At 45.1% G+C, this 72,089-nt stretch overlaps 1 protein-coding gene across 1 annotated transcript; it reads right to left on the bottom strand.

The window, feature by feature from the left end:
• Window positions 1–3,733: 3,733 nt before the first annotated feature.
• On the bottom strand, window positions 3,734–31,123 carry LOC121871633 (endoplasmic reticulum-Golgi intermediate compartment protein 1-like; the record flags this gene model as incomplete). The annotated part of the gene is given in 4 exon segments (XM_042374045.1): window positions 3,734–3,862; window positions 8,934–9,025; window positions 10,110–10,244; window positions 31,020–31,123. Coding segments are annotated over 4 exon segments (385 nt in total), but the record flags the coding sequence as incomplete, so codon positions are not given.
• Window positions 31,124–72,089: the final 40,966 nt, after the last annotated feature.

The raw sequence follows: 72,089 nt of genomic DNA on the forward strand, positions 1-72,089 counted from the left end.
AGCTAAATATCAATAAGAGAATAATATTCTGTACAGGTATAAGAGAAATATCAAGGCTTTTAACACTTACATTAGTAGAAGAGATGGCTGGGCACACAGGGATGGGGGATGGTTCCGAGACAGAGGGTAGATTAGTGGCCCTCAGGTGAATCACTTGTATCACTATCCACCACAGAGGTTAGCAGGGCCTCCCTGACAAACCCATCAAAGTCCATATCGTCACTGTCACTATCACTGGCTTGGGCTGGCTGTGGTTGTGGTGGGTTGCGGGCAAAGAACTCGGTTATGTTACGTTGACGGCTTGCATTGATGTGGTCGTGATACATCTGGATATATGGCTCCATAGATTGCAACAGATGGTTATTGGAGACTTTGTATCGGTGATTCACTGGGTCTTTGAAAAAGATGACCTTGAGTTTCTCGGCCAACTCGATGGCCTCCTTTACATCACCATGTGTTAACTTCTGTTCTTCTTGCTCTGCCGCACCACCTGCCTCCTCACTGACGTCATCATCTTCCATCAACTCGTCAGCAGTCACCTCAGGTTGCCTAATTACCTCCAGGATGTCGTCGTTGGTGGTCTCAGAGAAGCCTGCAGCTCTAACACTCTGTGCAGCCTCTCTTGCAATGTCCAATGCCACAGCAACAGACTGAGCCTCTCCAGCCACTGCTTGACTCTGCCTCCCACCTGTGATACCCTGCAACACATGCCACCAAGCGAGACGAATCGTTGCCACAGACAGCTGCCCCCAAGCCTCCACAAAGAAATCAACACCTTTCTTGACGTTGAACATCTTCCAAAACTGTTTGACTCGCACTTCATGCTCCGCCAACTCTTGTTCTGGATCCTCGTCCTCGCTCTCGGTGCCACTCAGAAGCTTCCGCAATCCATCCTTGGTGTTGGTCAAGTCGTTCAGGAGCCGAAACTTCTTTGCGGAGAAAGCAGCCTTGACGTTACATATCAACTCCTAATCCATGGGCTGGATTAACAACGTAGTGTTGGGGGGAAGGAAGACCACTTTTGCATTGGGGTGACGATCCAACAGTAGGGGCGAGTGTCCTGGTGCATTGTCAAGCAGCAACAAAATGTTGAATGGCACATTATTTAGCGAGCAGAATTTCTTCACGTCAGGAACGAAACAGTCGTCAAACCAGGAGAGGGACAGACCAGTGAACATCCACGCCTTCCTTGAGGTTAGCCAGTGGACATTTAACTTGCTCATGTCCATGTTTTAGTAGGCGTGCAGCTTGCAGGCTGTGTGGATCAAAGACAACTTGAGCTTACAGGTGCCGGAGGCATTGGTAGTGAACAGGACGGTGATGCGCTCCTTCTCCAACTTCCGGCCCCTACACTTGCTGGCAGACTTGACTACGAATGTCTTGGAAGGTAATTTCTTCCAAAAGAGCCCGGATTCATCCATGTTGAACACCTGGTCGTCGGTGTACTGTCCATCCTCCATAATTTCTCGTGAGAATGGAGGAAAATCCATCGCCACAGCACGGTCAGCACTCGCTCCTTCACCAACAATTTCAACGTTCATGACCTTGTTACGACGCTTAAACCCTTGCAACCACCCAGCGGAAGCAGTGAAGGGTTTGGGCTCTGCAATTCCCATCTTTTGCGTCACTGATACGTACAGTTCTCTTGCGTAGTCCTGCACTGCCTGCGTGTCGACCGCCACGTTCCTTCTCGCCTGACGAATCAAGTAGCTCACCAATAAATTCTCCATCTTGAGCAGCACCTTATTCTGACAATACTTGACCAACGAGGCACCTGTAGACTTTGTGATGTTCATGTGTTCTTTTATCTTGGCGGCATCCTTCTTGATGGTGCGGATCGTAGATTCGTTAACGCCATGCTGTCGCGCCAGATCAACCTGCCTCGTTCCTTTTTCTAACTCCTGAACGATTTTATATTTCACTTCATAGCTTAAGGCGTGTCGCACCTTCTTGGGCTTGGGGCGGCTTGGTCCAGGTAATTCAAGGTTTTTCTGGGGTGGTGGGGGTCCAGCAGATGCCATTGTTGTACAGATTAGCGGGCACAAGAGAGAACTGTATACACGGAGACTGAAGACAATGAGACTGGCGCACCTAAGGTCAGCGACTTATTCCCTCTGGTGGCAGGGCACGTCATGTTACATTAGACCAATCACAGCTAGCGGCGGAGGGAATGCGTGGGTGGTGAGGATGCGTGGCCCAATCACAGTCCGATATGTCATATGACGTCAGCGTTAACGTAAGAGCGACCTACTGCGCACCCTCCCCGTGTACGGTCAAGAATGTACCGCGTAAATAATAATTGGCGAGTATGGACAGCGGTGGCATGAGGGCGACCAGCGTGCAACCCGTCCGCGCCGCTTGCCGCGTAAGTGATGAAATGTACCGCGTAACTAATAATTGCCGGTCTGGCCAGGTGCCGCATAAATGACCAAACGCGTAAAGGAAATCTGCGTAAAATGAGACTATACTGTACTGTATATGGAGAACAAAATGCAGAACCACCCTTCTATCATCTTATTCTTTATTTATATACTGTATACAGTCTCTCCTCGACTTACGACTACCCGGACATACGACGGCCACGGTCGTATAAAATATTTTTCACATTACGTATTTTCGAGTCCCGGCGTTAGTGATCGCGCTGTGTACTGACAAAATTTTGGTTTGTAATTTCCTTTAAAATGGCTGGCAAACGTAAAAGTGAGAGTTCTCGTAGTGCTGAGAAGATAAAGAGACAACCATTTTAGAATTTCCATGTATTATTTTTGCCTTTTCGACTTACGACCAATTCGAATTACGACCTGGTCGTCAGGACGGAACCCCGTCGTAAGGAGAGACTGTACAGCACTAAATTAACTTGAGCTGAAATGTTGAAAGATGAAAAAGTGGAGGTTACAATCAGCTGTCTTATCGTCTGCCACTCTCTGGACATAATTATTTAATTGAAAATATGGTCTCGATTACTCTTTTAAGTGAAAACAACATTACATTACTCAAACTGATGACACCAGTCGTTACTGCCAGCTGCACCAAGTTTTCAGTCTTATATTTCATTGCTGGTTTGTACTTTACTATTTTCTTCTTCACTAAACTTACTTTCAGTACTTAGATACATGTAGTTGCTAAACAGTCGTTAATTTATAGATGAACAGGTAGGATGAAGTTTGCAGTTATGGGCATCTCAGAGCATAAACAATCTTGATGAATCCTGATGTTTGAATAACCATACTGTACTGTACTCATAAATAGTTCATCCATGATGGATACTTTGGCTTCACTGAAGGTTTGTTTTGCATATAGTCTTATCTTATTCACCATCAGCAGAAAACTTAGTTAAACATATACTGTACAGTATAGTATTTGTGGAACATACACATTTCTATTCTCAAATTGCCACTTTAAAAAAATATATATATATTCATGAAATGACTGAAGTGTTTAACTCGCATCTTGAGGCACAAAAAAACTGATCAATTTAATGGTGACTTTAGGAGACTTTCTTACACTGGTCTCCACTTTTACAATACCTGAAAAGGTTTTTTTTTAAGTTTCTACCTTTACAAAAACAACATTCTTTTTCTATACTAAGCAAATACACTGCCTTTTAATGGCAACCTCAAACTCTGATACAGACTAACCTTTTCATGCAAGAGGAATTGGATTTTTTCCCTAAATTCAAAGGACACTTACAACACTCCTGTAGCTATAATACACACACTTCCTTTCAACTAACCTGGCACTTTATTTATGAGGAAATTTGCTTCAAAGAGGCAGCCTTCTTCACCGATGGGATTTTTGTTAGTATTCTCGACAAAACCAACCTCATGTCTACCAAGATCATCCTGGATATCCAGACCAATATCTGTCAAAGACACCAAGTAAATATCAGTAAAAAAATTGCCACATTTTATGTGCAGTCAGTAAAATAAGTATTGACCACCACAAGGTTGGTGGAATAGAAAATGAGCAATAACAACCAACTGACGCCAGTAACCACAGGTATACGTTTACAGTTTTGTCAAGATGTTTTATATTGTTACACTCGACAAGGTGATCAATCCTTTTCTTAATGATAGGGATTAAAATTTAATGATTTATAAATAAAGCCACAGTAAAGGTAAGACGGAGAGGTTTCACAACATTGAATACCTTTTATAATGTTGAAAATAATGATGAACAGGAATTACAAAGGATGTAAAATTATACCCATTTAAAGTTGAAGAATAAATAATATACAGTACAAAATCATGAAATCCAGGTGACCCTTGCTTTATGTGACTTCACTTGGTGCCATTTTGCTATTATACAAAGACCCTATTTCTCCCATTCTCTCATTTAGAATGAGAAATATTCAATCATGTGACTGGATAATGCGATGCATTTGAGGCGCAGGAGGCCCTGTGGGAGTGGGTGAAACAGTGAATGAGTAGCCATGTGAGGCAGCTCCTGTGTTCCTTCATTCAGTACCATGGTGTTCATTGTTGTGTGCAACTCTACACTACTCTCATCTCATCTTAGAGTGCATGGATTTTCCATTATTGTTGACAAGTGCAATGTTGTCTAAGCCAGTTCTCAGCATTTTAGATTTTATGCTCCACTAATAATTTTGTCAAAAAACACCCGTCTGTTCTCAGTGATAAAATAAATTCCCTTTTTTTCCGAAGGTATATATTTTTCACATTTAAATAGAATAAGGCAACTCCCTTTTTCTGAATTCCTAATTAATTACTTTTGAAACCTTGAGTCCCACCTACAGTAGATAACCTTTACATCCCACTAGTTGAGAAACATTGGTTTTTAGCACCATTCTAGTGCATATCCTAAAACAACTGTCTATCCATCAAAGAAGCAAACAATTACCATTTTAACATTAGTAACTTGGTCCTGTATGTGCCCATGGGGCTAACACACCACACATGATTTATGTCAAGAAAATAATGAACTCGGTGATGCACTCAACATCGAAAAGATAACAAGATGAATATGAAACTTTCAGCTGATCAGAATGTAGACCAGAACCAAATGGAAATACAGATCTCAAATGGTTACACATCCCTGCAGATGGTAAGTACTCAAGTACAGTAGACCTTCAATATAGTACAAATTGATACTGCTGCATTGCACTTTTATATAGCATGGCACCCTAAATGACTCCCATTTTCATTCTTGCACATTGTAACCGCAGAAAAATTCAATTCAAGTAAATGAACCACAGTGTTCATTACTTGACGACAAGTGTTTACAGAGTACAGTAGCCTGTACAGGGTATTTTGTATTTTAACCAAATATTTTGTTATACCCTACAGCAGGGGTGTCAAAAGTCCGGCCCAACACACTCTTGCATGCAGCCCGCAGCCCATTTGCTGCTCCAGCCTTACCTTGAGGAGCTAAAACTAAATAGTGAGTGTATCCCTCAGCTGAATAAAATAGTCTGCTGTTTCCTAGAACAAAATACTCAATCAACATCCGCCTTTTGAACGGCAACTATCCGAGAGTAATCTTTCTCACTTTCCGACCTTGAAGTCCCTGCAAGGCACACCTGAGTTTCATGCTGATATCAACAAAAACAAAGTACTGCATCAAGATTTCCAATTTAATGAATGAGTTCCAAGAAAGATTTGCTGACTTTAAAAGACTTGAGAAGGATTTTTTAATTTTTTGGGACCCATTCTCTGTTGGTGTTAATGAGGTACCAGAAAATCTTCAGTTAAAATTAATTGAGCTTCAGTGTGATTTTGTGTTGAACAAGTTTTTGAGTGTTGATGTTGGCACATTTTATCAATATTTTGGACCAAATTATCCCAGGATTAAATGTTTTGCCTCAAAGATTATGTCAATGTTTGGAAGTACATATGTCTGTGAACAACTCTTTTCTGTGATGAACTTGAACAAGTCTCGGCTTCGGTCTCAACTTACTGATGCGCACCTTAATTCAATACTGAAGGTTGCTACAGCTCAGTCGTTAGTGCCAAACTTTGATGCACTGGTCCATAACAAGAGGCGCCAATTATCAGGAAGCAGCAGTAGCAAACAATAAGATTGATCAAGGTAAGTGAACACTTGATTTGTTTGTTTCTAAGGGTTTCGCACGAGCACAGACTAAATCCACCTTTCTTCTTTTGTCGTACTACTCACCTAAGAGGTGATTGCGAAGTGCTCATAATTATGTTACTTGGCCCGCATACTGTGTACAGTACTCATATTAAATCTGGCCCGCCTTGGCAAATGAGTTTGACACCCCTACCCTACAGTACTATGAACAAAAAAGTAAAGAAAGTAATATAGATGATGCTGCTGCATCTGATTTTATTAAGGTAAAGCATGCTATCTGAGTAAAATATGTCAGCTAAAATTCTACTTTACGAAACAATCTACTGTATTTCACGCAAGATTTGGCAACTCTACACCTGAAATTTAAATATAGAATATTCTTCAATTTAACTTTCCATAAACTATTACAGAAGAGTAAATGTAGAGAAACTGGATAATCAGGCATCTGACTCTGTGACTGTGTGTATGGTGGGGTGAATGATGAATCTACTTGTCTTCTCATGAGTGAGAATTAAGGTATACTGTATGGTTATTGCAGGAGAATGACATATGGACAACTTATAAGTACTGTAGACTACTTAAACTAATTGTGTTAGAGAATAATGAAGTAATTTTGTTTCAAGTATTTGCAGAAACTAATAATAGTGATATCCCCATTAGCTGGAACAATTGGTGCAGAGCACGTCCGAGGGTGAGAGATTTCCGGCTAACCAGACGACTTTCTCAAACGCGGAAAATTCCTTATCCCCGGAATCTTTTCTGGTTACTGGGAAAAGTTTCCGAGTGTCTAAACTAGACATCTTGCACACACAGACACTAGCCCACTTACCCAGATTGTTTCTGGGTGCTGGGGATGTTTTCCACAAGTCTAAACTACCAGAGTCCATAAATGCAGTTCAAATTAAATTAGAAACTCCATTTCTTTACTATAATAATCCAAAATAGTTTACTTAAAAGTTTGGTTAAATAAATATATTTGCAAATGTATAATCTATATGCTATGGGAGTGATTGAAACTGTGTTACAGCAAAACTGGGATTTTCCACTCCCATGGAGCTGTGGGGGATTAGTGGGTCTCGCGTAACTGACCTGACTTGACGCAATGTCAGGTGGCGGTAGGGTGGGGTATTAGTGGTCTCATATTACTGACCTATAGATGGAATGTCAGGTCACCCTTTCTTGGGTGGGGGATCAGTGGATCTCATGACCTGAAGATGTCTTGAATAAACACAAAACCTAAAGTATTTTTAGGAAGATTGTGATAAGTACAAGTATAAATGAGCAAAGTTGTATCCCTTCAACATTACAAAACATTTTAAAATATGGAGTGAGAAAGCAGAAAGGTGTGGGTGATGAGAGAGATGGAGTGGAAATGAGTGTTACCAAGTGCTGATATTTAACTCGCTATCATGCGGTAGGGGGTAGTAGTAATAGTAGTAGAGGTACTGGAGCACATTCCTATTAAATACATGCACTGGTAATATATTGTTCTCTTAAAGTAATACAGCTTTATGTAAACATGTTTTAGAACATCCCCAACATAAAATGGGAGCACCTCTCAGATGATGAAACCTGCAGGGATCAGTTTGCTTATAATAGAAGCAAAGCAAACAAATTAAAACTTTAATGTTTACAACCTATCAGTCAAATAAGCTTATACTGTAATATGAGGACAAACTTACAGTGGTTCCTCATTATATGAGTTCGGCATGTGCAAATTTGGTTATAAGCAAGGACCCCCTTGCTATTAAAGATTCATCATATGCAAGAAAAATTTGGTTATCTGCCATTGAACACGTAAAATTAAGGTCTGCGCCATTTCCTGCCTTTGAGTATCTTGTTTCCCACAAGCCACCACTCAATTGTTGAGTGTGGTAGATTGTGGGTACAAGAGAGCTCATGCACATAAGTTACTGTACAGTACTGAGTGGATATGTGCTGCTATTGTATACTGTAATGGGTGTCTTGTGTATCTGCCATTAAAATCCATATTACTTTATTGATATGGCTTCCAAGCATCCTGTTAATTCATCTTCTAGCAATTTTCCATCTATGAAATGCAAAAGGACAGCAAGACATTAGAAATTAGATTGTCAACTTTGAAAGCTGGTGAAGGAACACCAGCACTTGGTCAACAACTCTTGTTCTTTGTCAATTGTGAGTCTGCGCTACACAAATCTGCCTGTTTGTGACACTAATCTGCCCATCAAAATGGTTAACCAACCAAAACATGAGTTAGCATGGGTTGCCACAAATTGATATGCATCAACCCCCATATGGCCTGCCACCATATCCAATCCTCTTCCACAGAGAATTAATGTAACTATTTCATAGACTTACTGTATAGTCAAATATCATAAAACAGTATCAGGTGGGCTTGTATTGAAAATAGTACATTTTTTTAATATACTATACAGGCATTAACATTTCTTAAATAACACAGTAGTACTGTATGCTTTAGGGGATAAAGTGCACTATGTGTATATTTATATTATCTCAATATCTATTAGGTTTGTTTTTAATAAAAATTTGTATTTATACAACAGATATTTCTTTTACAGATATGTGGAGAAGAATATTACAGGCATTCAGTGGCTAGCATATCTCCTTTAATGGATGAGTACTTACATCTATACTGCATTCATCTTGTTATTTTATTGTATAAAATGGTTGTTTAAATATCATGACAGTTGTAAAAATGGGTCTGAAGCAGTAGAGTACATTGTGAATGCATCCCTTTTTTATACATTGAAATACTTGTACTGTATTTGTTTGTTTTATGCGAACTTTTTAAAGAACACAGCCTTCACATATAACGAGAATCCCCTGTATATGCACTGATATGTCTTGCTATAAAATGCTGAAGATCAGAGAAATCTTACAATCACATTTAAGCCGTGGTAATGAGATCTTGATGTAAACGGGAATCCTGTCAGTTGACTCACCAGGGTTATCTACATACAACTCTGACACTCTGGAAAATAGTAAAGTTGATTAACAGAATGCCTAATAATTAAGAAATAACACATTACCACACATATCCTATTCAATCCATATGTTGCATGACCCACTTTACCACATAAACCCTCCTGAATTCAGTTCAACAGTTGTTTAAAATAGGTATTTTGGCATACGTACTAACTGTAGCGAACCCACATAAGTGTGGGTGTGAAAAATGGTCGTAAAATGATGATGATGGTTATGATGAATACTGTACAGAAGGTTGCATTCACCAATGAAAAATAAATATTCAATGGTGATCATGTGTTCCTATAAGTTACGTATGTGATTTTTCCGGTATGGTTTCACCATCAACAAGAGCATACAGTATGTTATTTATTTGAAGCTTAGCAAGGGCAGTTCCCACCTACAAGAAGATTAGGGATAATTAAAGAGTAAAATCATCATCATTAACATTTTATGGCTGCATTCCACACGTTTGTGAGTTAGCCGTGATTACCTGATAGCAGATTTCCAAGCTCATGGTCTGTTGCAACCTCTTCTGTCAGGTTCTTAATTCTGTCATTTCTTATAACCTCTCCCTATGTCACTCTTGGCCTGCCCCTAACTCCCCCCCCCCACCCCCCTCCTCCACATATAGACTAATGCACCTCTTAACCCAATTAGTCTCATCCATTCACTCCACATGCCTAAACAAAATCAGCCTATCTCTATGCAAAACTTTGCCAATACTGTACTGTACTCTCAATACTCAGCTGCCCTCTTAGCTCTGAACAGGGCTTCCTATCTTTCAGTATCATTTTACACATTCATCTCACCATTCTCATTTCAGCTTGTTCAATCCATTATGCCATCCTCTTAACTCCCCATTTTTCACTTCCATACAATATTACATTTCTCATGCCAGCTACATACACATTTCCTTTTATGCAGAGGAATGATCCTCTTACCATCAATATAGACAACAAATTCCTAAAATTCCTCTAGATTTTTTTTAATGTATGAAATTAAATATATTTCAAGAGGCAATTCCTGTGTAAACCTTAACATGGACGTACAATGCAATGAGTTATAACAACAAGTTATACTGTACTCACATTTCTCCTGAGAGAAAGTGAAGGAGCTCCGAGGTGAAGAGGATCAACATGAACGTAATGCATGTTACACTAATCACAGCCCCTGTCAGTGTGGGCTGTGTTAAATCTTTCGGTACTTTACGGTAAATGTCAAGTCTGGAAAAATAGAAACAAAAAATTTAATTAATACTACGTATACAATACTGTACTAGATCTTATGCCAGAGTACCTTGTAATAAGTATTACAATGGCTGCCAAAAAATATTGTTATTTCTGTACATTTTACTGAAAAAGCATAAAATTCTGAGAAAAAATTATGTACATAGCTAAGACATTATACACACAAGTCTAAATGGACGTTCCAAGACATCAAGAAAAGGAAGCAGCATCTACACAAGTTAGCCACCAGAAAACAAATACCTTGTACAGTAAAGCCTCGAATAACGACGTTAATGTGTCCTCCAGTATTGCAGTGTAAGGTGAATCGTCTTATCGCGAATCATTAATTACCATTAAAATAAAGCAATAATAATGAGATGTGTTCCCAAGTGTGACCTTTTCATATCTTTTGTGTGGCTTTTTACCCTCTTACCCCCCAAACAATACAATTAATGAAAAGTGCAAACTACTGTATATTCTATAAATAATGTTTCTGAATGCATCTTATACAATATAAATGAATAATAATATGGTCACACAAGAGGAGATGGGACGCCATTGTTTTCGTTTGTGTTTACAGCCGGGAGTCCGGGAAATTAGTTGTACACGAGAAAATGAAGAAAATAAGACCCTGGTTGTAGCTGTAGTAAATTTAATGTAAAAAGAAATTAATATATATGTTTTAAGTCACAATATTTAATGTTAATAAATGGAACAATCGAAGTAGCTAACCACTAATGGCAAAGAAAAAAAAAGAGATGGATTGGGAACGCCAACATATACGTGCGCATTTAAGGATACCGCGTCATTTATCTTAAGAATATGTACAAAAGATTCATTATTGTTTATTACTGAATATGTATTTGATTGAAATAATGTTTATATATGTAAAATGAACAATGCAATTCATTAATAATACATAGAATATTAAAACACACACGAGGAGACAAGACGGCATTGTTTTCGTGAGTGACGATGGTTCTACATAAGAAACTGAAGAAAATAAGATCCTGGTTGTAGCTGTAGTGAAATTAATTAAAAAAAATTGAATACCTGTATGTATGTTTTAAGTAATGCTATTTAATGTTATTAAATGGAACACTCGGAGTAGCTAACCACTAATGGTAAAGAAATAAGGCGAGATGATTGGGAACGCCAACGTATGAACAGCAAGTGCGTAAATGTGAAAACATATCATTTCTCTACATATGAATAAGAAAGCAACACTTATTTACTGTTCATATATGTTTTTTTAAATAATATTTACGAATGTAAAACAAAAATTCTACTCACCAATGGCGGTAAAGTCTAAAACATAAGGACTGCCAATGAATATTGTGTGAGTTTTTACTCAGATGACGAAGTCATCAGGTTCAACTCTGGCTGAAGCTGTAGCTTTCCATAAAGCTGTTGCTGAAACTGTTACTGAACCTGAAGTTGATGTTGAAGCTGCTTATGATGCTGAATTTGGTGTAGCTTAAGTTGATGGTTTAGGCCTTCGAATAATAAAGCTGTCGAAAGAACCTTGCACAGCTGCTTTCTTTTCTCATTATACATCTTTATGTAGAGGTCATTTGCATTTATTTAAATTTTAATGCTTTGTTCTGTTAATGGATCCACTTCAGAAAATATGTCCATATAATAACCACAGACCTCTCACCCATTTCATATTGTTTTAACACATCTAGTTTCTCAGCTAAGCTTATACACTTTCTGTTAGCTTTTGAACCAGCACTACCATCACTTGCTCTCTTGCTCATGTTGAATAGGGATGCAAAAATGCTGTAAGAAACCTGAGGAAGTTTTTCTCCCGTTCCTGTTCCAGATGCGTGAAAACAAAAGGCCCGCCAAGCTCCGACTGTTGTTTACCACTCATTAGCAAGGCAGCTTCTTTGCGCAAGGCGCTCTTCATCTTTTTTACAGTAATTTTTTTATAATACATATCGGGATTTAGTTATTATTAATATGAAAATGTAATGTAATTTTATTTTTATTATATTTTGGTCGTAAACATGAATGAAATGAGGATGTAAACTGAATTGGGTCCTATGTTATCTAGGGTTTCAAATACGAATGAAATGAGGATGTAAACTGAATTGGGTCCTATGTTATCTAGGGTTTCAAATACGAATGAAATGAGGATGTAAACTGAATTGGGTCCTATGTTATCTAGGGTTTCAAATACGAATGAAATGAGGATGTAATCTGAATTGGGTCCTAAATTATCTAGGGTTTCAAATACGAAAAGTTGTTGGTCGAACCGTTGTTATCCGAGGCTTCCCTGTATCCAGAAATCGTTACCACTTGTTGTTACTTGCACCATATGCACCCAGGATGTCACTGCTCTCATCTGACACTAAGATTTAATACAGAATGTAAGGATAAAGATAAAATACTGACCCTATTCTTAATCTTCACTGATCTTAATTCAACATAATTTATACAATTCAAAGCTTGACTAGACAAGTATACTATATTGTACCTTACAATTATTCAAGGAACCAAATTTGAAGTGAAAAACTTTTGTAAAGTAAAGTACAGTACTCCCTCTTTATCGACGGATTTTTTATCGACGGTTTCGATTATCGACGGATTATTTAGACGGCACCTCACAACAACAAGACGCAGTACCTGCCCACACCCCTCAAGAAGATGCAGACCTTGACTCATCATACTCATCTGACTGGTCAGGCTTTTAATAAGCCTCAATCATCACACTTGTATATACTGTACACTGTATTGTTTACTGTAAGGACCGATGTTCACTTCAATAAATGAAATCGTAAGTTTGCTAGTATTTTTGTCCACTTATTATATTATTATTTATACACTATTATTTAAGGTTATGTGTAAAGGAAACGCATTAATGCTTAAAGGTACATTTATTCAACATATGCTAATAATAGTTAGAAAAATTACGTAACCATCACGGTATCGACGGTTTCTTTATCGACGGCCGTCTACAGAACGTAACCCCCGTCGATAAAGAGGGAGTACTGTACAGTATCTGTAAACTGATTATTTTCTAAAGTAGATTTCCAGCTCATAAATATTTTACTGTATAATTTCCTCAACAGAATCCAAATTTCTAAAGCATTAAGTGTTACATCATTTAAGGCAATGATACCAATAATCCATAGTCTGAAAGAGTTCTTCTACATTTTGTAAGGTATAGTACAGTAATCGTCATTTCCTAATGTAATACTTGCCGGGTATGCCTTTTATGGGTACAGAAATACTGTAATGAGATTAAAAAAAATATCCTTCACATTATTTCTATTTAGAGTACCTATTGTAGAGTCTCGTTCAAGATTCTTCAAACACTGTTGGAGACAGCTGGCAACTCAAGGCCGTTTGTTTACTATAGAACGTATTAAAAATTATGAATGAATGTAAAAGGTTATCAGTGATTGGTTACCTAGTTTCCTGTTACTTAATTAATGGGTGGGCTTTGTTGTTTAGTATTATATTAAACAGTGATCCCTCGGTTAACGAGCGCCTCGGTTAACGAAATTTCGGTTAACGAAATTTCGGTTAACAAATTACCTTCCATAAGATTCTTCACTTCGGTTAACGAGCAATCCCTCGATTAACGAATTTCTTACGAGCGCCCCTCAACATGTTTTCGCTTGCTCACTAGCTGTCGTATTAGTCCGCCAATACAGTAATCGGTTCTAGGGCTTAAATTCCTTACCATTTTAGTAAATATCAAGAAGGTTCCACTATTCAATCATTTTAAAAGTTTTATATTCTTTTTTTTTGTTGTCATTTTAACAATTATTGAACATAATTGAAGTACAGGAAATAGTTTTATGCGCGCCAAACAGCCACTCAACACACCAAGCTTGGCGTCAGTTTGTTTACAAGTTCAAAGGAAGGAACATCTTGTTTGAGACTCTTCAACATAAACGCTTTTTTCTGTGTTTCCAGTCAAATTATTGGTCATTTTGAAATATATTTTGCATATTGATAATATATAGCGCAGCGCATTGTTGATTTAAAGAAAATAATCTTGAATTACACCAAGTGAACAAAAATTTTATGGGTGAAATGGCAGCATGGGGTGACTTCTCTTCCACCCCAATGCCTTCTCTTCTCCCTTCTCCTCCACCCCAATTCTAATTCCCATCATCATCAACCAAGAGCCTTCTACATGCACACCTTAAAGTAGGTGTACTTTACTGCATTTATTTTTAGTGTGTGTAATTTTCGGTGAGCTGGAACCAATTACCCCAAAACCCATTGAAACAATGGTTTCGGTTAACGAATTTTTCGGTTAACGAGCAACTTTCTGAAACGAATTGTGCTCGTTAACCGAGGGACCACTGTACTACGTACTATAGTAAACAAACGGCCTTAGAGTTGCCAGGTGTCTCCAGCAGTGTTTGAAGAATCTTGAACGAGACTGTACAGTACATGTAATCTGTATACTGTATTTTATATAATAAATATACTACAGCTACAGTAATCCATTACCAACTCTAAGCTTCGCAACTCTAATATTGTGTACCTAGGTTTTATATTTTGTACACTGTTTTACCAACCTCTGTATCCTGTTTCAAGGATCCACGGCTTTCAGATTTATAGCCCAGAATGAGGGCAATATTCTATTGATCAGGTTTAGTTCACTTCATAGTACTGTACTGTACAGGCTGAACCTCTCCACTCTGGCACCCTTGGGACCTGACCAGAGCCACACCATGGGTGGTCAATATATTACCATGCTAAAAATGATGCAAGTTCATACCGTATACACACAGCCTCGGGAACATGGGCCCACTTGACACTCAACACAGCCCAGCTAGGATGCTTAAAGTGAAAAACATAACAAATGGGATTAATTGAAATAGAGACCGGGCCGACCCCCAAACTCCACTTTTTCAGACAATACCTACGTTGTAGTAAAAATAACTTCTTAATTATAAGATGGTATGCACACACAATTAATAATTAAGAGAAATATCAATAATATATGTTTTTTAACACTTACATTAGTAGAAAAGATGGCTGGGCACACGGGGACAGGGGGTTGGTTCCGAGGCAGAGGGCAGATTATTGGCCCTCACCTGTATCACTTGTATCAATTGTATCACTATCCACCACAGAGGCTTGCAGGGCCTCTTTGTCAAACCCCTCAAAGTCCATATCCTCACTATCACTGACTTGGGCCGGCTGTGGTGGGTGGCGGGTGAAGAACTCGGTAATGTTTTGATGACTGGGCGACCCTGTGCGCACCCTGCCCGCGCCGCTCTCTTCGTAAATGAGTACATGCACCGCGTAAAGTGAGCATTCCGGGTCTGGCAGGGTACCGCATAAACGTGGAAACGCGTAAAAAAAACGTGTAAAGCGGGGTAATACTGTGTACTGTAATATTATTTTGTTCTTGTTTATAAGTATCATTTTAGTTTATTTCATTATTAGGATAAAACCACCATGTTATATTATGTTCATTGTTTCCTCTTTGAATTGTTACAACATTTGCTTTTGTGTTACTTCAGATTGTAATACCCCGCTTTACGCGTTTCAGTTTTACGCTTTTCTACATTTACGCGGTACCCCGCCAGAACCAGAATGTTCACTTTATGCGGTGTGTCTACTCATATACGTGGAGAGCGGCTGGCGGTCATCTCGCGCCGCGCCATTTTTGGATTCAAACCTCCCGCCATCCCGCCATGTTGGGTAAGCGGCGCAAGTAGGTTGCACAGTGTATGTCTTTGTTGCGTTATCGGTGACGTCATATGACGTATCGGACTGTGATTGGGCCACGCATCCTTACCTCCCTCTCCGCTAGCTGTGATTGGTTTAATTTAATATGACGTGCCCTGCCGCAGGAGCGATGAAGCCCCTTGACCTACCCGCGTCAGTTACACGCCTCCCGGCTACACCGTGTATCGTTATCTATTGTTTCATAAGAATGTCTGCCATCAGACCACCACCACCAAAGAAAAACCTTGCATTACCTGGACCCAGCCGCCCTAAGCCAAAGAAGATACGACGTGCCCTAAGCTGCGAGGTGAAGTACAAGATCATCCGAGAGTTGGAGAAAGGAGCAAGACAGGTTGATTTGGATTGCCAGCATGGTGTGAACGAATCTACGATCCGGACGATAAAGAAGGATGCAGCCAAAATAAAAGAACACATGAACATCACAAAGTCTACAGGTGCTTCAATGATCAAGTATTGCCACAACAAGGTGCTTCTCAAGACGGAGAAGTTACTTGTGAGCTACTTGATTCGTCAGGCAAGAAGGAACATGGCAGTCAACACGCGCTCAGTTCAGGAGTACGCACGTGAACTGTACGCAGCAGTGTCACGTAAGATGAGAATTGCAGAGCCTAAACCCTTCAATGCTTCCTCTGGGTGGTTGCACAGGTTTAAGAAGAAGAACAAGATCACCAACATTAACATTGGTGCTGAAGAAGCTAGTGCTGACCGTGTTGCGGCTAGGGATTTTCCTCCTTTCTTACCTGAGATTATGGAGGTAGGACAGTACAAGGACGACCAGGTGTTCAACATGGACGAATCCGGTCTCTTTTGGAAAAAGCTACCTTCCAAGACCTTCGTTGTCAAGTCTGCCAGCAAGTGTCGGGGCCGGAAGTTGCAGAAGGAGCGCTTCACCGTCCTGTTTACCACCAATGCCTCCAGTTCCTGTAAACTCAAGTTATCGGTGGTCCACACAGCACGCAAGCCGCACGCCTACAAGAACATGGACATGACCAAGCTAAATGTCCACTGGCTGACCACACGTAAGGCGTGGATGTTCTCTACACTGTCCCTCTCCTGGTTTGATGACTGTTTCGTTCCCGACGTGAAGAAATTCTGTGAGCAACAGAATGTTCCATTCAAGATTTTGTTGCTGCTGGACAACGCACCAGGACACTCGCCCCTACTGTTAGATCGTCACCCCAACGTAAAAGTGGTCTTCCTTCCTCCCAACACTACGTCATTAATCCAGCCCATGGACCAAGAATTAATCCGCAATGTGAAAGCTGCATTCTCTGCAAAGAAGTTTAAGCTTCTGAACGACTATACCAACACCAAGGATGAGTTGCGTAACCTGGGTGACACCGATAGCAAGAGCGAAGAGGACAAGGAACTACAGTTGGCAGAGCAAGAAGTACTTGTGAAACACTTTTGGAGGAAATTTAACGTCAAGAAAGCTGTGGACTTCTTAGTGGAGGCATGGGATCAGCTGTCTGTAGCAACGGTTAGTCACGCATGGAGACATGTATTGCAAGGTATCCCAGGTGGGAGGCAGAGTCAACCTGTGACTGGTGAGGTTCAGACTGTTGCGGTAGCAGTGGACCTTGCCAGAGAAGCTACGCAGAGTGTTACAGCTGCAGGCTTCTCCGAGACCACCAACGAAGACATTATGGAGGTGATAAGGGATCCTGATGTGACTGCCGAGATGTTAGAAGACTATCACGTCAGTGAAGAGACAGGCGGTGCATCATCCCGAGAAGAACACAAGTTATCGCATGGTAATGTAAGGGGTGCCATCGAGTGTGTAGAGAAACTGAAACTCCTCCTTTCCGACGACCCTGACGATAACTGGTATGAAGTCTTCACTACCCAGCTGTTGCAGACTATGGAGCCCTACATCAAGGTGTATCACGACAACATGAACACTAGCCGTCAACAAAGCATTACCAAATTCTTCGCCCGCAACCCACCACAGCCAGACCAAGCCAGTGATAGTGACAGACAGTGATGGTGACTGAGGGATTTGTCAGGGAGGCCCTGACAAGTGTGGATGACAGTGATAGTGACTCACCTGAGGGCCAGTAGTCTGCCTTCTGCCTCGGAACCAGCTTCCATTCCCGTACGCCGACCCATCTCTTCTACTAACGTAAGTGTTAAAACCTAACCTTGATTTTTCCTAACATAACCTAACCTTACATAAGTGTTAAACTTTGATTTTTTCTAACCTAACCTACCATGACGTGAGTGTTAAATCTTGATTTTTCTTTTACCTGGAACAGTATATTATTCTCTTATTGATATTTCTCTTCTATATTATGTGTGTGTGCATACCATCAAAAAGTTAAGATGTTATTTTTACTAAAACATGCGTATTGTGTCGGGAAAAAGTGGAGTTTGGGGGTTGGCCCAGTCTCTATTTCAATTAATCCCATATGTTCTGTTGTTCACTTTATGCGTTTCACACTTTACGCGGGCTTCCGTGGGTTCAATTGACCACGTAAAGCGGGGTTACACTGTATGTAGTGAAATGAGTCAAGTAAAGCTTGGATGTAGCAACCAAGTGTTTTATTTACCGCAATTTACTTGACTCATCTCAGCCTACCATGGAGAAGCTACTAAGACCCACACGTCTGTATATTGATCCTAACTCGCCTACAGCAGCCAAGGAGTGGAAGCACTGGCATCACACATTCATAAACTTCATTGAGGAGTATGGAGAAAATGCTCCTGACAAACTCAGAACTCTGGTGAACAGTGTATCGCATACTGTGTATGAATTTATTGAGGAGTGTACAAGTTTTGAAAATGCCATATCTATGCTCGAAAGTGTGTATGTGAAAACTCCCAACGAGATCTTTGCTAGACACCTCTTAGCTACACGGCGGCAGCAGCCTGGTGAGACCCTTGATGAGTTTCTAAGAGAACTACGCAGACTCAGTAAAGACTATAACTTGAAACCAGTTACTGCGGAACAGTATCGTGAAGAATTAATCCGTGATGCCTTCACCAATGATATTTCCTCATCACTCATCTGGCAACGTCTTCTGGAGAACAAGACACTCGGCCCAGCGTAATGCTGATGCTTACTCATCACCAAGTGCACACACTGCTGTACTAGTTGTACAACCCCAGACAAAAGAAAAACTACCCTATGAGTATCATACACTAGCTACTGTCTACACTGCTTGAAAGAAATGTTACTTCTGTGGCGGTGTGTTTCACATTAGAAACAAGTGCCCGGCACGTGATGCTACCTGCCATACTTGCAGCAAGGAAGGGCATTTTGCTAAAGTCTGTCGGTCAAAGACATCCGTGAGTACTACTGCTACATTGTACAATCCTACTGTTCTTGCTATTACAGCTGCATTCCTCAGAGCCTCTCACATGCAGCCACTGAAGTCACAGTAAATGGACACAAGCTGAAGGCACTAATTGATTCATGTAGTTCTGATAGTTTCATAAGTGAAAGCACCGCAAAAAAAATTAAATATGATGGTGTATCCATCAGTTTAGGAGATCTCTATGGCATCAACGTCATTAAGTACCAGCTCTTCGGGGTTTTCTAATGTAACTTTGGAGCTCAATGGCCAAATGTATCCACCTACCAGCCTTGGGGTCTCAAAAGACCTGTGTTGTGAACTGCTTTTGGACCAAAACTTTCAGAAACAACACTAAAGTCTGACATTCGAGTATGGAGGACATAAACCAGAGCTCACAGTTGCTGGTACCAATTCAGTCTGTGCACTCTCAGCAGCTTTGATGGACAAACCATCGCTTTTTCCAAACCTGCCCCAGAATGTAAATCCATTGCAACCAAATCGCGACGCTTCAGAAGAATGACCACTTGCTCATTAACCAACAAACATCTCACTTACTGTCAGAGGTATCATTGAAGCAAGCTTATCTCCATGGCACGCCAAGGTTGTTGTGGCGAAAGATCCTCTTGAGACACTAGAAGAGACTCTGCATTGACTACTCTCAGACCATTAATATACGGAACTAGATGCTCATCCACTGCCAAGGATAGACGACATGGTCAATAATCTTGCCAATTACAGTGTTTTCTACATTCGACTTGAAAAGTGCCTATCACCAAGTTCCAATCAAGGAATCTGACAAGAAGTACACAGCTTATGAAGCTGATGAGAGACTGTATCAGTTCTGTAGAATACCATTTGGTGTCACAAATGGAGTTGCTGTTTTTCAACGTTTGATGGACAAGCTTGTGGAAGAAGAAAATCTCAAGAATACGTTCCCATACTTGGACAACATTACAATTGCCGGACATACCCAGACTGAACACGACGAACATCTTCGGAAATTTCTAGAAGTCGCTGAGCGCAGAAACTTGACACTCAATGAATCTAAATCCATAAAATCGGTATCCTCCATCAATGTTCTTGGCTATTGTGAAGGGAGTGGTACCATAATGCCAGACCCAGAGAGGATGCGTCCGCTCCAAGAATTGCCACCATCCACAAACGTAGGATCTCTGCGGAGGGCACTGAGAACGTTCGCCTATTAAGTCAAATGGATCCCCAATTTCTCAGACATGTTTCAACCTTTGGTAAGAAGTAAGACGTTCCCACTGGGCGAAACAGCCTTGACAGCATTTGAATTCTTAAAAAAACGACTTGTGGATGCAACTCTATGATCTGTCGATGAGGACCTGCCATTTGTAGTGGAGTGCGATGCCTCAGAAGTAGCTATTTCAGCAGTCTTGAACCAAGGTGGCCATCCTGTTGTATTCTTGTCCTGGACTTTGCAGGGTAGTGAGGTACATTACCCAGCTGTAGAGAATGAGGCTACTGCCATTATAGAGGCAGTGCGTACATGGAGCCATTTCCTAGCCAGGCGTCATTTTGTGCTGATCACTGACCAACGCTCTGTAGCATTTATGCTGGACAGCAGAAGGCGAACTAAAATGAAGAATATTAAAATACAAGAATGGAGGTTGGAGCTCGCATCCTTCAGCTACACCATACGGTATCGCCCTGGAAACGAAAATGTGGCTCCTGATACGCTGACCAGAGCATTTTGCCGTTCAACATTTCCTGCATCTACTCTCGCTGAAATCCATAATGGACTCTGCCATCCTGGAGTGACTCGGCTCCTACACTTTGTGAGATCAAAAAACCTCATACTCAACAGAAGATGTAAAAAGAACATGTACATCTTGCAAAGTCTGCGCAGAATTAAAGCCCCAGTTCTACCGCCCATCGGAAGGGACACTCATCAAAGCTACTCGGCATTGATTTCAAGGGGCCTCTACCATCAGCGACCCATAATCCTTTTATGTTTACAGTCGTTGGCGAGTACTCACGCTTCCCTTTTGCATTCCCATGCCCAAACATGCACATGACAACTGTGATCAAATGCCTTGAAACAAGATTTAGCCTTTGTGGAATGCCCAACTTTATACACTCAGACAGAGGTACCTCCTTTATGTCCCGGGAACTCGAGGCATACCTTTCTCAAAAGCTTGTCGCAACAAGCAGGACAACACCATACCATCCCACAGGGAATGCACAGGTCAAACAGTACAATGGTATCATATGGAAGGCTATTTGTCTAACACTGAAGTTACACGATCTAGCAGATCAACACTGGGAATTGGTGCTTCCAGATGCACTACACTCAATTAGATCACCTTTGTCTACTTCAACTAATACAACCCCACATGAGCGGTTTTTTGGATTTCAACGACGCTCAACTCACGGTAGTTCACTACCATCATAGCTTATGTCCCCTGGACCAGTGCTGCTTCGACGTTTTGTCCGGTCTAGCAAGAATGAACCTCTAGTAGACCAAGTTGAGCTCGTGGATGTAAACTCAACATATGCTAGCATTAGGTATCCAGATGGACGCCAATCTACAGTATCTGTCTGTGATTTGGCCCCGTGTTCAACGAGTCTGACAACTCCTGTGAAGCAACATGATGTCGAATCTGATCACATGAATCAGCCCTCTCGAGTCCATGACAATGGGACGAGAATGATGGATTGCCCTACTACACCTAGTATTCAAGGTCGTGACTTACCGTGTGAAATACCCAGTGAAGATGTTCCCCCTTCCCCGGTGACACCCAGAAGGTCTACTCGAGTACCAAAGTCTCCCAATCGTTATGGCTGGGATTTAGGTAATGTATTGAAGTAAATTAGTATCTTGATGAGAAGTATGTATTTGAGTTATCTGCTGTGTTTACCTATTATTAGTGTACATTTTCGAGGAGGGAAGAATGTGATATTTTTAAAATATCATTATGGAAAATACTGTAATATTATTTTGTTCTTGTTTGTAAGTATCATTTTAGTTTATTTCATTAAGATAAAACCACCATGTTATATTACATTCATTGTTGTTTCCTCTTTGAATTGTTACAACATTTGCTTTTGTGTTATTTCAGATATGTAGTGAAATGAGTCAAATAAAGCTTGGATGTAGCAACCAAGTGTTTTATTTACCACAGTGCATATAACCAAGTTAAAAAAAATTAAGAAAGTTACATATACTTGTACTGTACTGTTCTTGAAATTACGATTGAAAAATAACCATAACATAGCTCATAGTTTAGCCTGGTATGTGCCACCAGCAATGTTAACAGTTGTATCAGTTATTTGTATATTTAAAGTGGCATATAGAGTGAATGAGGTTCTGCTCTTCATGCAGCAACTTAAAGAATGAATCTAGGGGTATGGTAGTCAAGCCCAGGATAAAGGAGTTTACTGGTAGCTAATGTTCACTGTAAATGTCCCGCGGAGGAGGAAGGTGGGAGCGGAGGAGGGAGGGAGAGGAGGAGGAGGGTGGCGAGTCACTGAGACTGCAACGAGCCAAGAGAGCGTAGCGCGGCCAGACGATGAGGGGAACGCGCCGTAGAAAGTAGCCCGTGACGAAGCAAAACGACGTAGTATCGGATCACCGGGAAGTTAAACGAATTTTTGGTCTCTAAAATTTAGCGACGTAGTACCGAAACAACGTGTAAACTTGACTGAGTAATGCCCTTTGAAATGTTTAAACATTCTAATCATATCATCCCTTGCCCCTATGTAACAAAGTAGGTAACTGAAAAAATTTTCTACTCTTTCTTGGCTTAACAAGGCATCTTCAGTATCACCATCAGCTCATATATGTCACCAGTGCCCAAGTCAACGAGCCACAATCCTTAAATGAGTTACGAACTATTGCCATCACCCCAATATCTGTGAAAGTTTCGTTTTTGACTAGGCCTATGCAAATATTGCAGCCGCCATAGACCCTCAGCAATTTGGCAAAATGAAAACTTCCTCCACCACTCACTGTCTTGTCACCTTTCTTGACTACATACACCGCCATCTGGAGAAAAGAAAGACGTCTGTGGTTGTCACCTACATTGACTTCACCAAGGCATTTGACCTAGTAGACCACAATTTATTCATCAACAAAGCTATCGAACTCAGATTTTTATGTAGTCTTATACCATGGCTTATAGACTTCCTTAGTGACCGATGCCAAGCTGTACGCTTCCGAGAGGCTGTCTCCACTTTTCAGTCACTTACCTGTGGCGTCTCCCAAAGCACCAAGATGGGACCACTCTGCTTCTTCATGCTTATCAATGATGCCTTAAGAGAAACCTCTGCTCGCTGGAAATATGTAGACACCTCCACCATTGGGATCAGTGTGAACAACTCGGCTCCTGACTACACCGCCCTACAGAATATATTGAACAGTTTCCAAAATTGGGCCACCAACAACCACGTCACTGTCAACCATACCTCTCCCCTGACCTTGTTTCACCCCCCTCCATTACTTTGGACCCTAACACACTCCACGTTGTGGACTCCACTAAGCTCCTCGGCATCACTATACATAAACTAAATTGGTAAATACACCTCAGTACAATTGTCAAATCCTCCAGTTTTCGTCTCCACCTCCTCAAGTCCCTCGGAGTTCCTTATCTCGAGCTCCTCAGTGTTTACTCAACATTCATACTTCCCAAGCTCACCTATGCCTCCCCTGCCTGGTTTTCCTCCTTAAATGCCACACAAAGGAAACACCCAAAAAAAGTGCATGCAAGATTATTCTCTCCCATTTCTACTCCACATATCAAGAAGCACTCAATACACTGACCCTCTCTGACCACCACCACGACCTCATCTGCAAATTTGGTGGGAAGCTTCTGCACCATCCACGACGCAGGCTCTGGCTTCCATCCGAGAATAGCTGTCTGACACAACCACATCGAGCCCATACAAGCATGTACTGATCGTGATAAGAACAGCCCAGTCCCAACCACTGTAAAAATTATCAAGAACTTGTAGTCAAAGTCAACCAGTGGATTCACTCCCAGCCAATCTTACCTTTTTGCACTGTTACTATGTTGGATATTTTGCCATGACCAGCTAAGAACCTACTAAAGCTATTTTACCGTGAGTGTGCTCTGATTGGCTAATCGTCCACTACCGGCGAACAGCGCGAGAACTATATTTGACAGTGACTCTGGCACCATTTGTCATTTATTTTGCCGTGAGTCGATCGTTGTGCATGGAAACTTATCATTATAAAAGAGGCAACATTTACTAGAGCCTAATAGAACCTGACCTAACCAACCAAAGAAACCTATCTTAATTAACTAACTTCCTAGCTGAGGGGCAGACCCCCCCCCCCGTCATATTAAACAGAAAGTACTTAGCCAATCAGAGCGAACTCACAGTAAAATAGTGTTAGTTGGAACTTAGCCGGTCATGGCAAATATCCACTACGTATTATGTATCATATTTGTATCACTTATGTTACTTGTATATTATTTGTCAATCAAGTGATCCATTCCCCAATTATGTAACTATATTTTCAGCCTTCTAACTGCCATGCTCATTCAATAAACTGTTAATTATTAATATGGGAAAGTTACAGTTTCAGCCACAACTACTATTCAACCATAGGTTTTTGTTTTGCCTCCATAGAACATGACCTAACCAACCAAAGAAACCTACCTAACTTTCTAGCCGCCTCCACCATATTAAACATAAAGTGGTTAATATTGACAACTGACCCGCAAACGCGTTATTTGTTTTGATGTTTATTTTCTTACTATATTTTCATCATTGAGTTCTGATATGAAAATCATTTCTTGTGCAAATGTTTTGTTTGGTAGAAAATTAGGCACCTAGGTGGGCACTAGTTTGTCTTCTCAGCGGAAATGCGGTGGTGACGTCTCATCCCAGAATGTAAACAGCCAATCATACCGACGTATTTCAAAACACTCCGCCGCCCAGGCCAGATCAACTACGATGCTCAGTGTATGCTTAGGGGCAGTTCGGTATGAGCAGCTGCTCTCACATCCACAAAAATCGTAGTATTACACCATATCATGGTAAGTTCTTTCTGTTTAATACACCGGGGTTCCAGGGGGGTTTGTTTAGTTAGGTTGGTAAGGTCTTCTAACAACACTTCTGCTGCTTTTTTTCTTATCAACTAAGGTTAGGTTAGGTTTAATTTAGAAATAACCACTTTTTAACACATTCACACAAACTATGATAGTGTGCACTATAAAATGCAATGAGGTAAATATTTAGTAGTTGCCACCCACCTAATTGACTTTTGAAAAAGGGTTTTTATTGTGTAAATCATCGTGTAAATACAGGGTGTCTATCAAGACTGTGTACAATTTAAAATGTTAATAACTTCAGTTCTATAGTTCATAAAAACAATCTGTAAAATGCTAGAGGCAATTTATTCAAGTTTTATCAGGATCAAAGAAATTTTTTTTTCTAGACAATCAACCCAACACTATACGGTCTGGCTTCAAAACTGTATCGTGCTTTGTATCCGTAATGATGGAGGATATATTGAAAATTAAAATCCTAAGATTACAGTTGTTAGAACTTGAATAAATTGCTTCTCTATTGCATTTTAGATTGTTTTTATCTCCTACAAAACTGAAGTTGTTAGCATATTAAACTGCACACAAACTTTATAGACAACCCGTACAAATATGACCTTCATTGCCGTCGGAAATGAGCAGTTGTTGAGATTAAAAAAAAAAAAAAAAAAAAAAAAACAACCTAGTAGATCAATGTAGAAAAACACCTAACCTAACCTAACCCCTAATGTTAAGTAAGAGATACAGGAGGTTAAGAGCGATGTGACTTAAATGAGGAAGTGGTGGCTTCGTCAGTGTCGTCTCTTACCACAGTACCATACATGGTGATCTACACAGTACTAACACTCTGACCTACATCTTGGACACTTTACAGATGAAACAAGAACTCTGTGAGCCCTAAAAATGACAACGGCTGCTGTTTCATTGTCCAAAATACGCTGAATAATGCGTCAGCCAGCCAATGTACACTCGAGAGCCATAGTTTCGATGCACACACTACCCCTACTCCTGGATCAAGGGAAGTCGTAGTCAGGGCTGTAAACCCAACGGTCCCTCTTGTATAGTGATGTTAAGTATAGTGATGGTAAATAAACTGTTGTGAAGACACTAAAAAACCTGTACAGTATCATGCATATATTCTCTCACATATTACATCATGAACTGCTATTCGTAAAATCCAGCGAAGCTTCTAGCTACCACATTGCACCACTGAAAGATGATTGGGGGAAGTTCGGTATGAAGCCAAGGCTACGACTTCCATCGAGCCAGGAGTAGGGGTAGAGGGTGCATTGAAACTATGGCGGGCGAGTGTACATCCATCTCACACAGATGTCATCTTCCAGCTGGCCGCGAATGGAGAATTGTGCTGGCTAGAGCACGAGTATTACGTCACATTGGCACTCATGCTGATAGGCCAAATATTATAAAATAAAAATTCAAATAACTCTAAAACTAAAAATTTCCGATGGAAAAGTTATAAAAAAAATTTCCCCTTTATCTCCCTATACTGTATACAGTAATACCCCGCTTAACATGGTTTCGCTTAGCGTGATTTCACATATACGCGGTGCCTCGCCAGAGCCGAACTTTCACTTAACGCGGGTTTTTTCCACGTATACGCGGAGTGTGTCCGGCTCCAGACTCTATTTTTAGATTCGCCCCACCCCCCACCCGCCACCCTGCCTGTTTTAGCTCATAAAATTCATACAAATTACCCGGCCAGAATATAATTTACATTGCTGGAATTCTTACAATATGATGATCATTTTGAATATAAACATCATAGATTTTGCATTAGACATACAAATTTTAGATATTATGTTTACTCTGAGTAAATATGTTATTTTTTGTGCAAAATATATGACATTTGTATTCAAAATATTCCTGGTCTTACAAGGAATCCAGCAATGTCAATTATATTATCCTAACTTTAGTTTGAGGTATTATTTATTACTAAAAAGGTAAATATTCTGGTTTTCCCACACATCTGGTAGGGAGGGTTGGTGGGGGGTGGGGGGTAGGGAGGGACGGACCGACCATCTGTTACCATGTGAAGAATATTTTTTTTTTTATTAACTGAAGATATTTGTTTTAGCTCATAAAATTCATACAAATTACCCGGTCAGAATATAATTTACATTGCTGGAATTCTTACAATTTGATGATCATTTTGAATATAAACATCATAGATTTTGCATGAGACATACAAATTTTAGATATAATGTTTACTCTGAGTAAATATGTTATCTTTTGTGCAAAATATATGACATTTATATTCAAAATATTCCTGGTCTTTCAAGGAATCCAGCAATGTCAATTGTATTATCCTAACTTTAGTTTGAGGTATTATTTATTGAAATTTAGTGGTTTTCCCCCCAAAATTTCTCAAGAGGGAAGAGCCAGTGAGTGTAGTGTGAGAAGAGGGGGAGGGAGAGTCCATTATTTGAATGGACATTAACTTGGCGACTGTATTTCTCTATTTCTCTTAAGTATTAATTGTGTGCATGTACCATCATAAAATTAAGATGTTATTTTTACTAGAACATAGGTATTGTGTCGGAAAAAGTGGAGTTTGGGGGTCGGGCCAGTTTCTATTGGAATTAATCCCATATGTTCTGTTGTTCACTTAGCGTTCTGACTTCATTCTTTAACAACCCAACTAACAATATTTTTTTCTGTTTCAGATTCTGATGCATTTATAAGTTGATAATATTTGCGATGGCTGCTTGTGTCAGGACGAGGAACCAAAAATCCAGCCATCTCAGTCACTATCTTGGGTCTGGGAGAGAGCTCCTGAAGTCGGAGTTGCCTACATTGAGAGATGCTTTGAGATACGGTGTTTTAATCAGGCAAATCAGTGAAAAGAACCAAAGAACTTACACAAACAAAGACATTGCCAGTGATATGACCAAAGCTGTCTTGGCACAGTACACTCTGGCTAACGCTCAGTTCAAGCCTCCAGTCATAACAAGTCAGAAGAAGATTAGTGAGAGACTGCTAGCCAGTTGGGAAAAGGCAAGAGATATCTCTCTTGGGAGAGGAAAACTTGCAGTTAAGGACAGCTTTGCCAAGCAACTGGACCAGTTATTTGACATAATTACTTGCAAGTGCCCAATTGTTCTCTGTCCTGAGTTTGGATGCGATCGTGACTGTAAATCCGAGGCCCACATCTCCTGTATTTTGCAAGCGTGAACTGAAGATTCCTGTGATCGAACTGGCATTTGTCAAAGCACAGAGAGAGAAGACTGGCAGTATAGGGGCTCTCATGATTTCTAGCCAAGATATTCCGGAGTCCAAGAGACAGGAGGCTGCCACAGAGAGACAGAAGAGGAGAAGAGTTGCTGAGGAAAAGAGACTTGAGAAGGCCCAGGGTGAGGTAAAAAAGGCCGATGATTGGAGTTAAGCTGATTCAGAGTTTAATGACTTCCCCATGGCTGATCCGAGTGCTGACCAGGAGAATGGTGACTTTGTCCCTAACCCAGAAAATAATGATCCTAAACCTTCCAGGCATAAGATTCGAAATAGGAAAGATATCCCGAGCATAGCTCTGGCCAGCATGCGACACCACACTGGTCTCAGAGAAACTGCAGAGATAGCAACAGCTGCCTGGGTTGACGGTTGTTTGATAACACCTGATGATGTTCACCTGGTGATATATCATAACAAAGTAAGGAGAGCTCAGGAGAAACTTGTCAGTAACCTAGAAGAGGAGTTTGATAAGGGGATAAGAGAAAATGGAATCAATTGTTTGTTCTTTGATGGGAGAAGGGATGACACTAAAGTGTTCATGAAAGTTGGAGATTCTGACAAGTTGTTCCCTGCCATGGTGAAGGAGGAACACTACTCCTGCTGCAGTGAACCAGGAGGGAAGTATTTGTGGCATTTCACTCCAGAGAAAGATGACACCAGGAAACCAGCTGAGATAGTGGCAGATAACATTGTGAACTGGCTCAGAGAGAGGAACGTAGACCAGACCCTGCAGGCCATTGGAGGGGACAGCACCAACACGAACACAGGGTGGCAAGGGGGGGTCATACATTGGATAGAGCGAAGATTGGGAGGAAGCTGGTCTGGATTGTTTGTGACCTCCACACCAACGAGTTGCCACTCAGACATCTGATCCAAGAGCTGGATGGCAAGACTCTTTCAAACAACAGATGGTCTGGTCCTCTTGGCAAGATGCTGGACTCTGCCACTGAGTTAGAAATAAATCCGAGCTTTGAAAAAATCACAGTTGGCCCTCCACTCGTTGAGCTTGCACATACTGTCATTGACGACCTGAGTACTGATCAGTACTATGGTTACATGATTTGCAGTGCCATCAAAACTGGGGTCATGCCTGATAGACTTGCTTACCTGCAGATAGGTCCAGTCTCACATTCTAGGTGGCTCACAACGGCTCTCAGGTTCTGCAGAATTTGGGTCGCTCATCATAAACTGAAAGGGAACCAGCTTCACAACCTGAGACTTATTGTCCAATTCATCGTGAGTGTCTACTTGCCAAATTGGTTCAACACCAAGGTCAAGTCATCGTTCTCCGAAGGTCCGAGGCATGTTCTCTTCCAGCTTGAGCTCCTGAGGAGTCAGCCAAGGAAGGTTGTTCAGATTGTGGAGCAGACTGTGAGGAGATCTTCCTGGTATGCTCATCCCGAGGCAGTTCTGCGGACAAAGTACTATGCTCGGTAATACAAGGTGTTTTCTGAAGAAAAGAAATTGCCTCCCTATTTTTCTGGTGAAACTCGGCAATTGTGGCAAAATAATCTTTCTCACAACTTCTGCACAGCTCTTCCACCGGTTCAGCCATATCTCCTACTAAAAATTCAAATCTTCCCTCCAGACCCACCAACTCATTGTTCATTGGTAAAACAATAAAAATCTTTCCCAAAAATACTCCTTTTGCTATCGCCAATTAAAAAATCCCCCCCCCCCTCCCACATGCGCTCTAGACGCTTAAAGAGCGAAGACGGAGGCCTGGAGCGATGCATGAGCAGGGGGTCAGGCCACCTCTGCCATAAGTAAACAAATCATGGCGACACTTGTGACTGAGCGAAAGTAATAATCTTGAAATATTAATATCTCAGTTATCCTTAATTTCCGGTGGAAATATCATAGAAGAAAAATGTCTTAGAAATGTGTAAACATTACGAGAAACATATTAACAGCAGCGAAAGAAAGACCTGTGTAAAATTATAAATTCACCCGATTTTGGCGTTGTTCTCCATTGGAAATCACGTTTCTGAGATTTACCCAACAAAAAACTCAAATTTACCAACATCTCCCCTTGTTGGAGGGGGTATATCTAAAAAATTAGTGATTACCGGCGGAAATTAATATCAATTTAATTCGAAACTCCAAAAACCAAAGGAAAAACTTACTTGTAATATCCAAAGAAAGGTGTTTTTTCTATATTTACCTTTAATTAATATTAATAAACAGGTGTTTAGTCATTTTGGTAATTTTTATGAATAAATCAAAATTAACAACTCTGTAACGCCGCATCCTTTAAGTAAAAAAGTTACAAATAAAATAGCATTACTAATAAACTTATTACTTACCTAACCTGTCATGCATCACACAATACCAGACTTAATACCTATTAAGAGACTACAGTGGCTATTATCCCCTGACTGAACATGTATTCATTCTCAGTAGACTGGTCACTTTCCTCAATTTGATGTATAATGTTTGTGATATTCGTCTTCAACACAAACCTTCTCACGTCAAAGTTGAAGAGCACCATCTTGCCTCGGCTGTCACCTCTCAGCTGTGTTTACGTCTGCCACGACTACACGCTGCAGGGGAAGGGTGCGTCTTATATCTCCTAAGATTTCTTCAATTTTCATGAATCATACATTTTCTCCAATTACTTGTCATTATATCGATTATGTAGCTATCTTTTTTTAAATATATTACTAAAACCGTATTATTAAGTGGAAAATAAATTATATGGAAAATTGTTAAAGTCTTGTATATGATTCTTGAAGACATCTGCCAACAAAGCATAACAATACACCTTTTGTCACGGCGCTCAGCTATTGGTTGAGCGGCGTTTGACTTATTGTGAACAGCAAAATGCGCAAGTTGTTTAGAAGAAATATTCGAACATTTCATACAAGGTGTTCACATGGCTTTTTCCAATATAAATTTCCATATTGGTCAGTCCAGAAACATTTGAATATGTTAAATATGGCAGAAAGAAAAAATAAATTGAATCTATTTAAAACGTAAAAGTGGAGTGCCAACGTAAGGATTACTGAGGTACATTTTAATCACAAACTATTAACATACAGAGCCAATATACCTGTAGGTTACAAATATACATAGATGTTTAATATATAAAAAAATATACATATCATATATAAAACAAGTTAAACTGTGATATGGTCCTAGTTTGTATCTGATAACGGTATACTGTATGGTTAATAAGTCGGGGTGTATGGGGCCAGGCATGTCATTTGTGTAAAATATATACTGTACATAAGTGCTAGGGGACTCCTTCGTGCAATGGTAAGTAGTCCGAGTGTAGGTGTTTAAATTTTAATCCTCATTTTCTTTTCTGTTAGGAAGTTGCACAGGATATGCTGTGTTTTTTGGGAAAGTTAAAATTGGTGCATATTTTGTTACTTTGTAGTGCATTTCTCCCCTACAAACGCTGTTTGTCGCTGCGTAGCCGACCCCACCAATTCCACAGTGTGTGCCTCGTGGTCTAGGTCAACCAGCGCCGCCATACATCACGGAGCGGGGTCAACTACTAAGCCACGCTTACCCCCCGCTATTTAAGACCTGACCTCGTGGTGACCTGCCTTTTTCTACCTACACCAACCAGCCAGCAACACCTCCTCCTCCGCCTGCCTGGCGGTCCTCGCTCCCGCCGGCGAGCATGGCGACCTACAAGCTGTCCTCCTGTGAGCACTCTCACCAACCAGCTCTCTCTACATCACGCTTGTAACCATGCTGCCTTCCCAGCACCAAGCTGCATTATACATCCAATAACATGTATACAGAGAGCACATTGTGAGTTTCCTTTCTCCATCCCATCCTGAGTGTGAACCAAACATCCCCTACCCCACAACTTAAGTCTGTCGTGCTAGAGTGTATCAAACGCTTTCTGTAGGTCTTTGGTGATGTTGTGGTGGATACTCTCCCTACAACTGCTGACTGATCACTTGCCGTTCGCTTACCAGCCAATCAGCTATAGATACAAGTAATAGAAGCTCCAAAAGTTGCTGTTAGCGAAAGTCAGAGCTGGGAAGATGACAGAGGAAGAAGCAGCAGGTTAAGAAGGGAATTGTAGTGGGAGAGATAGAGCCGTGGCTTTACACGACTGCCTTATAGCACAGAGCGCACGAATTGGATTTTTGTCTGTGTTGGGCGTGTGATCCTTGGGTCACCACTCCTCCGGATTGTGTTAGATACGGCAGCGAGTTCCACAGACTAGGTCTCATGCGCGGATGGACATGTGCAGATCTCTTGCCGTCCGCTTACCCAGCCAATCAGCAGCGAGTTCAACAAACCAGACCTCACTCACGAACTGCGCTGTGATTGGCGCTGCTCATTTCGCTTCTCGCTCCTCTGATCCTGGCAAATCGTATAAATACACCTCGGCCTAGCTTCACACTCTCTAACCCTCTCTCACCATGAACGGTTACGAGTTTGATAACGTGGCGCGGATACGTCCGGATACGCCGACCTGCCCCAAGAAATTAAACCTCCTAGTTCTCAAGAAGTTCTTTGAAACTAATGAGATCGTGGGGGTCACCAAGGTGGAACGACTGAAGCTCCATGGTGACATCAAGATCACCTTCGCCGAGAAGGGTATGCCCGTACAGCTCACGGAGATCCCGGACATCAACGGCATTCCATTTAAAATGATTGCTTACACGTGGGACAACCTGAAGCTGGGAGTAATCTCCCACGCCGAAATTGCCCACGTGGACCAAGCAGAGCTGAGTGAGCTCCTCAAGGGGCAACTCCAAGTTGTGAAGAAGCTGTCCGACACCACTGCCCTCATTGGACACCATACAACCTTACCCAAGGAGGCTCAACTGGCGTGGGTAACTGTGCCAGTCTAGCCCTACTGCAGACCGAAACGCTGTTACAAATGCCAGCACTACGGACACACTGTCAACAAGTGTGATGCGCAGGAGGACACCTGCTCCCTGTGCGGCAGCCCCGGACACCGCTACACGGTCTGCCCCAACACAGTAAAAAAATGCGCTGCCTGTGGCGGCCCACATTCCTCCGCCGATCGGACCTGCCCGAAATGGAAGGAGGAATGCAGGATAGCCAAGGCTCGACTCGACAAGAAACTGAGCTACAAAGAGCCCCTCCTTGCTGTATGCTCCCAAGACAAGAAAAAACCAGCAGAAAAGAAAAACCAAGAAAATAAAACCCAAGAAAAGAAAACTCAAGAAAAGACACCCGCCACACAGAATCAAGAACACCACGAGGCCCGTGGAGCTGAAGCCCACGTGGTCAACCTCACCGTCTCCGACTTCTTCCACACCTATGAGGACATAAGACACGAGGAAGACGAACAACAAGACCCAAACATGAATGAATGGACACTTCAAGAGAGCAAGAAGAGGAGAGTTAGAAGAAAATCTACATCAAGCTAAGAAGAATGCCAAGACAGAAGACCAAGACATTTCCTCTACACAAGAAAACAACACACACAATCAAGCCGACCAAGCACTGAGAATCCATGGCCCAACCCAACATGCACCTGACGCTTGACCTGACGCTAGCCTGACTCTGTCCTGCCGCCTCCTGGCCGTTTCTGGGCGAGTTGCTGCTGCCTCCAACTTATACTCCCTCACGCAAGCGGTGTTTAGCCACTGCACCTATTCTCTCCTCCTAAAATTCACCTCAATCCTCCCTTTATTCTTCCCCTGAACCTCCTTCCCCCCTGTCACTAGCATTTCATGTTCATGCTTCACACATCTACTAGTTACACAAGGACCTAGCAGACCTCTGCAACTTACACAATTATACACCACAGCATAAAATAACTTCTTGACGCCAATAAGATAAAAGATGAGAGTTTTCTACTAGTTACACAAGGACCTAGTAGACTTCTCCAACTAACACAATAACTAACAACCCCTTGCTAGCTAGCTTAGCCTCCTCCCCCCCCCCTGTTCCCTCGAGCTTGGGCGACCTCTTAGTGCGGCCTTCACCACAGCCAATCAAATCGTCTCTGCTAGGTGGATAGCCCACCTGCTCTTATTCTCTAGTACTTTACTTCCCGTTTCATAACTTTCCTTCTACCTTACCTCTTCTCTCCCTCCCCATGGCAAGCCTTTGCCATTTTATCTCCATTATCATCATCAACATCACACATCGCTCCTGAACTAAGAAGACCTCTCAACAAGACCTCCTGCTGGACCCGGAATTGTGAAGACCGCCCTCTCTCTGCTGCCATTGTTTGGCCGTCTTCCCGGACTGGACCATCCACCACTGACATCGTTGGCAACAACTCACGAGCGTTTTCGGTTTATCGAGCATTAGCTTGCCCTCCCCACTGGTGGTGTGAGTGACCCACACTCCAGCTGGAGAGCAGCTATAGCGCGATATTCCCGACGTGGTTTGAGCTCTTTTCCTTCTACTGCTATTTTTCCTTTTTTCGCTCTGGCCTAGGGACCTGCACCCTCAAAAAGTGTATTCGTCCTGCGGTCCCCCCTGTAACTGTTCACCTCCCTCCCAGGAGATTGTGAACACGAAAGGGGGTTGGAGCAAAACCCATCCCAGCCGAGTCTTTCCAGGAAAACCGTGATCGTGCGGTTCCACCTGGAAAGAGGGTAGCAATCCTTATCCTTCCCAAATAGGCACACTTAGCTCACGTCTATAAGTGAGCAGTCACATACACTAGGAAGTAGGCTTCCCCAACGGGGCTCCGGGAGAGAAGCTCAGGAACCACTCTACGACCACCAGCCAGTGGGGAGTGCTGAAATTCCTCTGCTACTTACTCAACCGGAATAGGTAGGATTTTAATTAAAAAAAAAATAAATAAATAAAAACGGTTATGGAGCGCGTACGCCCTCCTAACCGCGACCCCCGCCTGAACCGCCAACCTGACGACCCGAACTACGACAGGCTCCGCACAGAGAAAGCGGACCAGTTACGCGCCTTCAATGAAGCCCTGAAAAGCAGGAACACTGCCACCACCTCCAACAACTCCACCACCACTGCTACCGCCACTGAGGACGACAACTGGACGAAGGTAGAAAAAAAAACGCCGACGTGCTTTTTCGGGAAACGAATGCCGTCAAGCAGCCCAAAAGGCACCCATCACCACCACCAGCTCACCTCCAACGACACTGCCAAAATTCCGGATCTCGTAAACGGACACAAAAACGACATATGCCGCCATCACAGAGATGGAAAAACTAAATCCACTGGACAAGTTCTCACCTGCAAAACACCACCACCGTTGCATCAACCAAGCTGGACCCCGCGCAGAAACTGATGAAGTCGGTAGTCCTCCGGTACCCAAAGGAACTACCCCTCGAACCCCTGGAGAACCACCCGAAGATCCTAAAAGCCGAGAGATGCTCTCCCCCGTCCGACAAGACGGCCACCACAAAATAAGTGCTCATAACGCACTACGGTTCACCCCCCAGCACCATAGACCTCAAAACCTGGGGGATCTACGAAGTGAGGCCCTTCGTCCCAGAGCCCCTGCGGTGCTTCAGATGCCAGAAATACGGGCACCATCAGACAAGGTGCACGTACAAGGAAATCTGCGCAGTCTGCGCACAGAAGCACGGCACACACTCCTGCCTCACCAAGTTGAAAAATGGAGAAAAAATTGCCCCCAAGTGTGCCAACTGCGGGGGCAAACACCACGCCTGGAACCCTGGATGCTCCGAGAGGACAAAGAGGGTCCAGGCAAACCGACCAGCAGCAAGACCGGCCCCCACCGCCTGCACACCAGCCCCACCAAGTACCTTCGTGTGGGGAACCCAAAGGCCAAAACAACAAAGCCAACCTCCTCAGCCGGTCAACACCCAAAGTGCAGCCCAGTTTCCTGGCCTCACTACGGCCACACCTCAGCCACCCAAGCAGCAGACAACGACAACCACGAAAAAGACAAAAGAAGCACACACCAAGGCACCAGAAGGAATGATACACGTATCAGACCTAGCCAAGGTACTGACAACCTTCGCGGAGGGCCTAGCCGGACTACTGGGCCACAAGATCCAACCCACACAGCTCCAAATACTCATGGGGAGCGTCCTCGGGCAAGTCGCCACAGCTCCAGCCACCTCAGTGGAGGAAGCCACGCCGGTCCTCACACGAGTGACAGCCGAGGTACACTCTACACCAAAATAGGCCACCAGAGAACCAAAGATACCGACAGCTCCCAGAAAGAAATTGGACGTTTCAACTTCCCTGAACCGAACCACGGCCCAGAAGGCAAAAACCACAGAACAAGAAGATAAGAACCTGATCCAGTCGGAATCGGACCTGAACATTTCCACCGAGGACCACCAGAAGTCCCTGATGAAACAGTGGTGGAAAACAACAGCACCCTGAACATCCTTACATGGAATGCTCAGGGCATCAAAAACAAGAAACACCTCCTGCAAGAAGCAGCAGCCAAGGACAAGCTTGACATTATACTGCTACAAGAAACACTTCTACAAGAACACCACTGTTTCAAATTCAGTGGTTACAAGACATACAGGAGGCATTTCACGCAGGCGTCAACAAGAGGATGTATGATCTTGGTCAAGTCAAGCATACCCTCCTCCGAGGTTATGCAGCAATTTCCATGTAGGGATAACATCGAGACACAGGCCGTCAAAGTAACACTCCAAGAACGGGAATTAACTGTTCACAACATCTACAAGAACCCAAGGGGCTCACTGGAGGTGACTCAATTATTCGCTTCGGCCGCTGACCACGCCACACTCATAGGAGGGGATTTCAACGCACATCATCCCTTCCTAAGCTCGGTAAGCCCCACAAATGAAGACGGCCAACACCTATACACCACCTTTCAAGACACACCCGAGATCTGCCTCCTGAACACCGGAGAGCCCACCCACACTAGGGGAGGAAGGCTAGATCTAACCTTCGTCTCCAGTGCACTACAGCCTTCGGCCTCCTGGCAGCTACACCCCACGCTGACCAGCGACCACTTCGCCACCCTAACAACGCTGAAGGTGAACAAACTCCCTACTCCACCCCCGCCGAGATGGAAATACAATACCCAAAAGGCAGACTGGGAACTCTTTAAGAAACATCTGGCTAAGTGGCGCGAAAAATCACAGCCGGCCGTCGCAGCACCCGTGGACGAGACAACCCTCCACCAACAATTGGTCGAGGCGTTTCACCAAGCGGCAGAAGAGGCTATCCCAAAAACAAAACCCACATCAAGACAGTACAAGGATTACTGGTACTACTGTCCCAGGGTGAAAGAACTCAACCACAGAGTGAACATGGCCCGAAGAAACTACAGGAGACATCCCACGGAAACAAACAGACATCTCCTGCAAGTCATAGTTAAGGATACCAGGGAAGAGAAGGAAGAAATAAAAAACGTAATCTGGCTCAAGTGGTGCTCCGAACTGAACGCGCACACCTCCCTTGGCAAGATGTGGGCCCAGATTCGAAGGGCATCTGGGAAGGCAACACCACCACCACCAACCCATCCCAACCCAGAAGAGAAAGCCGAGAGACTTGCAAAACTGTTCTCTGACCGAGCAGCAACGAAAAACCTCCCGAGACAGGCGGAGGAGACACAACGGCGTCTGCGACAGGTCAGACTCCAGATGATCGAAGAGGCCTGCAACAGTGAACATGACACCGACAGACCTTTCAACCAGCAAGAACTCCAGAAGTCGCTAAAACGAAGCAAGGACACAGCACCAGGGGCCGACAGGATAACCTACTCCATGCTTTCCCATGCCGGTAAATCCGGACACGAGGCTTTGCTACAAGTCATCAATGCTTCGTGAACAGCACAAAGACTTCCACCTGAATGGAAGAAGGCAGATATACAGCCCATTCCGAAGCCCAGAGAACCAGACAAACCGAGGCCCATCTCCCTTCTCAGCTGCATAGCGAAGACGGGAGAAAGAATGGCTCTCAACCGACTCAAGTGGAAAGTAGGCAGCTCACACCCTCACATTTTTGCTTACACCGAGAACACCGGCACAGGCAACAACATCGCCGAGATACTCAGCACAGTGGACTACAAACCAGCTCTGGTGGTCTTCCTCGACCTGGAGAAGGCCTTCGAACTAGCAAATCCACTGGCCATTATAACGACGCTCGCTGAAAAAGGCGTCAAAGGAAGGTTGCTGGGGTGGATCCAGAACTACCTCACACAGAGAGAAGCAAGAGTACGCTTTCAGGGAGCAACCTCAAGCTACAGGGTCCATGAAAACGGAACCCCACCAGGAGGCATCCTCAGTCCAATGCTGTTCAATGTCCTGATGGAAAATCTTGTCAAACTTCCTTTCAGACAAACAGCCAAGCTCCTATGCAATGCAGACGACTTACAGCTTATAGTAAGAGGATCAAACAGACTAGCCAACATGCACTCCAACTTATAGAAGAGAAGTGCAACAGACTTGGACTCAAGATAAATCCAGCCAAGTCGAAAGCGATGGCCATCTGCACAGACACACCAGACAAGATGCTCTCCATACAAAATACGCCGGTAGTCTGGACCAACACCCACCAGTGTCTTGGAATCTGGTTTAACCAGAAACTCACTTTCAAGCCGCAACTCGAGTATCTCAGGCACAGGACGAAGAGCAGACACAATATAATGAGGTCGCTCACCAGCAGAACTGCAGGAGCAAACCTTCATGTGCTCAAAGCCTACTACACGGCTGCCATCAGATCGCTGGTATATTACAGTGCTCCAGCACTCATTGGACTGAGAGAAGACCAGATAGCTAAGCTAGAAGTTATCCAAAATAATGCTCTCAGGACCGTGCTCGGAGCACCCATGTGGACCAGAATTTGCAATTTTCAAATGGAAACTGAACTACCACCCCTGGCAGTACGAGTCAAGCAGGTGACAGCCGGTCTCCTCGCCAAAATCTGTAGATCAGATAAGCCCACAGCTGCCAAAATTCGAATCAGTGCCTCCCTCCACCTTGACCACAGAGTGCGAGGGGCCACCCGGTTGCACGAGGCAAGCGAGGTCATCCGACACCTGCAAGCAGAAACACTCGTCAAGAACAACCAAGACACACGAGACAATGGTTACGTAGTTCCTCCACCATGGAGCCCTCCACCAGCCACATTCAAAATTACCGACCTAGGTGATAGCAAAGCCAACCTCCAGAAGGAGGACCTCAAAAAAATAATCCTGGAAGCCATAGCCACCGAGACACCGGCTGATGCAGCATCATACTTCACAGACGGCTCGGTGGATCCAAAACATCATACATCCGGAGTGGCCTTCTACACCCAAGGTCAGACCCTCCGATGGAGACTATCTAATGACTGCTCCACCCTACAAACAGAGCTGGTAGCAATCCCAATGGCCCTCCAAGACGCTGCAACACAACACAACAAGTCCATCATAATTCACACGGACTCGAAATCGGCCATGCAGGCGCTGCAACACAGTCAACCAAGAGACAACGTCCACATCATAACCTCGATCCTCGCACAGCTACAGGAATTCCAAAGACAAAACCGCCCAGTCGTCTTTCACTGGATTCCCAGTCATGTAGGGATCGGGGGAAACGACGTGGCAGACAAAGCAGCCAAGGCAGCCACACGTTCTAGTAGTGTACACATTCAAGTTCCAGCAAGTGTGCAACAGATCAAGAATCACCTCAGAAAGACTAGTGTGAGGGCGCGGGTTCCCTCTCTGTCTATCTACACCACCCTCATCTTACTTACTTCTCTTAGTCTTACTCTTACTCAGTTCCGTCACCTATTCTTTTGGTAGCATGGTCGAGGGTCTAGGCACATGGGTATGGTAATTCTGGTATCAAGTCACGTGGATGGAAATAAAGGTAAAATACTGTGGGGGAAAGGAATACACCTAAAGTACTCTAAAAACAAGTTTATTAATATGCAATCAATGGGGATAGATATTGTATTAATCACATAACTACCAGGCTTACCTCCTGGGCTTATTGCAGACTCAGTACTTACTCAACATACTCGTAAATAATTAAACTAGCATATACAGGGGTCCACTACCCAACATGGGATAATTATTTCCATCTAATTATCCCTAACATACATGTTACAACCCTCTCTGTGGACATACACTTCCAAGGAGCAACCCAGGGTAGAACACTAGGGCTCACGACTGTTGTTATTGTGGGGTAGCCAGACACATGGCGGGTCTGGTGTCTGGCCTAACGAAGCCGTGGGGCACATTAATCAGGCAGCATCGGTGCCATCGTTTCGTATATGATCCTTGTTGGTCATCTACTACATCCGAGGCCGTTGTTGAATGGTTGCAAGAATCACAATGGGATCTGGAGAAACATTGAAGCAGCATCAAGGAGCTGGGAAACATGACAACACAAACAAACTCTCTTGTCTAGACGACAGACGTATTTACGTTATATTACTTCTACACTGGGTGAATGACAATTCAACTGTTAAATCATGAACACTGGTGAACACTGATATTCACTACAATTGACTGAATTAACTGAATGGCTACACAAAACATACCTGGAGAAACATTGAAGCAGCATCAAGGAGCACTCTCCCTGGCTCGTCTTGGGGTATATATACCCCTGAGTTGCCAGTGATCGCTACTCACGCAATGACAATAATTACAAACAAACTAACTGTTACTCATTCAAAGATGACCCTCAGTTGACAAAGGTCTGGTGAATTACTTGAGTTGATTTACATGGACTAATTCAAGATTGAGCTTCCCAGGAGAAAGTGGAATAACAACGCATTGATAACTGTCTTCACAAAGGCGGGACTCTGGGAGGGAACACAAGTGTAGCGTCTATGGGGAAAAAACACGTCTTCTCAGGGGTCGCTAACTCACTCATGTTTTGCGGGCATGGAGTTTAATAAGAATCATTAGTTAAATAGATCAGCAGTCAACGTGACCATGACACTAGCAAGCTCCACATCCAAAAGAGCTTCCTTCACGCATTCAACGCTGGTTCCCAATCAGCCAAATGGTACCTGGCGGCTACAAAAGGGGAACCACCTTTTGCAGACAAGAAAACACCAAGACAAACTCAAGTTAGCCTTCTTCGACTACGACTAGTGTACAAGTGCTCCTGGCAGATGATCGGAAATGACGTCATGGAATGCACCTACTGTCAGGAGCCAGCAGCCAACCCACTTGAACACTATCTCCTCGATTGCGAAGTCACACAAAGTTTCCGAAACAGAACTCAAAACTCCCAAGAAGCACACACAACACCAGCGGCCACTCTAACCCGAAAGGCCCAAACAAACCACATTCACCACCTTCTCTGGGTCATCACACGATACCCACTACCCAGATAGCTTAGAAAGTATCCTCTCCCAGCAAGTGCGGACCCCAGTTCGGGGGGTGCGCCACTCTGAAACTGACCACGTCCAAGAGTGGGGGTTGGTGGTAAGCGTCCACTGATCGGGGGTCCGCTCACACTTGCAACCTGCAGTATCCTTCCATATCTGCAGGTAGGACAACCTCCAATCCCAATCCGGTCTGGCTGCTCCAGGAGCTCCAGCTGGAACCACCGAACAGGCCGCCTATAGACAAAGGCCCATGTCTGACTACGGTCCGACAATCTCAACAACAACAACAACGGTTACCGCTCTCTTTCGACCTACACCAACCAACAAGCAACACCTCCTCCGCCTGCCTGGCGGTCCTCGCTCCCACCGGCGAGCATGGCGACCCACAAGCTTGTCCTCCTCTGAGCACCCTCACCAACCAGCTCTCTCTATTCAATGCTTGTAACCATGCTGCCTTCCCAGCACCAAGCTGCATTGTACATCCAATACAACATGTATAAAGAGAGCACATTGTGAGTTTCCTTTCTCCATCCCATCCTGAGTGTGAACCAAACATCAAGAACCCCACAAATGGTGACCCCCGGAGATTCGCACTCACACAGGATGGAGGAGAAACAGATCACTCTCCCAGTCTTCAAGCAACATGGAAGACTGGCTTATCCACACAGAGGCAGCTCTCATCGGCTCTACAGCTACTGTTTCTACACCGCAGGTTAGACATCCTAGAGCAGCACTGCTTCTCTAAGCAGACACCAGCTCCTCTTTCTGCTCCGAGCACCACGTTCTACCGACCCCAACACACCCGTCCTGCCTCAGACGCCGCCCCGGCCCAGCAGTACCCCTGCCGCTCCTCCTGACGCGGCTCCTGCTCCTGACGCAGACCCACACACCCCTCTTTTCTCCCTCAGGTACCCCTTGCTACTCTCCTGCACCCTGCTGTTGCCGTGGACCCAGCTGCTGTCATGGACCCTCCTCCGCTCCTGCTGACGCAGCCCCTGCTCCTGACCCAGGCCCACACACCCCAGCAGGCACATCTGAGTAGTGAAGCACAACATTAATCGCCTCCACAACCCTCCTTCTCCCTCTCTTTTCCCACAGATCTCGTGAGTCTAGACAGTTGTCTCCCCTAGCGGCCGGCTAATCCATGCCCTCACTGTTATGTCTAAAATGTGGCATGCACCGCCCGTTCTGCCTCAAAAGTGCCATGCAACCCTGCAGACAACAAGTCTCCTACACCGCCTGGAGGGAAGGGGGAGTATTGTAGTGGATATATTTACTGATCATAATACTTATTTCCTATAAATAATTAATTTAGAATATTTTATTTGAATAATTTTTCATAAAAAGTGCTCAGCAAAACACACGCAGGATGTCACCAGGCTGTCTTTGTGTTTGGTAGAGCAAGTAATGCATCTAAATAATAATACCACAAATAACTACATTTATAACATAATCTCTGCATTATTTTCCAGTAATACTACACTACTTTTAGCAATATTACTTTGATACAACATGATAAAATGGACAAACAATGAAAATGAAACAAACAAAAGTAGGTACTTACATTCAGGAAGCTTCCCTGTGGCCGAACATATGGCGTGACAGGCAAATAGTCACACTGGAACCTGATAACCCGCTCTGGGCATTCAAACAAAGACGCAAAAAGGTGCGTGTTCTGGAACGTCAACCCGGGCATCCTAGATGGACGTTCCGGAACGTCAACCAGGGCGTAGGGGTTAAGGGATCAATTTCCACTAATTTGGGGATGAGAAATTCACTGGTGACATTTTACTTTTGCATTTTATTGGCATCTTCATGTCCAAACACCCAAATTAGTAATAAAGAAGGCTAAAAAATAAGCATTTTTAAAAGTCAAACATCCATGTTGTTTCACCCTTCCATCACAGTCATTTCACCTTGTAGGAATTAAAAGTGCAATTAGACATTAAATTTTGTAAAATTCATGCATTGCTTGCTAAATTAATCATGTTTCAAAGCAAATACCTGAGAACAGAAAGGAATGATAGCCACTTTGCACCTAAAAAGCTAACACAAGACTCACTAAGGGTTAATTTAATGCTAGAAGTCCTACTATTGTTGCTTAAAGTCCATAAATGCGACATATTCAAAATAGAGTTCAGTAACAAGAAAAACTCCATCGATAAAGTATGGTAACTAGGAATGCTAATAGTACATCTCATAATAAGCATCTTCAAAATTGCATGGTGGAGGCTCTTCTTCATGTCCATCATTGTCATCTGCAGTAGAAGGGTTGGTGACCATCAGTTCTGTAAGATCTGTCGGCACCATCTCACTGTGGGTCCACTGGACAGTGCTTGGAGGATGGAGACAGTGCTGTCAGGGACATTGCCCTTTGTACTCTCAAATTGTTCAATGAGAAGTCGCTCAAGGGCCTCCAGCAAAGTCTTCAGTACATACAGGCTTCGATTATAATGTTTCCCTTCCAGGACCCTTGTGATGGACCCACTAGCACACAGATCTGCTTGGATAATGATCGGTTCCAGCCCACTGCCTTCCATGTATTTGAATATTGCACCAATGTAGGCACAGATAGTGTGAAAGACACCTTGTCGGATGAACACCTTCTGAAACTTATCTCCATACTGCCACCTCATCTTCTAGGCTTTCATTGCAGCAGCAAAATCAAAGGTAATGACTGTCCAACTTTGATGCAAAGCTTTCGTCATGGCTTGTGCTTGTGTGAGGCATTCATGAATTGTACTGCTCTTAGTGATTGGCGCATTTATTGGTGGCAAATACACCACAGTTGTAAGAGGCTCCACGCCTCTGACTCCAGTACAGGACACCCAACCCTTCCATCCAGGCACAACTTGTAAGGGGACACCTGACATTCGACGACACAGTATCCACAGTGTATCAGACTGATGAGCTGCCACAATCACGTCGTCATTTATATCCAATGGCACATTTATTTTTGGTGATTCAGGCTTCTTCTTTGCATAACATTGATGTAGGCCTTTCTGTTCACGTGGAGCTGATCTTGCTTTGGTCTTCGGGATACTGATTGTCTCCCAAGATGGCTCCTCCATGCCTTCTATGGCAAACTTCTCCTGCAATATCAACCCATGTGTACTATGTGTAGTGTCTCGTCCAGATGGTGTCTCTTCAGTGAGGTCGAAATTGTCAATACAGAATGGACCACCAAATTGTTGAGTGTTACTGTAACCGCCTTCCGGGTGGTTAAAGGATTTAATTTGACTTGTCACGTTAAACTCGAACATTATAATTCGGTCAAACCTGTTGAATACAATTTATTTTAGTATTTCAAATAAATCATACATAGGCACTCCTACATAAATGTTTAATCCAATATATATTTACATAATCATAGCTATGTAATTAGTCTAATCTTAACACTTACAATGAGTACTTAATTTGCCATATTTCTATATTGTCACAATGATAAATGATGCAATGGACACAGTCTACTTGTGTACACAATAAGTACTAGTTAAACTTACGTGTTGAAAGTCTAGAGAGAAACCAGGTTCGGTGTTGCTTCTATGATATGGGTAGCTATAATGCCAGCCCAATCGCCTGGCCCACCCTGGCTGGTCGGCGAGGGCTGAGTCAGGTGATTATGATTATACATAAACAAGCTCCCCTTACACACTCCAACCTCCTCTGGGCCTCTCATCTCCACCATCTCAACACTACAGGTTGACAGTCCCTTATCCGAAATCCTTGGGGCCAGAGGCATTTCAGATTTCAGAATTTTTTCGGTTTTCAGAATGGTTAGTTTCTTTTTTTGTTTTTTTTTTATTAGCCCACCCAGGCACAAGTCACTGACCCATATTGGGGCCTGGGGGGTGAAAATATAATAATAATAATAATAATAATAATAATAATAATAATAATAATAATAATAATAATAATAATAATAATAATAATAATAATAATAATAATAATAATAATACAGTCAACCCTCACTTTACGCGGTTAATACAACCCACAGGGTACCGCGGAAAGTGAGAAACGCGTAAAGTAAACAACATAACATATGGGATTAATTGAAATAGAGACTGGGCCGACCCCCAAACTCCACTTTTTGACGACACACAACTATGTTGCAGTAAAAATATTATCTTAACTTTATAATAGTATGCACACACAATTAATAATTAAGAGAAATATCAATAATATTAGGTTTTTTAACACTTACATTAGTAGAAAAGATGGCTGGACACATGGGGATGGGGGGTTGGTTCTGAGGCAGAGGGCAGATTATTGGCCCTCACCTGTATCACTTGTATCAATTGTATCACTATCCACCACAGAGGCTTGCAGGGCCTCTTTGTCAAACCCCTCAAAGTCCATATAAGTCCATATCCTCACTATAATTATCACTATCACTGACTTGGGCCGGCTGTGGTGGGTGGCGGGTGAAGAACTCGGTAATGTTTTGATGACTGGGCGACCTTGTGCGCACCCTGGTCGAGCCGCTTACACAACATGGCGGATGGTGGGAGAGGGCGGGAGAGATGGCGGGAGGTTTGGATCCAAAAATGGCGCGGCTAGCCAGCTGCTCTTCACGTAAAGGGGTACACGCACCGAGGAATGTGAGCATCCTGGGTTCCGGCAAGGTACCGCGTAAACGTGGAAACGCGGAATGTGGGACCGCGTAAAGTGAGGGTTGACTATAATAATAATAATAATAATAATAATAATAATAATAATAATAATAATAATAATAATAATAATAATAATAATAATAATAATAACTCATAGGTCTAGGTCGTGTTTCTCACTTTTTATCTTTTTTCATTTTTGTATTTCTTTATTATTAATATTATTTTATTAATACAGTATTATTGTTATTATTATTACAGTATTACCCCGCCTAACGCGGTTTCACTTAGCGCGTTTTCGCATATACGCGGTGCCTTGCCAGAGCTGAACTTTCACTTAACAGGGATTTTTTCCACATATACGCGGTGAGTGTCCGGCTCGAGATGCTATTTTTAGATTTTGCCCACGCGCCACGTGCCACCCGCCCGCCTGCCTGCCTGTGCTCCTCGCCTCTCCCTCCTCCGCTTGGGCAAGCCGCGCGGTAAGGTTGCGCAGTGTGTGTCTTTGTTGCGTTATCACTGACGTCATATGACGTATCGGACTGTGATTGGCCATGCATCCCTACCCCCCTCTGCTGCTAGCTGTAATTGGCTTAAAGTATTATGACGTGACCACCCCGGGGAGGGAGGGAGGGAGGAGAGACGACGCTTGACCTAGCCGCGGCAGTTTCATCCCTCAAGGCCACCCCGGGTTAACGCGCATCCATTGTTCCGTAAAATGGCTTCCGCCGGACCACCACCGCCCCCAGAGAGAGACCTTTCCTTACCTGGACCCAGCGGCACTAAGCCAAAGAAGACACGACGTTCATTAAGCTACGAGGTGAAGTACCAAATTGTTCAAGATTTGGAGAAAGGAAGACGGCAAGTTGATCTCGCGCGCCAGCATGGCGTCAACGAATCTACGATTCGTACGATCAAGAAGGATGCAGCCAAGATCAAAGAGCACATGAAAATCACAAAGTCTGCAGGTGCTTCATCTATCAGGTATTGCCAGAACAGGGTGCTGGCAAAAGTGGAAAATTTGCTGGTGAGTTATTTGGTGCGTCAGGCGCGACGCAACATGGCAGTGGACACGCGCTCAGTGCAGGAGTACGCACGTGAGCTATACGCAGCAGTGACACGTAAACTGGGAATTGCAGAGCCCAAACCCTTCAATGCTTCCTCTGGTTGGCTGCATAGGTTTAAGAAGAGGAACAAGATCACCAACATCAACATTGGTGGTGAGGAAGCGAGTGCTGACCGTGTGGCGGCTAGAGATTTTCCTCCGTTTTTACGTGAGATTATGGAGGAAGGACAGTACAGTGACGACCAGGTGTTTAACATGGACGAATCTGGTCTTTTCTGGAAAAAGTTACCTTCCAAGACCTTCGTTGTCCAGTCTGCCAGCAAGGTAAGGGGTCGGAAGTTGCAGAAGGAACGCATCACCGTCCTGTTTACCACCAATGCCTCCGGTACCTGTAAACCAAAGTTATCGGTGATTCACAAAGCCCGCAAGCCGCACGCCTACAAGAATATGGACATGAACAAGCTTAATGTCCACTGGCTAACCGCACGTAAGGCGTGGATGTCCTCTTCTCTGTCCCTCTTCTGGTTTGACAACTGTTTTGTTCCTGACGTGCAGAAATTCTGCGAGCAACAGAATGTTCCATTCAATATTTTGTTGCTCCTTGACAACGCACCTGGACACTCGCCCCTACTTATGGATCGTCACCCCAACGTAAAAGTGGTCTTCCTTCCTCCCAACACTACGTCATTAATCCAGCCCATGGACCAGGAGTTGATCTGCAATGTGAAAGCTGCGTACTCTGCAAAGAAGTTCAAGCTCCTGAACGACTCTACCAACACCAAGGATGAGTTGCGTAAGCTGGGTGACACCGACAGCGAGAGCAAAAGCGACGAGGACAAGGAACAAGAGGCGGCGACTCAAGAACTTCTCGTCAAACAATTTTGGAAGAAGTTTAACGTTAAACAAGCTGTAGACTTCTTGGTGGAGGCATGGGATCTGCTGACTATTGCTACGATTCGTCACGCATGGAGACATGTGTTGCATGGCATACCAGGTGAGAGGAGGAGTGAACCTGTGACTGGTCAGGTTCAGACTGTTGCAGTAGCAGTGGACCTTGCCAGAGAAGCTGCACTCAATATTACAGCTGAAGGCTTCTCCGAGACCACCAACGAAGACATCCTGGAGGTGATCAAAGATCCTGAAGTGACTGCCGACGAGATGTTGGAAGAAGAACACGCCAGTGAAGAGGAGGAAGAAGGTGCGTCATTCTCCGAAGAACCTAGTTTAAGTCATAGTGATATTAAGTGTGTCATAGAGTTTACAGAAAAAATTAAGTCCGTCCTTTCCCGCGACAATGACGATGAACGCTATGAAGTCTTCCATACCCGACTGGTGCAGGCTATGGAGCCGTACATCAAGGTGTATCACGACAACATCAACACCAGCCGTCAGCAAAGCATAACCGAGTTCTTCGCCCGCAACCCACCACAGCCAGCCCAAGCCAGTGATAGTGAAAGTGAAGTTGACTTTGAGGGATTTGTCAGGGAAGCCCTGACAACTGTAAGTGACAGTGATGTTGATTCACCTAGTAATGGTGATTCACCTGAGGGCCAGTAATCTGCCCTCTGCCTCGGAACCAGCCTCCATCCCCGTATGCCGACCCATCTCTTCTACTACCGTAAGTGTTCCACCTAACTTTTAGTTTCTCTTAGGTAACCTTCATTTTTCCTATGTTAACCTTTATCTTTCCTAACCTAACCTCTTCTATATTACTTGTTTTTTCATACCATCATAAAGTTAAGATAGAATTTTTACTACAACATAGTTATGTGTCGTCAAAAAGTGGAGTTTGGGGGTCGGGCTGGGTTCTATTGGAATTAATCCCATATGTTCTGTTGTTCACTTAACGCGGATTTCACTTAGCGCGGGACCCTCTGGGTTCAATTGACCGCGTTAAGTGGGGTACAACTGCATTATTATTATTTTATTTTGGTGTATTTTTTATTAATTTTTTTATTTACTGTGCATAATTATTATTATTATAATTAGTATTACTATTACATTTTCGCCCCCCAGGCCCCGATGTGGGTCAGTGATCTATGCCTGGGTGGGCTAACAATCCCTGTTTAAAAAAAAAAAAAAAAAAAATTGCTCCACAATAAAACTTTCGGTTTTCAGAGTTTTTCTGTTTTTGGAATTTTGGATAAAGGGTTGTCAACCTGTATACACTGTATACGGGCAGGCACACACAATAAACATGACATGACTTACAGCCTAACATAATGTTTGTTAATGTGTCATCATAATTCAGTACCGCTTGCGGTAACACCCACTCTGTTGAGCGTTCACGCTCAAAACCAGATCAGGCCTTTGATACTTAATGCTTTGTCACATTCTCGTGACTATGCTGCCCTCAGGCTGGTGGTATTTAACTGTAATTTTGTCACGTTCTTGTGACTATGCTGCCATCAGGCTGGTGGTATTTAACTTTAATTTTGTCACGTTCTTGTGACTATGCTGCCCTTAGGCTGGTGGTATTGTAGGGGTATCGAGATATTAATGTAGTCTAGCACTCAGGATGGAAGGAAACTCTAATGTGGTTTTCTTGTATAATATAAGTTATATGAAGACAGTCTGGTGCTGGAGGTGCAGAATGAGAGTTGGTTGGTGAGGAAGCTCAGAAGGACAGCTGGTGGGTCGCCATGCTCGCTGGCTGGAGCGATGGCGCCAGGCAGGCGGAGGAGAGGCGAGGGTCGCCAGGCAGCGGCAGAGGAGGAGGTGTTGCTTGTTCAGGAAGAATGGTCAGAATGAATCTCAATGGAGAGACAGAGCTTATATACCCAGCAGCCGCTATGAGTCATGTTGGGAAAACCCGAGAAGTCGCCGGTGAATAGTTTCGTTGCTAGGCAACGGCACGTTGGAATGTGATAGCAGGTGGTGGGCTGCTACGCAGTTTGTAGGGGAAACGTCCACTACAATACTCCCCCTCCCCTCCAGGCGGTGTAGGAGACTTGTTGTCTGTAGTGTTGCTTAGCACATGTGAGGCAAACCGGGCGGTGCATGCCTCATGTGAGACAACGGCGATGGCGTGATGAGCCGATCGCTGAAATACAACTGTCTAGATATACACTATCTGTGGGAGAAGGGAGAAAAAGGGTGTGTGGAGGCGATGGATGTTGTGTGCTTCCCTCACGACAGGTACTGGGTCGTCAGATGCGCCTGCTGGGGTGTGTGTGGGCCTGGATCAGGAGCAGGGGCTGCGTCAGCAGAAGCGGATTAGGGCTCGTGACAGCAGCTGGGTCCACGGCAGCAGCAGGGTGCAGGACATTAGCAGGGAGTACCTGAGGGAGAAAAGAGGGTGTGTGGAGGCGATGGATGTTGTGTGCTTCCCTCACGGCAGGTACTGCTGGGCCGGGGTAGGCGTCTGAGGCAGGACGGGTGTGCTGGGGTCGTCAGAATGTGGTGCGTGGGGCAGGAAGAGGAGCCGGTGTCTGCTTGAAGACTGGGAGCGTGATCAGTGTCTCCTCCATCCTGTGTGAGTGCTAATCTCCGGGGTCACCATTGTAGGGGTATCGAGATATTAATGTTGTCTAGCACTCAGGATGGAAGGAAACTCTAATGTGGTTTTCTTGTATAATATATAAGTTATATGATAGACAGTCTGGTGCTGGAGGTGCATGTTGGACAGCGAGGAGCTTGCTGGAGGAGGTGTTGCTTGTTCAGGAAGACGGGCAGAATGAGAGTTGGTTGGTGAGGAAGCTCAGAGGACAGCTGGTGGGTCGCCATGCTCGCTGGCGGGAGCGAGGGCCGCCAGGCAGGCGAGGAGAAGCGAGGGGCTGCCAGGCGACGGCGGAGTAGGAGGTGTTGCTTGTTCAAGAAGAATGGTCAGAATGAATCTCAATGGAGAGACAGAGCTTATATACCCAGCAGCCGCTATGAGTCATGTTGGGAAAACCCGAGAAGTCGCCGGTGAATAGTTTCGTTGCTAGGCAACGGCACGTTGGAATGTGATGGCAGGTGGTGGCGTGGCTACGCAGTTGTAGGGGAGACGTCCACTACAGTATTTAACTTTAATTTTGTCACGGTCTTGTGACTATGCTGCCCTCAGGCTGGTGGTATTTAACTTTAATTTTGTCACGTTCATGTTGTAGGTTATGTATATAAGCTACTGTGCCGAGTAGCAACCCTGTATATAAGCTACTGTGCCGAGTAGCAACCCTGTACATAAGCTACTGTGCCGAGTAGCATTTATATATATAATCACGTGGCAACACTGCACGTGTTATGTGGCAACATTGCCCCGAGGCTGCCATATGGCAAGGCAGCTTCAGTCTGACTGTGTGAGCCGTGCATGGCCCACACGAGTCACCACTTGTATTTCTCTCATCCATAATAAACGGACTCAGTGTTACTCAGTGTTTCCCTTGCCATCACTGCATTCTTCAGGGCACACTAGTAACTTTCATGGCGCAGTGCCTAGGATCTGTGGACTTACAAAGTGTGTGAACAATGCCGACAGTTACGTCTGCCGGTGATGCGCGTCGACTCATAGTGTGTTGTGTTGTGTTGCGCTGTGTTTCGCCGCGATGTGCAGTGTTGGGCCGTCACAGTGCGTTTTAGTGACGGTGGCAGTGTTAGTGTCAATGTATTAGTGTGTGTCTAGAGCTGAGTTGAGCATTGGCCTGTTTTTTGTGGTACCCACGGAGCACGCAGGCGCACACCCTTCTCGTGCGACATCCGGGGGACACTGACGGTCTTGCCGGACCACGCTCCCTCCGCTCTCTCAGACGCACGCACGCACGCACTCACTCACGGACAGAACAGTGGACCATATGCGTGATTTTTGCGCTGTTTATGTCATATATATGTGGTTCGAGCTGTTGAGGCGCCACTTTATATATTAAACAGTGCAGTCCACGCACACACAAAGATGGGAGGTAAGAAGGGACGTCAAGATGGGAGACACGACTCCCCACCACCTTCCCCTCCACCGGGCGCAGACTCTCATCCTCCACCTCCAGTGACGGACATCGCCACAATTCTGAAGTGGATGGACGACCGGGACGAGAGACGCAGAGAGATGGAACTTCAGAGGGAGGAGACACGAAGAGAGGAGGAAAAGATGCGTTTTGAGGCACTATTGGCGACCCTGGCGCTAACCCACCCTCCCTCACTCGCAAGTAGCGCGCATATAGGCGCCAGTACCCTCCCTCCTCCACCACACCAGCGTCCTGCAGGCACTCTTGCTACCCCAACAGCTCCCAAGGCATCTGTTCAACCCCCACCCGCCCTCTCACCAGACGTCACGTTTCAGCTTTTTCGTGAGTGGAGGCGGTGTTGGACAGATTACTCCACGATGGTGGACCTTGACAGCATGCCTCCAAACAAACAGCTCATCCAACTGCGGATGTGTTTGTCGCTGGAGACCCAGAGAGTTTTGGAGCACACGTTGCAAGTGCCTCCCGATTCTACCTCTTCAGTGACGGATGTGCTCGACCTTTTACAGGAGCATGTTAAGGGTCGGAATAACGAGGCTTTGCGTCGCCGCGCCTTCACCAGCTGCAAGCAGGCGGAGAACGAATCCTTTGACGACTTTTTTGTACGCTTGAAGAGTTTGTCAGAGGAGATCGACGTCTGCAAGGCGCACAGCCGGGAATGTGAGGAAGCCTGGATCAAGCACGGGATCTTGACAGGTGTCAGGCAGGAAGAGTTGATGCAGCGACTCATCCCCCTGGACGCTTCCTCCACACTCCAGGTGGTAGTGACTGAATGTCGGTCATACGAGGCCACCAAGTCCGCCACCTGCTGTGAGAGCTATCTCACAATACAAGAAGGGTAAGAAGGCGGCCAACAACGCGAAGGCTGCCACACGTTCTTCCACGCCTCCGCCTAGTGCTTCCTGTGGCAGCTGTGGAAAGCAGCACGGCCCCAAGACTTGCCCGGCCGCCGACGCACTGTGTCGTGGATGTGACCGTAAGGGCCACTGGTCTAACACAGACAGGTGCCCTGCACGAGGCCACAAGTGTCAGGCCTGCAGTCGCTATGGACACTACGACAAGTGCTGCCGCCAACCCAAGCCCAAAAGCCCGAGACGAGGAGGACAGCAGCGCACTTCCCTCGGGGTGGTTCGCACGCAGCCCCCTCCAGATGGCCCACGCAGCCCCAAGCAGCAGCGGAGTCACATCAGGAGGGTGGAATCGACCACACGCCCCAGGGCTACCCCTTCCCCTACTATCCGCGTCGCCGTCACACACGGTGATGTGTCGGGTCACATCGAGGTGATACCGGACACCGGCGCCGATACTATGGTGATTGGGTTGAAGCACCTCCAGAAACTGGGCCTCACCAAACGCGGCCTGGGACCACCGCCGCAGCTGCAGTACTACAATGTGGACGGTTCCCAGATGCCGGATGCTGTGGGCTCCTTTCAAGCAGAGATCACCTACGGCGACAGGTCATGTCACGGATGGATCGACGTGCAGCCTACTCTCGCTACACCCTCGTTGTCGTGGGAGCACTGCAAGGAGTTAGGCGTGGTGCCCAGAGACTTTCCCGAGCAGATCCCAGCTGCTCGTTACACCGCCAGCAGGGTGCGTGAGTCGACGAGCGACACGCCTGGCGCTGCCACACAGAGCTGCCCAAAACCCGCGTCCACTCCCTCCCCGCCTCCACCCAAGTCACGGCTGCTTCCTCTTCACAGCGAGACGTCTCCTTCAGCCGCAAGGGCCTACTTCCTGAAGGAGTACTCGGATGTGCTGGTGACGAAGGAGGCCCTACGGACCGCGCCACTGAAGGCTATGGCGGGTCCGCCTATGAGGATACACCTGCGGGAAGATGCACAGCCGTTTGCCATACACACTCCCCGGTTGATTCCTCTCGCCTTCAGGGATTCAGTCAAGAAGGAACTGGATTCCATGGTGGCCCAGGGTGTCATCGTACCCGTTGGTGACGACCCATCCCCTTGGTGCCACCCTCTAGTCGCTGTGGCTAAGACTAACGGTGGAGTGCGGATTACTACCGACTTGTCTAAGCTTAACAGCCAGGTGTCCCGTCCCGCCCACCCTTCACCCACACCTTTTGCAGCTATACGGAGTGTGGATCCGAAGGTACGGCACTTCTCGACGATGGACGCCCTCTGTGGTTACTGGCAGATCCCACTGAAGAAGGAGGATCAGCCACTGACCACTTTCATCACGCCTTACGGACGCTTCCGCTACTGCCGTGGCCCTATGGGATTCGCTGCTACGGGGGACGCCTTCTGTCTCCGTGGTGACATGGCACTTCAAGGCGTGACCAACTGCGTGAAGGTAGTGGACGACGTCCTCCTTTACGATGAGGACTACCTGACGCATCTTCGCCGCATCGACGAGGTACTGACCAGGTGTAGGACGCACGGCATCACTCTGAATGCCGAGAAGTTCGTCTTGGCCGCACCTGCAGTGTCTTTCTGCGGCTACCGACTCTCAAGGGATGGCATTGCTGCGGACCCGGAGAAAGTTCGCGCCATAGCGGACTTTGCGAAACCTGCCAACCTTACGGATCTCAGGTCTTTCATGGGCCTGGTGAACCAGCTGGCAGAATTTTCCCCTGACGTCTCCGCCGCTGCCGGGCCTCTCCGCCCCCTGATGAGCCCCAAGAGGACGTTCACGTGGACCCCTGACCACGACCTCGCCTTTCATAAGGTGAAGGAGGCCCTGTCAAGTCCACCTATCCTCGCTACTTTCGACCCAGCGCTCCCCACCGTCCTCCAGGCAGACGCCTCGCGCCTGTACGGGGTTGGTTACGCCCTTCTCCAGGATCACGGTGGAGGAAAGTACCGGCTCGTACAGTGTGGCTCTCGCTTCCTCACCGATGCTGAGTCTCGCTACGCTACCATTGAGCTGGAGCTGCTGGCAGTGGTATGGGCCTTATCGAAGTGCAAGTTCTACTTGATTGGCCTACAGCACTTCGACCTCATCACAGACCACAGGCCCTTGGTCCCCATTCTTAACCACTATTCGCTGGACGCCATCGAGAATCCCCGCCTCCAGCGCCTGAAGGAGAAGATTTTGGCCTTCGTCTTCACCGCGGCTTGGCGCGCAGGTAAGGAGTTGTGCATCCCGGATGCCCTCTCCCGCTCCCCAGTCAGCCGCCCTACACCTGAAGACGAGATGCTCAGCACCGAGGCTGGTTTCTCCATCAGCAACATCGTCACCTTGCAGGCCGTACAGTCCCTCGCCAGCACCCAGGCCTCAGTGTCGCCACCCGACAGCGATCTGGCCCTTGAGGAACTACGGACCGCGGCACGCGACGACCCCTCCTACACTCAGCTCTTGGAGAGTGTGAGGACTGGGTTCCCTCACGACCGTTTTGACCTCCACAACGCCCTACGCCCGTATTGGAAGATACGTGAGGACCTCTACGCAGATGGGGACCTCGTCCTGTACGGTGCCCGTGTGGTCGTCCCTGCAGCTCTCCGTCGTCGCGTTCTGACCCGCTTACACGACAGCCATCGTGGAGCAGAGGCCACCAAGCGCCGCGCAAGGCAGGCTGTGTACTGGCCCGGCATTGACGCGGATATCGTCAATACGGTCCGTGCCTGTGAGCCGTGCCAGATCATGCAGCCCAGTCAACAGCAAGAGCCCCTCTTGTGCGACGACGAACCCACCAGGCCCTTCGAGTCCGTGTCGGCTGATTTCTTCAGCACAGCTGGGAAACATTTCCTAGTTGTCGCCGACCGACTCTCTGGCTGGCCTGTGGTGGTAATCTGTGGCTCGGACACGACGTCCGCGGCCACCATTCGCCACTTCCGGCACCTCTTTCGTGACCTGGGCGTCCCCGTACGTCTGCGGACGGACGGTGGGCCACAGTTCACCAGCCGGGACTTCACAGGATTCCTGGAGCGTTGGGGAGTCCGCCACATCGTGTCAACACCCCACTACCCACAGTCAAACGGCCATGCTGAGGCTGCGGTCAAGACAGTCAAGCACCTTATCCTCAAGGTGGCCCCTTCAGGCAACATAGACTGTGAGGCGTTTGACAAAGGACTCCTGGAGTTACGTAATACTCCCACCCACACAGGGCGCTCCCCTGCCCAGATCCTGTATGGTCACCCTCTCCGCTCTTGTGTTCCTGCACACGCCAAGGCCTTTGCGAAGGAGTGGCAGACCAGAGCCGAGAGCTGCGACCGCCGCGCCGCTTCACGTGCCCAGGACGCCAAGGCTCGGTATGACGACCGTGCCCGCCCTCTTCAGCCACTGGAGATTGGTGCCCTTGCCCGCGTCCAGGACCCGACGACGACACGTTGGGACAAGGTGGGCATAGTGATGGGCGTCGGCCGGTCGCGGGACTACAAGGTCAGGATGCCGAGCGGCCGTGTCTGGTGGAGGAACCGCCGCTTCCTCCGGCCAGTCCCACCCCCTGCTGCTGGCCCCCTGACCGAGGACGAGTCACCTACACCTCACGAGGATCCGCCCCACAGTGCACCTCGACGCTCGGAGCGACTTAGGACTAAGAAGTCCGCTCAAGACAAAGACTATGAGCGTGAGGGGGGAGGGAGATGTAGGTTATGTATATAAGCTACTGTGCCGAGTAGCAACCCTGTACATAAGCTACTGTGCCGAGTAGCAACCCTGTACATAAGCTACTGTGCCGAGTAGCATTTATATATATAATCACGTGGCAACACTGCACGTGTTATGTGGCAACATTGCCCCGAGGCTGCCATATGGCAAGGCAGCTTCAGTCTGACTGTGTGAGCCGTGCATGGCACACGCGAGTCACCACTTGTATTTCTCTCATCCATAATAAACGGACTCAGTGTTACTCAGTGTTTCCCTAGCCATCACTGCATTCTTCAGGGCACACTAGTAACTTTCACATGTGACTATGCTGCCCTCAGGCTGGTGGGATTTAACTTTAATTTTGTCATGTTCATGTGACTATGCTGCCCTCAGGCTGGTGGTATTTAACTTTAATTTTGTCACGTTCATGTGACTATGCTGCCCTCAGGCTGGAGGGATTTAACTTTAATTTTGTCACGTTCATGTGACTATGCTGCCCTCAGGCTGGTGGTATTTAACTTTAATTTTATCACGTTCATGTGACTATGCTGCCCTCAGGCTGGTGGTATTTAACTTTAATTTTGTCACGTTCATGTGACTAGCTGCCCTCAGGCTGGTGGTATTTAACTTTAATTTTGTCACGTTCATGTGACTATGCTGCCCTCAGGCTGGTGGTATTTAACTTTAATTTTGTCACGTTCATGTGACTATGCTGCCCTCAGGCTGGTGGTATTTAAGTTTGTCACTTTCTTGTGACTATCGCTACCCTCAGGCTAGTAATACTTGTCAGCTCCTTAATCAGGGCACGTTCGTGTGCTTTGTCTCACTCAATTTATCAGGGTACGATTGTGTGCCTTTTCTCACCCATCAGGGCACGTTCGTGCACTTTGTCTCACTCATCAGGGCACGTTCGTGTGCCTTGTCTCACTCATCAGGGCACGTTCGTGCGCCTTGTCTCACTCATCAGGACACGTTCGTGCACCTTGTCTCACTCATCAGGGCACATTCGTGCACCTTGTCTCACTCATCAGGGCACGTTCGTGCACCTTGTCTCATTCATCAGGACACGTTCGTGCGCCTTGTCTCACTCATCAGGGCACGTTCGTGCGCCTTGTCTCACTCATCAGGGCACGTTCTTGCACCTTGTCTCACTCATCAGGGCACGTTCTTGCGCCTTGTCTCACTCATCAGGGCACGTTCTTGCACCTTGTCTCACTCATCAGGGCACATTCTTGCGCCTTGTCTCACTCATCAGGGCACGTTCGTGCGCCATGTCTCACTCATCAGGGCACGTTCGTGCGCCTTGTCTCACTCATCAGGGCACGTTCGTGCGCCTTGTCTCACTCATCAGGGCACGTTCGTGTGCCTTGTCTCACCCATCAGGGCACGTTCGTGCGCCTTGTTCTTTGTCTCATTGTTTTCGCTACAGTCGACTTGGCACTCACTATGCCCACTCTAACATTCGCGCCTGATATCATTACAAACTTTACTTTGATATTTGGGTGATTTGCAAAGAGATATCACTTCAGTCAAATATAATTGCTAATTGTGTTCTGCACTTATGTCCGACAACGGTAATGACAATTGTTTTCATTCTCATATGCACTACACTGCGAGTGATTGAGCTCACTCGGACAAAATTATTTTCTTCGCTACCAAGGTTTAAATATTGCCACGATAAATCTACGGGTGTTGCACAGTTCTCCGTGGCACTGGGTGTTGGTGAGCCGCACTAAGGTTGACCTTGGACGCGTGTTGACTCCCATCTTAACACTCTGCTACACAGTAGAGTCGGTAGACCATCAAGTTTGACTGTAACCGCCTTCTGGGCGGTTAAAGGATTTAATTAGACTTGTCGCGTTAAACTCGAAAATTATAATTTGGTCAAACCTGTTGAATACAATTCATTTTAGTATTTCAAATAAATCATACATAGGCACTCCTACATAAATGTTTAATCCAATATATATTTACACTAGCGGAATCGCCGCCCTCCAGGCGGCTCTTTTGCTAGGCCACGGTAGGACGCCACCCTCCGGGAGGCTCCACATTGTCTCACTGTAGTGCATTAAGGTAGACCACATTTTTGGTTTTGCCATTAGCAGCAAGTATGTACAGATTTTTGCCAGTTCCCACTCTGGAGCATCCAACATAGATCTGTCCATGAGAGAAGCAAGGAAACACCAGGTTTAAGCCAACCATCTTTAGGGACTGTCCCTGGCTTTTGTAGATGGTCATGGCAAAGCTCACTTTAACCGGGAACTGAAGTCGCTTGAACGCAAATGGCAGGTCAGTGGTGATGAGAGGTATCCTTGGTATAAAAACGTCCTCTCCTTTAGCTTTTCCTGTCAGTACTGTAGCTTCCAGTACATGTGACATCATGTTCTTCACCACTACTCTTGTGCCATTGTAGAGGATTGGTGGTTCAAGATTTCTTAAGAGCATTATAGAAGTTCCAATCTTGAGAGTGGGGTGGTGAGGAGGCATTCCAGCGGACTCCAAATAATTAAGGAATTCTGCAGGGTACTGGACTGCTTGGTCCTGGTCGATTACTGTATCAACAGATTTGAATGAGGTCTCACTGCCTGGAAGCTGTCTGAGTAGAGTCATGTTGATTTCAGCCACTGTTTCATTCTTTGGTGCCAGAATTGCGCGTTCACGCAGCTGCTTGTGATCCTTGTAGTGGTGGATAATGTTTGGGTAGAACATTTTAGTGAGCTCAGTTGAGGACTTTACAACATTTCCACATCCACAAAGAATACTGTATATACATTGGGAGAATTACTAAGGAAAGAAACAGAGAAAATTATATGTAAGACTGAGAGAGAAAGACACTTATAAATATTAAGCCTTACCATATTAAAGTGTTTATAGCATATCATCTGAAGTCTGATATATGAGTGGTAGTTATAACCTTATATCTTAATAACTCTAATGTTTTGATCCTTACTTATGATGTTGAGCCCAAGTAATAATGATTGAATAATGTGTTTCTTCCCATCCCCTCCTCTCCCCTCTCCTCCCCTCCCCTCTCCCCCACAAAAAAAATCAATATTTATAATGTAATAATTCAACCAGATCAAGACATGGGCATGTGGTAGATCTCGATTCTGCCACTCAATGGAATACATGTAGCACCGTGTGGGGCCAAAGATCAATAGTTCATTGACGGTGTATGTAAGTTTCACCATGTTTTTCACTACAACAGTACAGCAAAGTATATTTTTTTAGCATTAAACTGTTATTATTTTATTGTCTAATCATCACTACATATAACATCATCCATAATCACTACATATAACACCATCCATCATCACTACATATAACACCATCCATCATCACTACATATAACACCATCCATCATCACTACATATAACCACCCATCATCACATCATCACTCACACATATAACACCACCATCATCACTACATATAACACCACCATCATCACTACATATAACACCACCCATCATCACTACATATAACACCATCCATCATCACTACACCACCCATCATCACTACATATAACACCATCATCACTACATATAACACCATCATCACTACATAACACCACCATCATCACTACATATAACACCATCCATCATCACTACATATAACACCATCCATCATCATACATCATAACACCACTCATCATCACTACATATAACACCATCCATCATCACTACATATAACACCATCCATCATCACTACATATAACACCATCCATCATCACTACAGATCGGTAAAGTAGTTTCCGAGATTCTCGTGCGGACACACACAAAACACACACACACACACACATACTTCTTTGTTATATATATATATATATATATATATATATATATATATATATATATATATATATATATATATATATATATATATATATATATATATATATATATATATATATATATATATATATATATATATATATATATATATATATATATATATATATATATAGATAGATAGATAGATAGATAGATAGATGATAGATAACAATCATAGCTATGTAATTAGTCTAATCTTAACACTTACTATGAGTACTTAATTTGCCATATTTCTATATTGTCTTAATGATAAATGATGCAATGGACACAGTCTACTTGTGTACACAATAAGTACTAGTTAAACTTACGTGTTGAAACTCTAGAGAGAAACCAGGTTAGGTGTTGCTTCTATAATATGGGTAGCTATAATGCCAGCCTGATTGCCTGGCCAACCCTGGCTGGTCAGCGAGGGCTGAGTCAGGTGATTATGATTACACATAAACAAGCTCCCCTTACACACTCCAACCTACTCTGGGCCTCTCATCTCCACCATCTAAACATTATATACTGTATATGGGCAGGCACACACAATAACATGACATTGTAGTGGATTCCTCCCCTACAAGCACCGAACCTTCTCGAATGCCCCAGCCTACGCTTCCAGCGCCGCCTTCGGAGCGGGGATCAACTATCAACCCACGCTACCCCCGCCTTATAAGGCCTGACACCGCTGTGACCACCCTCCTTCTACCCAGTGCCACCAGCAAGCAACACCTCTTCCTCCGCACCAGCCTGGTGGCTGCCGCTACCGCCAGCGACCTTGGCATCCCTCAAGCAGCGTGTCCCTCCTCTGGGCACCCTCACCACCCAGCTCTCTCTACTCAACGCTTATTACCATGCTACCTACCCAGCAACAAGCTGCATTGTACATCCAATACAATAAGTATACAGTGAGCACATTGTGAGTTTCCTTTCTCCAACCCATCCTGAGTGTGAACCAATATCTCATAACTCCACAAATGGTGACCCCCGGAGATTAGCACTCACAGAGGATGGAGGAGAAACTGATCACTCTCCCAGTCTTCAAGCAAGATGGAAGATTGGTTTACCCACGCAGAAGCAGCTCTCATCGGCTCTGCAACTACTGTCTCTACACCACAGGTTAGACACCCTAGAGCAGCTCTGCTACTCTAAGCAGACAGCCGCTCCTCTTTCTGCCCCAAGCACCACGTCCTGCCAACCCCAACACACCCGTCCTGCCTGAGACGCCGCCCCCGGCCCAGCAGTACCCCCTGCTGCTCCTCCTGACATGGTCCCTGCTCCAGATGCGGACCCACACACCCCACTTTTCTCCCTCAGGTACCCCCTGCTGCTGTCATGCACACCTGCTGCTGTCATGGACACTCTTTCTAACGCAGCACCTGCTCCTGACCCAGGCCCACACACCCCAGCAGGCGCATCTGAGGACTCTGTACCTGTCGCAAGGGAAGCACAACATTCATCGCCTCCACAACCCTCCTTCTCCCTCTTTTCTCCCACAGATCTCGTGTATCTAGACAGAGTTGCCCCCCCCCCTCAAGCAGCCGGCTCATCCACGCCCTCGCCGTTATGTCTCACATGTGGCATGCACCGCCCGTTCTGCATCACATGTGGCACGCAACCCTGCCAACCTCCAGCCTCCCACCGCTCCCAGAGGGGAAGGGGAGTATTGTAGTGGATTCCTCCCCTACAAGCACCGAACCTTCTCGAATTCCCCAGTCTACGCCTCTAGCGCCTCCCACGGAGTGGGGGTCAACTATCAACCCACGCCTAACCCCGCCTTATAAGGCCTGACACCGCTGTGACCCGTGTTGTCTAGTGGCTAGGATACGCGGCTCTCACCTGCGAGGCCCGGGTTCGATTCCTGGCACGAGAACCAGTATTGTAGTGGATTCGTCCCCTACAAGCACCGAACCTTCTCGAATGCCCCAGCCTATGCCTCCAGCGACGCCTACGGAGCGGGGGTCAACTATCAACCCACGCCTACCCCCGCCTTATAAGGCTTGACACCGCTGTGACCACCCTCCTTCTACCCAGTGCCACCAGCAAGAAACACCTCCTCCTCCGCACCAGCCTGGCGGCTGCCGCTCCCGCCAGCGACCTTGGCGTCCCTCAAGCCGCGTCTCCCTCCTCTGGGCACCCTCACCACCCAGCTCTCTCTACTCAATGCTTATTACCATGCTACCTACCCAGCAACAAGCTGCATTGTACATCCAATACAATATGTATACAGTGAGCACATTGTGAGTTTCCTTTCTCCATCCCATCCTGAGTGTGAACCAATATCTCATAACCCCACAAATGGTGACCCCGGAGATTCGCACTCACACAGGATGGAGGAGAAACTGATCACTCTCCCAGTCTTCAAGCAACATGGAAGACTGGCTTACCCACGCAGAGGCAGCACTCATCGGCTCTACAACTACTGTCTCTACACCACAGGTTAGACACCCTAGAGCAGCTCTGCTACTCTAAACAGACAGCCGCTCCTCTTCCTGTCCCAAGCACCACGTCCTACCGACCCCAACACACCCGTCCTGCCTCAGACGCCGCCCCGGCCCAGTAGTACCCCTGCCGCTCCTCCTGACGCGGCCCCTGCTCCTGACGTGAACCCACACACCCCTCTTATCTCCCTCAGGTACCCCCTACTACTGTCCTGCACCCTGCTGCTGTCATGGACCCTGCTGCTGTCATGCACCCTGCTACTGTCATGGACCCTCTTCCTGCTGAGGCAGCCCCTGCTCCTGACCCAGGTCCACACACCCCAGCAGGCGCATCTGAGGACTCTGTACCTGTCGCGAGGGAAGCACAACATTCATTGCCTCCACAACCCTCCTTCCCCCTCTTTTCTCCCACAGATCTCGTGTATCTAGACAGAGCTGTCCCCCCTAGCGGCCGGCTCATCCACGCCCTCGTGTCTCACATGTGGCATGCACCGCCCATTCTGCCTCACATGTGGCAGGCAACCCTGCCAACCTCCAGCCTCCCGCCGTGCCCAGATGGGAAGGGGAGTATTGTAGTGGATTCCTCCCCTACAAGCACCAAACCTTCTCGAATGCCCCAGCCTACGCCTCCAGTGCCGCCTACGGAGTGGGGGTCAACTATCAACCCACGCCTACCCCCGCCTTATAAGGCCTGACACCGCTGTGACCACCCTCCTTCTACCCAGTGCCACCAGCAAGCAACACCTCCTCCTCCGCACCAGCCTGGCGGCTGCCGCTCCCGCAAAGCGAAATTGGCTTCCGTCAAGCTGCGTGTCCCTCCTCTGGGCACCCTCACCACCCAGCTCTCTCTACTCAACGCTTATTACCATGCTACCTACCCAGCAACAAGCTGCATTGTACATCCAATACAGTAAGTATACAGTGAGCACATTGTGAGTTTCCTTTCTCCATCCCATCCTGAGTGTGAACCAATATCTCTTAACCCCACAACATGACTTACAGCCTAACATAATGTTTGTTTATGTGTCATCATAATTCAGTACCACTTACAGTAACAGTTACTATGTATGGGGAAGAGGTCCACTATGCTCTTTCACACTTAAATATAGAGCAGTTATTGTTTACAGCACTTTTGTATAGGAGAAACAGAGCCCAAAACGGTTGAGAAGGGTGATAACTTCTGCTTGCCCTGTCAGATGCCACAGAGACACACCAAGTATAATATGCTTGGAGGTCATCCAATGTCCAGTAGTGATTGCATACATTATGTCATGTGACAGTGAGGTTACCAATCTCTGCTTCTGGTCTGATAACTGTTTCTCTCCAGAGAGAAGGAACTGCATAAAATGCAACAAAAGTTGGGGCGAGGCGATTGGTCATGTAAGGTGTGCCCAGGAGGTGGGCCATGGTAGCTCAAATGACTTTGAATGGTCTAGCACTCTCTGCTCAACATGAGTGCTGCTTCTCCAAGGATCCTTGAGTCTGAGGCAGCAGCTTCGAATGCAGCCTCTACTGCCTTACCTTGTGCAATGTTGGACGAATACACTGCGGTAGTTTGGTTGCCAGAATTCAATAGAACGACCATATTAGTTGATTAACTTTGCCTTGAGTTTTGTAATCTGGATTGTAAAACTGTGAATGGTGATTTTACAGGTACTGAAGATATCTCTCTCGTAACATTGTGATTCGTTCGACATAACATCCTTGGATGATCTTCTCGACATGTTCACATATATGCTGGAATGCAGCTTCATGGGCAACTAATGCTTCTTTGGCATGAGCCTCCACACTAGTTGGTGTAGATGTGGAGCCTCTCTGAGAGGATGTATGCTTCATAGCAAGATATGTGATATTTTGCCTCCTTTGCTACGAGATCCAGGTCAAGCAGACACAGGATTTTATGGTCGTGTATAAGTTGAGCTTTCACCTTTATATCAGATTCTCGACTTCTTGATGTCAGCTTCATCAATGGATCATATTTCTGATCATGTTTCTTGACCCTTTTTGAGCATATAAAGCATTGATTTTGGGGCAGAAGAATTGTAGTTGGTGAGACAAGATTACACTTCCGCCTTTTCTGTGGACTTTGGACTTAACCATCCACCTCTACTTCATCATGTTGATGTTTTGTAATTCTACTAGTAGTGGTGAATCGCTGATAACATTTTCGGTGATAACCATGTTGGTGATGGACAATGGTATCTTGAAGAGCTTCACACAGTTCAATGCACTTTTCAGAGCCAGTTTTTCCACTTAGTTGACAGATTCTTGCAGCTTTTCTTATTGATCTAAAGATTTCTTGGCTAATGGGATTGATCTTCTCCTTCGATGTTGGTGTAAAGAATATGATGTAGTCAAGTGTACAGTATTCTTCTTCTTAAGCTCTTTTTTTAGTTTCAGTGACTTCTCAACTGCCATTTTCACATCTTACTGAAAGACAAGTTGAGATAAAATGATAATTTTGAGTGAAAAATAATAAAAAAGATGAATGACTTGATAATAAATTTGCCAGTTTCAGACTTTCCGCCAACCATTTGGGATTTCTGGGTATGATGATGGCCTCAAAATGCAAAAGTAATGTCACTGGTGAATTTCTCATCCCCAAATTAGTGGAGATTGATCCCTTAAAGATGTTTGTAGGCCAACTGGATCAATAGTTACATTTTCTTAAATTTCATTGAGAACGCATGGCGACCATCTTTGCTTCCCATTATCTGGTATCCGCAACCAGATATCACATGTATAACAGATGTTTTTTGGAAGATATAGGTACCACTTAACCAAAAATCATAGCAGCAGTTAAATAGATGGTGAGGGGGGGGGGGGACCTTTTTGGTACCTGGCCACAGGTCTATCTGATGAACCATATCTAAGTGGCAGCCAGTGGCCTTAAGTCAGTGGATCGCTTCTGTTCATAGTGTAAAGAATAAGCCTAGCAGCACAACTGAAGACAATTGCTGCACAAGTATTGTGGAATTGTTGTTTAATATAAAGTGAGAAGACTAAGGAATTGTACACTGGCAGTGTGCTGATTATACAGTCTCTCCTTGACTTACAACGGGGTTCCGTCCCGACGACCAGGTTGTAAGTCGAATTGGTCGTAAGTCGAAAAGGCGAAAATATTACATAGAAATTCTAAAATGGATATCTCCTTTTCTTCTCAGCACCACAAGAACTCTCACTTTTAAGCTTGCCAGCCATTTTAAAGGGAATTACAAACAAAAATTTTGTCAGTACACAGAGTGATCACTAATGTCGGGACTCGAAAATACGTAATGTGAAAAATATTTTGTACGACCATGGCAGTCGTATGTCCGGGTTGTCGTAAATCGAATGTCGTAAGTTGAGGAGAGACTGTATATATTTGAAGTGTGGAGTCAAACTGTGAAGACATTACCCTGTTAACAGTATTGTGAAGAATTACTGTTTATTAAAGAAGACTACAGTGCACAAGTGTGTTTCTGTGACCTGGTGGAAATCTACCTGCCTATTTCAATTTTCAATTTCAATTGTTTATTCCTTGATAGAGGAAGCGGGATCCTAGTGCTGTCACTAGGTACCCCTGTATAATGACACCAGAAGCATCTGGCAAATGACCTGCCTATTGTTTGTCAGTACACTGATACCGATCGTCGGGAAATTACCGGAGACTGGCGGGACAGCCAGTGGTAATTCGACGACTCTTGTGAGATATCTACTGGTTTTGTACATATGACCCTAGCCACTGGTAGCCAGTGGTGGAAGCTGGGTAAATGGTGAAGAAAGAAAGGTCGTAACAATATAGTAGATGGAAGGCATCTTCTCCACTCTGCTGGAACCATTCAGGATGAAGTATCTAGATATGTGTTGTACATGCTGGATAACTTTGGTGAAAGTGCAAATGTTGTGTTTGCTGGATACAAAAACCCATTATCAACTAATTCAGCTAAGCAGAAATCTCAAGCTTTTAAAGCAACATCAACGGAAACATATCTGAAGTTGGTTACAGCACAACAGCAACGAAGGACTTTCTGGCTAATCACAAGAATAAGTCCAGGCTTATCTCACATCAAAACCGAGTGTATTAGCCCCTTAGTTCTTATATAAATGTCAGGGCAGTACATTGGGTTTATATAATCATATCACCCCCTGTAACTTTCCACTGGCTATGAGGTGACATGGTCACATCGCGTGATGGGTAAGTTCCTTGAGGCGCGGCCCTAAGACTGTTAAGGTCAGCATATAAAAGTCGGTTGCCTCGGGATTGTCACTCAACACCTCACACCAACCAGGCGTATTTAGAAGAGCTCTTTAACAGAGCCTCCATCCGCATCTTAACAATCATAGCTACAGTGATTAAGTTACGGTGATATGTACTTGGAACTGTATATGAGATAGTTTCTCAATAAATAGAGAACAGACAATTGGGTTTCGCTACTAAAACCCTATATACTTTTACATGTTCCAGCCCCATTAATCCAGAAGGAATCAAAGGTTAAAGGGCCAGTTCATAAGGTGGCAGCAAAGTGGTAACGGATAACAACATTCCGGTCTATATACACATTCTACATAACAAGTCATAAGTGTTTTACAAAAACAGAAAAAAAAAAAAGTGACGTGTTATACTTTTCCAAAGTGTATTATAATATCCCGTAGTGAGATGTTATACGTTGAGTGATTTATATTTTGTCATCCAACGAGATGTACAAATTTATTTTTCAATAACCAAATATGAGTTATTGATGACTTTCTACCTTGTGGAAAGTTGGCAACACCCCTGTCTGGCAACAAGGCGTGACAGTGAGGAATTTGCGACGTCAACATTCAGCATCCTGTGCGCGGACACCCCGTGACAGCACAAGGAACATACAGTGTTGCCACATTCCTACGTGCTTTGAGGTTTTGGAACACGTGGACCTTACACCATTTAGACATCACAAGTTGTTTAAACAGAGTGTTTTGGCTGTTCATGACTGCAGATTGTTTACTCCCCGTGTGTACCCAGTAAGTCCTATATACACAGGGCTTCCGAAGGTTTGACACACAGAAGGACCTGCATCTCATCCGTGGTGGACGTATCCAGCAAACTCACAACCAGTGGTCAGCAATTTTGGTGGATAGTGGACTCCCAATCGTTGAAGTGGACTCGCCCGTCGCCATCTTGAAGCTTCAATCAGTTGCTACGCACCTGACGGCACGGCGGCCATTGACCCACTCACCCAGACCTTGAGTCAGCTGTGACAGTGGGAGGAAAGACTGCGTCTGACGGCTCCCGTTTTCTAAACCGACAATGATAGGTATTTTTAGGAACATTATAAATAAACCCACAGTAATATAGTCAACAACATAACTCAACATGGATAGTCGTCGGGTAGGGTATGTTCTATAATAAGTGTCTTACTTACTTTGATATGAATATATATATATATAGAAACTGAAGTATTTTAAGTCCAGTAGTAAATTTCTCCTATTCTTTAGTGATAATTTCTTCTTTTCACTAGTAACGTTATTTACTGTAAATGAAAGGCATGAGCAATTCTATTTTTATTACTTTTCAGGTGATCCATTTCCATATTAATGGACAGTTTTTCTAAGTCTTCATCTTGGGACATTACTGATTTGGCGGATCATTATATTAGCAATTCAGATATTGCTGATGAGGTTAAAGTCACTACTAAAAAAATAGATTCAGTAGATGCGCACGAAACACAGGCACAATCAAAGCTACATGTTTCTGTCAAGAGTAGTGAAAATATTATAGACCAATAATTTGAAGATTTAAATCGTCGAGCCCTAAGGTCAGGTAATAAGTATAATATGTCGCCTGATTATGGGCAGGTTCTCCTTTCTTCTCCACAGAAAGAAAGTGTCAGAAAACTTTTTATTACCTCCTCCATTAAAAGATCCCTCAGTTAGTGTAAGTTAAATAGCATGGCTGCTTCTAACACTGACATGTCTACTAACCCCTCTAACGTGTTTCACGTGATACCGCGTGGTGATCAGGTCCGTGATTTTACGGGGGAAGATGGGTACAGGGTAACTACATTTCTAAGAGCATGTGAGGATACCATGAGAAATGTTCAGATTACTACAGATCAGGCGAAGAAGTAATTTGTTCGCTCTCATATCCCGCATGATAGTTTTGCAAGTGAACATTTAGACGCCAGTGGTCTTGCGTGGTCTTGCTGACTCGAGGTATGAATATTTCAGAACGGCTCTAATTGTTATTTTTGAGTCTCGTTCACAGCTAGGACATTTACATTGGTTGTTTAGGTGGCTTGATCGTTTGACACCTGTGGTTCTTCTCCTTGGAAATATAGGTCCTCTCAGGCATCCTCTTCCAAAAGAGACCAGTCTCATCTACATTGAAGACTTGCTTCAATGAGAAGCCTCCTTCCTGGATAATCTGTTTGAATTCTGGCGGGAATGTCTCGGCAGCAGCCGTATCTGAACTAGCAGCTTCACCAGTCATCTTTATGGTGTGGAAGTTATAATGATGCTTAAATTGTTGAAACTAGCCTCAGCTGGCTGTAAAGGTCTCTTCCTTTGATCCTTCACCCTCTGTTTCCTTCATGTTGTCAAACAAGGATCTGCCCTTATGCTGGATAACCATTAGGCTCACAGGGGCATTGCATTGATTCTGGTCCTCCATCCACATAGCCAGCATCTTTTCCACCTTCTCTATCACAGTGCTTCTAGTACAAGTCGTCTTAGTAGCACTCAGAGTAGTACCACTTCCAGCACTGACCTTAATCTTGTTAGCGTGGGTCTGGATAGTACGCACCATTGTAGGGGTTAGACCAAGCACAGCTGCTATGTCCACAGCACGTTCCCTTTTTTCAAATCGAGTTAATACATCCATTTTCATAGCAAGGGTAATGGTCTTACGTTGCCTCTTCAGTACACTAGCATTAGTGGCACTTGTTGGGTGCTTGGAAGCCATTTCGAATGGTTAGATTACAGTTTTAGAACAAAAGCACTTAAGCACACACGAATGATGTGAAGGCGTAACAAAGACTAGCTTGGCATCGCTTGGGGACGCTGTGAATGTTCCGCGAGTGAGGGCAGCGCTCCGAGTCAAGAAAGCGTATGTGTTGGTCCTTTTTTATAGATATATATATATCACACACAAATATATATATTAGTTCTGGAACTAGTAAGTGGTTGGGCTGAAGTAAACACTTTGCTGGTTTTTCTTTATTGTAGAAAAATATAATTTCACAGGTACTGAGTTCAGTTGAGAGTATATTGTACCTTCTCTGCTAAGGGAAGTGTCTTAGTGCACTTGCATAGGAGAACACTTACCTGTAAGTGAGGTGCTCACTGGGTAACAAGTGATGAGTCTGCCCGCTCTTTCTCGCTCAGGCGTGAGACGCAAGGAGGAGCAGGCGAGGTATTGTAGTGGATTCCTCCCCTACAAACGCTTGTCGCTAAGTAGCCGACCCCGTGAATTCCCCAGTGTATGCCTCGTGGTCTAGGTCAACCAGCGCCGCCTTACATGACGGAGGTCAACTATTAAGCCACGCCTACCTCCGCTATATAAGACCTGACCTTGTGGTGACCTACCTCTCTCTTTCTACCTGCACCAACCAGCAAACAACACCTCCTCCTCCTGCCTGGCGGTCCTCGCTCCCGACGGTGAGCATGGCGACCCACAAGCTGGTCCTCCTCTGAGCATCCTCACCAACCAGCTCTCTCTACATCACGCTTGTAACCACGCTTCCACTTCCCAGCACCAAGCTGCATTGTACATCCAATAAAACATGTATACAGAGAGCACATTGTGAGTTTCCTTTCTCCATTCCATCCTGAATGTGAACCAATATCTCATAACCCCACAAATGGTGACCCCGGAGATTCGCACTCACACAGGATGGAGGAGAAACTGATCACTCTCCCAGTCTTCAAGCAACATGGAAGACTGGCTTATCCACACAGAGGCAGTTCTCATCGGCTCTACAGCTGCTGTCTCTACACCGCAGGTTAGACATCCTAGAGCAGCACTGCTTCTCTAAGCAGACACCAGCTCCTCTTCCTGCCCCAAGCACCACGTTCTACCGACCCCAACACACCCGTCCTGCCTCAGATGCCGCCCCGGCCCAGCAGTACCCCCTGCCGCTCCTCCTGACGCGGACCCACACACCCCTCTTTTCTCCCTCAGGTACCCCCTGCTACTGTCCTGCACCCTGCTGCTGTCGTGGATCCAGCTGCTGTCACGGACCCTCCTCCGCTCCTGCTGACGCATCCCCTCTTCCTGACCCAGTCCCACACACCCCAGCAGGCGCATATGAGGACTCTGTCCCTGTCGCGAGGAAAACACAACATTCATCACCTCCACAACCCTCTTTCTCCCTCTCTTCTCCCACAGATCTTGTGTGTCTAGACAGTTGCCTCCACTAGCGGCCGGCTCATCCAAACCCTCGCAGTTATGTCTCACATGTGGCATGCACCGCCCGTTCTGCCTCACATGTGCCATGCAACCCTACAGACAACAAGTCTCCTACACCGCCTGGAGGGAAGGGGAAGTATTGTAGTGGATTCCTCCCCTACAAACGCTTGTCGCTGAGTAGCCGACCCCGCGAATTCCCCAGTGTATGCCTTGTGGTCTAGGTCAACCAGCGCCGCCTTACATGACGGAGGTCAACTATTAAGCCACGCCTACCTCCGCTATATAAAACCTAACCTCGTGGTGACCTACCTCTCTCTTTCTACCTACACCAACCAGCAAGCAACACCTCCTCCTCCTCCTGCCTGGCGGTCCTCGCTCCCGCCGGCGAGCATGGCGACCCACAAACTGGTCCTCCTCTGAGCATCCTCACCAACCAGCTCTCTCTACATCACGCTTGTAACCATGCTGCCACTTCCCAGCACCAAGCTGCATTGTACATCCAATACAACATGTATACAGAGAGCACATTGTGAGTTT

Source organism: Homarus americanus, unplaced genomic scaffold, assembly GCF_018991925.1.
Source record: "Homarus americanus isolate GMGI-L3 unplaced genomic scaffold, GMGI_Hamer_2.0 scaffold50462, whole genome shotgun sequence".
NCBI lineage: Eukaryota > Metazoa > Arthropoda > Malacostraca > Decapoda > Nephropidae > Homarus > Homarus americanus.